Source organism: Labrus bergylta, chromosome 20, assembly GCF_963930695.1.
Source record: "Labrus bergylta chromosome 20, fLabBer1.1, whole genome shotgun sequence".
NCBI lineage: Eukaryota > Metazoa > Chordata > Actinopteri > Labriformes > Labridae > Labrus > Labrus bergylta.
In genome coordinates, this window is record NC_089214.1 from 2,348,493 (window position 1) to 2,412,448 (window position 63,956).

The following is a 63,956-nucleotide window of genomic DNA, read 5'->3' on the forward strand; positions in this document are numbered from 1 at the left end:
CACTACCGCTTGCTATAGGAGCTATTTGCTATGTGTCATTATCGTGGTTATTATGGCCCTGCGTTGGCTAACACATGACTTGGGATTTGACGTGACATGTTACTGTCAGTTGAGGCACTTTAAGCTTAATTAGGAATCACAATCCTGGTACGGTCTCACTATTTCCTTCTTTCATTAATAAAACAGGAAATCCTGTCAGGTCACACATTTGATGTAGCTCGTTTTTCTTTTCTCACCTAAAAAACACTGAAGCAAAGACATAGAGTCACACACTCACACACACACTCACACACTTTCTCCGCTGTAGGCTTTTATCCTCAGGCATTTAGATTGCCAAGAATTACATAGGGAGAGACGTATTCATTTGGGAAACGTACAAACGCTCCTTCCTATAGGGAAAAAGCCTTGGAGATGCTCACGTTGTCCTGCAGGCAGAGAAGACAAGGTGATGTAGTTCTGGGCCTTTGGGAGAGCGAGCTGTGGGTGCAACCTTCCCTCTTTGACCTTCTTTCATCCCCCTTTTTTTTTTTTTTTCAAATGTATCAAACTGTGAGGCTTCTGTGGTTTATCTGTCTTAACCACATGGCCCACTGAAGTGCTTATAAAGTAAACATGATTGATGTCCTTATCTGTGGATTGAAGCAAAGTGGATGTCTCTGAATGTGAGTTTAAAGACCGCAACTGTGTGTTTGAGAAGAGGTCATGAGCGAGCCATTAAATCAAAGCGCCCTTTTAAAATAAAATAAAAAATGATGAAATGAATGAGGAAGAAAAAGGAACCCCAGTTTCCTCTTTGACACTCTCCTCATCCAATAAGACACGCTGTATTCGTCCTGCCTTTTGCTTACACCAAAACAAAATGAAAACCAGGGACAAAACTTTTCAACCCTCAATTTGCTTTCATGCTCGACTTGTTTGGTACAAATATCCACACGGCTCCAGTGGAGTGCGGCTGTGACATTTTATTCAAGCACTCGGTTATCGTTGCTGTTTAAGAAGTGGCATTTTTCTCCTTCTATTCAGTCTGAACCGGTTTAAACTCGGTCCATTTGGAGGCACAGTCTGGAAACTGTATTAAGATGACTTAAATATCCATATGTAATATTAACACTCAAACACTCACTCTCTACCGGCCCCTGAGGCACTAAAAAAAGACTCTTTTATCTTCTGCGTAACAGGATGACATGGTTGGTTACCAAGAAAAATTAAAGTTTTTGGAGTAATATAGCTTCCTACACAACACTTCCTGGTTTAGGGTTGACCCATGCTGGCAGCTCGGTCGGCCTGAGCAAAGACACAGCAGTGAATTCTGACAGATTATTCCGTTGGAAAAGTCGTACAATCATTGGCGCTGTGTCGTCTTGATTCATGTTCTGTATTAAGGTCGAGTGTGTGGGACTAATCGGACAAAACACCGGTGAAGGGAGGTTCGCATTTGACAACGCCGATGGTGTCCTGGCTCTTGCTGATCATCGGTCTACACCATGGGGTGGGCAACTGGCAGCCCCCATCAACCCTCAACGTGGCACCTCAGTTATATTTTACATATCAATTGTAACCTGAAGAAAACATGACACAATCTGCTATGAAGTTATGAAAACCAGAACTATGTCCATAATAATATTTGATCACTGGTATATGTTGAGTTAAATTTGAGACATAATTGACTGTAATCGTTTTTTTAGAAAATACAATTTGGCCCCCTGGCAGTGAGAATAAAATTGATGTGGCCCTTGCTGTGACCAAAGTTGCCCATCCCTGAGTTGTGGGGGCCAGAAGGGGCCATGTGGTAGGGTAGGTAGTATCAGCGTTTGTCACGACCTGGAGCTCGCTTCAACAGAGCCTGGGTAGGAAATGTAATTCAGGCCTCAGTCGGGCACAGGGGTATAATTGGGATTGGGATGTCTTCACTGAGCACTTATCCTGGTATCAGGGTTGTACAATAAAAAGTGTTTATTTCACATTCTGTAATATAGTCGAATGTGCAGAATAAAGCTGCACGTCTGGCTCTGCGCTGTTCATCGAGGGTGAGCATGCATCACGCTCTTTCAAAGTAGAGGATAGACTATTAAGCAATCTCCTTGTCTTTATTCGTTCCATATGCACAATGAAAAGGACAAAAAGCCTATACTTAAGGGTGTCATGTATCAATTACAGACACAGTCATGTTACCAGACAGGTTACGCGTGGTCATGTTGTGGTTGTTGTTGTTCCTGTGACTAGAACATGTGATGTGCAGAAAATAGCCCACAGGGCAACTCAATGAGACGCACTTATGGATGATTTTTTAGCAGGTTGGGGGTTCGATCCCCAGCTCCTGCAGCAAAATGTCAATGTGTCGTTGGGTAAGACATTTAACCCCAAATTGCTCCTGCTGGTTTGATTCAATCATGTTGAAAAACGAAGCCAATGCGGAAGTGTAAAATCCTGCAGTTCCTCGAGTGTCCACTAGAGGCTGGCTGCAAAAGCATAGGAAGTCACATACACATCCATTCTATAAAGCCTGTTTTTACAGCAGAGATTAACATGTTTACAGCCTGGTTCTGCAAAGTGTAGATAAACCGGTTGCAGGTTGTAGTTTCATATTTGCAGCACAGATATCAGATAAGTTTGCAGTCCCTTAAACTAATTATGATAATGGGTAATCCTGACTAACTAAATCACTACTGAAATCATAGCAAGGGATCATGAGATGCTCAAGGAAACATGCGGACCATGAATGTGTAAAACTGTCTGCCTGTTCAGCTGCCATAAGATGAGTCTTGTCAAAAGACGAGACATTTTTCATCCTCTGGGAAGTTTCTGAATAAGCTTTTACTGTCATTTATAAATAGTTGATGAGATATTTCAGGCTCATCTAAAGCAGTGGACCGACACCCTGACTGACGTTGCTCTCAATAAGCATTTTGCTGGAACACTTAGAGGTATCTGCAGTGTCCGTGTCTGTCTTTAAAACAAATGTTGGATGCTTTTTTTCATCACCCCCAGTAATTGGGCCGTTGTTTTTCCTCGCCAAAGTAACATGAAATCAGCCCTAAAAATAAGCGATAACGTCTTCAGCTTTCTGAGGCGCCGAAGCTGAAAACTCTGCGCGAATCAATAAACCAGTCCCTTACTCGCGTCCTCATTTGGTGAGGAATTAATTTTTTCAATTTGCATTTTAGGGCCAAATTATTCCCAAAACAATGAATGTACCACCCTGAGACCACTGCACCACAGATAATTACACCAAATAAAGTTTTAATTAAAATGACTGATTGACATGCTCTCTGTTTTTGTTTACTACATTTACTGTTGAACATGAAGTATCCTTTAATTGTGCGAGCTGACATGTATGACGAAATGATTCATCCGTGGTATTAATTTCAAAAGAGCCCACAGCTGAAAAAAAGCATGTGTGACTTAGTCAGAGACTTTCTGACAGTTACACTGGGAAAAAAAACAATAATACATTTTCATTAAAGGAGCAGTATGTAACTCTGACACCTAGTGTTTAAAATGAGTACTGCAGTCTAAATTCTAAACATCATAGAGCGCTGTCTCCCCCCCTCCTCTCTAGAGATGCTCACTCAGGTCACCATGTGGTGGACTCTGAAGCTTCAGTGTTTATCCAGCTCTGCATGGGTCTGTAAACCTTTCTGTGTTCTAACCTCTCTCCATTTTTCAAAAGCATCTCCAATATTGATCCTAGTTTGAGCACGTTTCTGCTCGTGGAGCTTATTAGAAACATGCAGAGGCTTTTTAGGTCGGGTACATAGTGGTGGGCGATATAACGATCTTAGATCGTGAAGGATTTTAACTTGCTGACAATCTACCAAAGCAGGGAGATCGTAGAACGGGCTTATGTGTTTATTTTACGTCTGTGTCGGAGCCTTTTTTGCTCCGCCGCGGTGAAAATGAAACTTAAAAGTAAAGTCCGCAAAAACAACTCCATCTCGGTTATATGCCACTGTTCTGATATTTTTCCAAACCGACACGCTGTGAGCAACAGTTAACTTATCTGCATAGTGTGCACAGTTAAGATTAGTCTACATCTCAGATAGCGACACGGAGAGACGTTAACAGTCAGAGTCAGACAGGGCGGAGCTCAGACAGACAGTGAGGGGAGATATAACCCCGGTGTTTCAAATGTTGCTGTCGGTGTTTTCTGCTCTCTCTCAGTTTTTAAAAGTTATTTATCAAGCTTCTCCACCTGAAGCTCACCTGTTGTGATAACTGAACCTATAGGGATTACACTAAACGACGTTACAAAGCAGCAGGCAGGTGAGAGTGAGTAACCATGGTGACTGTCTGTCTGTCAATCAAGAATGTCCCGCCCCCTCTATGAATTAAACTCTTCTGTCAGTAAAACTTACTTTGATCATGTGTCACAGAATGAACACATTCTGTATTATGTTTGATTATATATAAACTAAACTAAAGTTAGTCCAATGATGTCATAAAAAACAACAAAGTCTGCAGAGCCTGTGTGAAGCTCCAGCTGGAGGAACTCTGCAGGGCTAAAACAGAACAGAAACACAAGAACTTGAAGTCTACATGTTTTTAAATGAATGCATCACTGTGTGAAAATGTTCCTGATGAACATAAAAAGAGGACACATAACTAAATCATCATTTCAAAGTGGTGAGGAAAACCTTCAAATTGTTCATAAATATTGATCAAATTGAGGGAAAGACATTTCTGTTGCTAAAGATGTTCTGGGTGAGAGACCTCCAGACCTCCTACAAAGATGTTTTTCAAATAGATTAAACTTGTCAGCACAGTTTTTGTGCATTTAAAAACATCATACAGGTAAATAAGTTTGCTTGAACTGGTCAGTAACTTACAAATCTGTCTAAAGATCAGTATGAAAAAAATCGTGATAAAGTCGTGATTTTGCCCAAAAGAAATCGTGATATGATATTTTTCCCATATCGCCCACCTCTACGGGTACACACTACACATCTCACTGATTGGACCTTTAACTTTGAATTAAAGTGTTTTTACAAAGTTCCCCTATCTATGTTCTGCATAGGGGATGTTATCCAGAAGAAAACAAAACAAGCACAGTTTGAACTATGGCTGGAGGTTTGTTATCCTACTGCCCTATATACATCCAGTTGGCTCATATGTTCTTGCAAAACATTTCTCCTTGTTGTTGTCTGGGCCGTGAACCTTTTGCATTTTCATTATCTCTGACTGACGTGCAGAGGCCCTACATGCCCTCCCTTCACTCTCCCCTCAACAAGCCACGCCCCCTCCAACATGAAAGTTCAACAACTCTTTTACCAACAGCAAAAAAAAAAAAAAGCCTTGTTGTGCCACTGATCCCGTTTCCCCAAGCCGGCTTATATAAAGGTTGCCTTCCTGTGCAGCACAGAGCTGGACTAGTCTGTGAGCGTGTAGCCTGCTGGAGAAGACACAGAGCGTTCCACTTTTTGGAACCAGACCTGCTTAAAGTTTGAACTTTTATCCAGGAGAGACCACACTGAGGTTCTGCTTTCAATCTGGTAAAACTTCTTTATTTAAAACACTTTTTTCACATGAAGCCGATCCATCATGGATCTCGATCACAGATATGTAACTGCAGTAACTTCATTATAAGTTATTTGTGTTTTGTACAACTGACTCCATATAAGCGGCTCCTATTGCTTCTTCTGTTGTTGTTTTTTATAAAGAAAAACTAATAACTAGCATATCATTATTTGTATTTTACTAGGAAAATACTCTTGTTGAGATTCAACCTCTGCAGTTTAAACAGAGAAACATGCGCATACAGTCGTCAAATGATTCTTTATCTCGCTTTTCAAACCTTCCAAGCTCTAGTTTATACAAAGTTTATGTTCAAATCCTGAAAGACCTGTGTGCATTCTCATACTTCTTATTTGTCTTATTGGTTTAGAGAGCCTGGGCATAAAGCATCAGGATAGATTCTGATCTCCTTTCCCAAAATATGTATGTCTTGGAAACAGGCTGTTTGTCAATAAGCAACCACTTGGAGCCCCAAGGGTCTGACAAACTTTAAACCACAGCAGTGGCTCAAGATGTTTGATTACTCCCTGGAAATTCACAATGGGGCATTTTGTGTCCTTCATTATCACTGACCAATCAACAAACTGCAGTGTGTCTAGCTCCACCCTTAAGGGGCCAGTTCGGTACGCTTGGCCCCCCCAACAGAAGGGTAGCAAAACAGTGTGATGGTACAAATCTGTTATTTTGGTACAATTCCCAATTTTTGACTCTAGAAATACAACTAAATGTGTTGGCTACTTTACCAAACTGAACCGGTCCCCTTGGTGCATGGGGCCCTGCAGGGCCTGTTCTAGGCAGGGGCCAACAGGGGCCGGTGCCCCTGTAACACTGAGCTTGGTCCCCCCTGTGGCCACCCTTCCAAAAGGAAGAGCCCCCCTAATAACACACACACTGTATTTCACTCAACAACCGGACTCTCACTCTAGTATTTAATACTTACTGAAACAAATATAAATCATTGTTTTTAATGATGTGCGCTATTATTTGGCATAATATACATTTTTTAAAGTGATCATCTTTGTCTATTTTTCACCTGGGTTTAATGTTCCCCTCTGACAAAACAACTGGTCCCTGATTGGCCCCCTCGGTAAAAGCGGTCTAGAACACTCATGGTCACCCCTGTAGACGTCAGTGGCCTGATTCAGCCACCCAGTAAAAACATTCTGTCTACGCCCCTGCTGACTGCAACCTCTAACTTCTGCATGACACATGATTCATCCACTTCCTGTTCTGTGACTCTGCTTCTATAGCAGCTCTTTGAAACGCTCTTTACATGAAGAGGTCACTAAAGTTTAAAAAAAAAGCACTTCTCTGTTTCCACTTTCACTTCAGCTCTCCTCCTGCTCGACTCAGGCAGCAGCGCGTCTGTTCCGGACGAAAGGGGGCGGTGGGGTGGCTACACGTCATATCAGCCGCCGCGCTCTGATTGGCTGCCGATTCTCACCCGACACAGCTGTGATTGTTTTCTGCAGAGGAAGCTGCTTCCCCCCCCGGTATGAGAGCAGCGCTGTGTCGATCTGACTTGTGTTTTTCCTGCAACCGATGATGTGATCAAACAGCGTGATTGAAGTCCTTGTTGTGTCGAGCAGGGAAACAAGGAAGAGGAATTCTGGGTACATTATTTGTCGTGGCGCGGATGACCAGGAGTGGAGGTTTCTATTTTGACCAGACACTGAACACGTCTGGAGATCAAGGTAAGGACCAAGTATCACAATCTTTTCCGGATAAGACATGTGTTTCACCATGCACAACGCTGAGTTTATTCATTTTGTCCTACTTCCTCTCCCCGTAGCTCAGAAGTGCCAAATGCCCAGACTGGAGGACCACTGCTGGAGCTGCTCCTGTGCATCAAGGGTCGAGACTAAGCACTCATCTGGGGCGAGCTGGTTGGCATCTAAAGCCGAAGAAATGATGTCCATCATCACCTCGGTGCTCAGCAATGCGTACGGCTCTCTGCACGACGTCCGGACGGCCAACCTCATCCGCAGGGGTCTGGTCCTGTTCACCGTGGGAGCGTTTCTCGCCCTGGTGCTCAACCTGCTGCAGATCCAAAGAAACGTCACCCTGTTCCCGGAGGAGGTGATGACAACTTTGTTCTCGTCTGCCTGGTGGATCCCCCCGTGTTGTGGCACAGGAGCCGGTGAGTGGAGAGTAAAGAGTGTTTATTATGATTATCTGTAGTTTTGCTGCTAAGTTGGGACAAAGGAATGCAGAGAGAGAGGAGGGGAGGGGGTTGCACACAGGAACAGCTTTTTCCTGCATAAAAGATTCCGTTATGAAGAAAAAGAGAGCCACTGCATGTCAATTAATAATCATGTGCATGGTTTGAAAGTCTTTAAAGAACCTCTGTAAAGCGAATTCACATCGCCTAACAAAACCTCGTGTAAATAAAGTGCGTTTTCACTTTATTTCGTGCTTAAAAGTGACAGTTTTCTGCATCTCCCACTTCTATCAGCTTCTCTGTGATCAGGCGGTTGTGACTCATTATTCGGCCTTGTTTTTGTTGCCTATTATATAAGCCTTCTCCTCCAGCGACCATAAAAGTCTTGATGCTTTTTGTGTCTGGCATAGTTATACAGTCGGTACAGATGGGTAGCGATTCTCGCGCTGTGATTGGCCGCAACAGCAGAAACACGAGGTGAGCCGTGCGCTCATTGGCTCGTGTCATAACGGGTGAGCTGAGGAGGGAGGTTCTTTAAGGCCAGGAACCCGGAAGTAAGGGGGGGGGGGGGGGGGGGGGGGGATAAGCGCGTCTGTTGTGGTCGGCTCCTCCTCCTCCTCTTCTTCACATGTGCTGCAGGGCAGGAAACAAATGAATGAGGAGGTGTAACTTCTTGTCCTGCTGCTGACACTGTGTTTACTCTGTGTTCTTAATCACCTGAGGTTCTGTGTGAGGACTTGTTCAAGGTGTTCACATGTTTATAAACCAGGTAAAGTAGGTCAATACTTTAAACTTTAGTGACCTCATTTAGAGATGTACAGTTTTCAGTTCTGATCTGATCAGGATGATCACACCGATACCAATACTGATGTTTTTCTTAGTTATAATGAATAGAGTTATTGATGTTGAACAAAAATGCACACAAACTTACGTTATTATTGTGCTGGCTTCACACACAAACAGGAAGCAGCAACAGCTGTCAGGGTTTTTCAAATTAAACCTTTTAAAACTGAAGTGTAAGAACTGCACTTTTGGATCATACAAAAAGTCTTCTTTTTAAACATTGGTACATATAAACAACACAACTTCAGAAGGTCAACACTTTTTTTTCATATTCAGGTTACAGATTTTCTTTTTCCTCAACTGTTTATAGGTTCTTGTTTAAATCTCACATATATAATATATATGTATGGGAGGGGGGCGTCGGTTTCTGTGGTTAATTAGTAACAAATGTTTCATGTCATGTTCGTCTTTGTAACCTGCTACTGGATCAATAAAGTATCTATCATATCTATCTGCGGGGTCAGGGGGCTCCAAGAAAAACAGGAAGGGAACCTCTGGCTTAGAGGACAAACAATGAAAAAGAAAAGCATGAGAGACGATGAAACTTTGTTCTTTTATTGTTTTGTTTCTCAGTGTCTTCATGAGTCACTAACTTTAAAAGTGCACGTTCAGCAAATGATCCTTCTGCTCATCTTTGTGTGTCTTTGTTCTGTCTGCTCCTTTGTCTCGTCCAGCTGTGGTCGGCCTGCTGTATCCCTGCCTCGACAGCCACCTGGGAGAGCCGCACAAGTTCAAGAGGGAGTGGGCGAGCGTCATGAGGTGCATCGCCGTGTTCGTCGGCATCAACCACGCCAGTGTTGTATCCTTTTTGTGGCTGAGGGCTCCACCCTGTAGACGGATTATATCGTCTTAACTTCTTCTGTTGTCATTGAGATAATCCCTCATTATGAGAATATGTTAAAACAAAAAGACTTTTCATCACTCAGCGCTAACAGGCTCACCCCCCATTCCAGCGTCGTACCTGTTTGTCCTTAACGGCCCGCTCTGCAGAAACTCGACTTCGACAACAACGTGCAGCTGTCCCTGACGCTGGCCGCCTTGTCCCTGGGCCTGTGGTGGACGTTCGACCGGTCCAGGAGCGGCTTCGGCTTGGGGATCACCACCGCCTTCTTAGCGACCGTGATCACACAGCTGCTGGTCTACAACGGAGTCTACCAGTAAGTTAGCTGTTAGCATTTAACCACAGAAAAACAGAAACAGGAAGCCTTTGATTGTACACAGACATGAGACTTCACCTCAATGTGCACGGACGTACAAACAACTCAATTCAGAGCAGGAGAAGAGGGACGATGTGAACATGTTTACAGCAGAGGAAAACAGTAGAGAGCGTTATCAGCAGCAGAAAGCGGCCGCCCGGACAAATAAGCTAAAAAAAATGGGCAACTTTGGTCACAGCGAGGGGCCACATTCATTTAATTCTCACTGCCAGGGGCCAAATTGTAGAATACAAAAACGATTACAGTCAATTATGTCTCAAATTTAACTCAACAAATACCAGAGATCAAATATTTTAATGGACATAGTTCTTGTTTTCATGATTTCATGGCAGATTTTTGTCATGTTTTCTTCAGGTTTCCAGTTCATTGATGTGTAAAAATTGATCTGAGGGCCACGTTGAGGGTTGATGAGGGGCCGCCAGTTGCCCACCCCTGGCCTAGCGTCTATTTCCGAGCCATTTTTCTGCGTCCGCTCCGAGCGCTCAAGCTGAAAATCTTTCTACTTGTTCAACAATATTTCAACTTTTCAGAAAGGCTCTTTTCCAAATGTATAATATTCCCTGTAGGTTTTCCCGCCAACAGATCGTGTCTTGTACCCACAATCCTCTTTGCTCCGCGCCTGATCGAGTTAAAAAAACGATCTTAAATGTTTAGATCTTAAAACATGCAGTAAAACTAACGGAGCTGTGTCTATGTCTGTGGCCATTTTCAACCGCCTGTTGTCATAGAGACAGGACGGACGCACAAACACTTCATGCAAACACTCCTGAACGCACAGCCAGCACTTTTCCTCCCCTGAAAAAAATGCTCGGTGGATATATCGCCTTAGATAAAGATTCTGCGGTAGAAAAGATTTTTAGAGGTAAATATTCTGCAAATGGAAGAACAGTTTTGATCTTGGAGGAAAACGCTGCTGGAGGATGAATCTTCAATGTTCTGCTTTCAGTCGATGCTTTTGTTGGCGGTGTCATGAAGCTCAGACGACGAGATCATGATAGTGACTCCATCGTTTCTGTTTTCAGCTTTTCAGGATTTATTTTGACCTCATACCTTGATGTGTTGACTCAACATCATGACCCGTTTTGTCTCTGTGTTCTCAGGTACACGTCTCCAGACTTCCTGTACGTCCGCTCGTGGCTCCCGTGCATATTCTTCTCAGGAGGCGTCACCGTGGGGAACATCGGGCGACAGCTCGCCATGGTATTTAAAATCCTGCTGTCACTGTTCTGTGCACTCACAGTAAACCAAGATGATAAAATGACTTGTGGCCCCTCATGTGGTGCCTCATGTGGCCCCTCATGTGGTTCCTCGTGGCCCCTCGCAGTCCCTCATGTGTCCTCATGTAGTCCCTCATTTGGTCCCTCATGTGGTGCCTCATTTGGTCCCTCACGTGGTTCCTCATGTGGCCCCTCGCAGTCCCTTATGTGTCCTCATGTGGCCCCTCATGTGGTCCCCCATGTGGACTCTCGCAGTCCCTCGTGTCCTCATGTAGTCCCTCATTTGGTCCCTCATGTGGTGCCTCATGTAGTCCCTCATGTGTCCTCATGTAGTCCCTCATGTGTCCTCATGTAGTCCCTCATTTGGTCCCTCATGTGGTCCCCCATGTGGCCCCTCAGGGGGTGCAGAAATTTAAATAGAGGGTTCAATACCTCGTTGAACCGATCCTGCCGAGACGTTTTTTCATCAGATTTTTTCGCTATCCGCCTTCAAAAATCAGTTTGTCAAAGGGAACACGACCACTTCAAAAGACTCTGCAGCGCACGCCGTTTGTTATAATTCACTAAACATCGGGCTGAAACCTCGACAGCTGATAACATCGTCAGACGGTTTTAAAGTTGCCCTCCTCGCTTCATAATTATCCCGTCAAGTCGCCTCTGACGTCTCCATTAAAGCGCGTGCCCAGAAGCCTCACCTCATTCTGTCTGTAAAGTATCAGTCTGACTCAGTGAGAGCGTGAAAGCAGATTAAGGCCTGTTGTTTCTCACAGTCGTGGCGTAGGACGCCGAGCCAGTCAGGACTCGGCTGACCAGAGGGTCATTTGCTCCTCGTTGTTTTTTTGTTTGTGACGAGGCCCGAGGGAAGTTTGGCACAAGTCTGCACTCGTGGTTTTTGTTCTCTTGTTTTTCTCGCTCTCGCTCCAGTGACTCATTTATGAGAGGAATTTGGAAGAACATGAGACTCTTGTTTTTGTTTGGTGGCTTTCTCTCTCGTTTGCATAATGACGGCTACAGTGAAACAATCTGTTTGGCAGCAGTAACCGCGCAGAATAAAACAAATCAATGATTCCTGAGACAACTCCTGTTTCCTGTTAGGTCTGTTTTAAAGCTGAACAGCGTCTCCTTTTTTATTTCTTACCACTGTAACTTTTGCTGCTTTGCTAAAGTGCTCATGATGGATAGACCGGATCTCTAGACCGGTAATATAACAATAAGTAAGGTCTTTTACCTGCTTTTTGTAAAGTGTCTGGAGATAACACTTGTTATGAGTTGATGCTATACAAATAAAAATTGATTGAATTTTTTTTGTGCCTTTTATGAGAGAGATGGGACAGTGGATAGAGTCAGAAATCAGGGAGAGAGAGAGTAGGATATGACATGCGGGAAAGGAGCCACAGGTCGGATTTGAACCTGGGCCGCCCGCCTGGAGGACCACAGCCTCCGCACATGGGGCGCGCGCACTAACCACTGCGCCACCAGCGCCCCAAGAGCATCACATTTTAAACGATCGTCTGAAGTCGCAGCCTTTTAGAATCAATGTGTGAACTGTTGAAGCTCCACAAACTGTTGAGAGCTTTTTTTTAAATCTGTGATGTGAAATAGTTAATGAGTAATGCAGTGTGCAGCGTTTTCATGCTGAGCCAGCAGTACAGTGACCTTTATAAAAAAACAAATATTTAAAAAGCAGGGAACTGAAAGAAAAAGGTTCCTTTTGTTAAAACGTGTGGAAGCAGAAGTTTAGTTTCCTAAAAAACTCAAATCACTGACTGCAGCTGGACTCAATCTGTTAATGATCATCTACCTGTCTGTCTGGTCACAGCAGGTGGTGATTGACCAATCAGGGCGGCTGCTGTTCCAGGTTTCTGCCTTAAAAGGAAGTTTGTCCTCGCCACAGTGGCCGAGCGCTCGCTGATGTTGAGTCTCTGTAAATATTATCACAAAGAGCAGAGGACTGATGTGCTCTTTATGTCAAGTGTCACGAGAGAATAGGTGAAACTACAGAATAAAATAGATTAAAGGAGCAGTATGTAACTCTGACCCCTAGTGGTTAAAATGGGTACTGCAGTCAAAATTCAAAACATTGTAGAGAGCTTCCCCTCCCCCTCCTCTCTAGAGTCAATGCTCACTCAGGTCACCATGTGGTGGACTCTGAAGCTTCAGTGTTTATCCAGCTCTGCATGGGTCTGTAAACCTTTCTGTGTTCTAACCTCTCTCCATTTTTCAAAAGCATCTCCAATATTGATCCTAGTTTGAGCACGTTTCTGCTCGTGGAGCTTATTAGAAACATGCAGAGGCTTTTTAGGTCGGGTACAATCACTTCTATCTGAACCACTTCTCTTGACCGCTTCCATCACTGCAACACCTGTTGACCTGATAACTGCTCTCATATCTGACAAACCGAGGGGCGTCCAACGGGGTCGCCTTTAAGACCGCCTACCTTCTCTGGTCCAAACAAATCCAGAGCATTCAGGAGCAGAATCTAAAGTTAGAAGGAGGACATACTGGCTGCTGTGTTGTTGTCAGAGAAGCCAGCACTTCAACATAGCATGTTTCCTTAATGTCTGATCAGATAGTAAGATACCTTTAACTCACATCTGATCTCTGTTTATGTTATTAACTCTCTCTCTCTCTCCCTCTCTCTCTCTCTCTCCCTAGGGAGGAGTTGAGAAACCCCACATGGACTGAACATGTATCAGGACAGATCATGTAAAAAAAAAGGACAAGTTATGTGAAGAAGGAGAAGAGTGACAGGAGAAAAAAAGACTCATTGTTTGGACTTCATCCTTTGTTCTCATGACAAAGTGCGGCTCTGAAGAAGCCCCCTCATCTAACGTGCCATGTCCTCGTCTGCACCTCCTCGTGGCCAAACGACCTCCTGTTCTCCTCCAATAGCATTAAGGCTTCCTTCATCCCTAAAAACTGGAGGACAGTGTTCTTGCCTTCTTTGGTTTCTGTTGAAGTGAACTGTTTTGATTCATGCTGGAAGTTTGCATCTTTGATGGGAAGGCTGCGAGCGTGATGAAGTGTGAATGTATCCCCGATCGACGGCCGAAACGACGAGAGGAAGGTGCTTTCAAAATTCTTTCATGTTTTTGCCCAAATGTGATCATAAAAAGGGAAAATAATAATGCACAAAACTGTCTTTGCTTTTCACATAGAGATGTATTCAGTGGCCTCGGCTGCGTCGCTGAAGCGCAGGGAAGATGTTTGTTCCTCTTCGTACCAAATTTAGTATTTATTTAGTAACGTTTATACGAACCCCCGAAACCAAATGTATCACATGATGGACGATGAATGACGCTTCCTTTTGGTGAAGAAGTAGAGATTAGGCTGAGAGAGGAGAAAGATTCTGTATGGTAATTATGTAGCGGGTTAGCTTAGCATAAAGACTGGAAACAGGAGGCGGGTGTGGAAGGTATCACAATCCACCTGCTGGCCTCTTTAACGGCCGCTAATTAATCCATTACAGCTCGTCTGTTTGATTCAAAATGGAAAAAGGAGAGCTAGCGGCTAGCAGTATTGAGCGCTACGTTGAAATGCTCCTTCACTGACAGCTGTATCGTAAATGTGCGAGCGACAGTTAGCTTTAATTACAGCGAGAAATGCTAAGAAGTCGGCTCACTCAACATGCACCTTGATCGCTCAATTCAGACTGTAAATGCTAACCCGACTAGCGCTGGCTGCATGTTTACCATACAGACATGAGCGGTGCTGTAGAGGAATGTAAAGAAGATCTGCAGGAAATGTGTACAAGAGTGCCAAACCAATTTGAACTGGATTACCGTAAAACTTCTAATAACAGCTCCGGCTTTTATTGCCTTCAGTCCAAAAAAAAGGAGCCCGCCTTAGTTTGGGACAGGCGTCGATACGAGGCGGGCTTTTAGTTATTTTTAAACACGACTCGTGCACAGCAAAGATGGGAAAGAATATTAACCTGTGCACAGATTCAGTTAAAAATCTCAGAGTTGATGTTGATTCATTTAGACGGCACAGCGACCTGCTGCAGGGTACAGATACCAGCGTCATTCTGTCTTTGTTGGACGGATGTTTTTGTGTTTTTCTGAATTTTCTCCTTATTTTTAATCAGCACAGAGGCGTCTTATCAAGAGCCGCCTTTTGTTGTCAAAACGAGCTGCTACACGTGGCTGCTAAAAGGGGCGGGGCCTTTAAATTGAGATGAGCTTTTATTTGAAGTTTTACGGTAATATTCCCGTTTATTTTCCTGAATAAGAATGAGTTGTATTTACCTGTGAGTGGTGTCGTGTTCACAGCTTTTCTGTTTTGAGGAACTAGTGCGGTAGGTACATTGTTTTGGTCTGATCTGGAAGGTTCACAGTGACAGATGAGAGTAGTGTTTAGCAGGAAAGGGGAGAAGTTCCACCTCAGAGCATTAGCCTGGGTGCCAGCGGTGTGCATACTTGGTATTATTTTCCTGTCAGGGCGACGGACGTCACCGCAGTGGATGGTTTTTTCTGAAAGATTGTAAGAGGAGAATACCGTCTTAAAACACTCTTCCCCCTTTATGACCAGCTGTTTTAAAGTCTTGTTTCTCCAATCAAGACAAATGTTTGACTGTGTGAGGTACACATCGCTCATTTCAGACATTACTTTGTGACGCTTAGAGGAGGGGACGAGGACATTATTAAGATTTGCAATCTGTGATTGCCTGTGTATTTTAGAATGTAGTGCTTTTGTCACTATAACAGTTGAGTTGGATGGTTTGTACGGACATCGTGAAATGACTGCTTGTATGTATAATGCTTTGCCTTTGTAATCACACAGGTATTATTATTACCATCCTAGACTTACAGTATGTTAGCGTTTCGGGGGTCTAGAGGATTAAGTGCAATCAGAGTATACACGAGCCGATTCTTCTTCCTTATTTATTATTTCTGACACAAAGGCTAAAACAACTACATGACCTGTCTGTGTGAGTTTGTGCAGTGTGGATACGCGAGAGAGAAAAAAAGCAATAACCTTTTCGATTTCTGTGAATAAGAGATTAGTTGCCTTCAGAGTCAACGGCGGCTCTCAGCAGAGAGACGTCATAAAAAAATAAACTGTGTCAAAGTGTTTATATTAAAAAAAAAAGACCAGACATCTCATTTAGTAGCATCATGACAGGAAAAGGTGATTTATTTTTCTAAATGCGTTTTGAATCTGAAGAGGAAGCTTTATTTTTATTTGAGGTGATGAAGCACCTTTTGGTTTTTTTTTTCTGTGTCTCATATTTCAGCTGTGTATCATTTTTGCTACCATGGATTTAAGTGAAAAAATAAAAAAAACACCTGACAAGATTATTTGTGTCGATTCATTGCTCACATCACGGCTGCTGGAAGATGGGATTTTAAAAACGTCCTTTTCACAGGAGTGAATGACTTCGTGTGCACACGTCTGAGCTACATGCATTCAGGTGCAGGCCGGCCCGCCCACAGGGCCCCGAGAAGCCAAGTGAGTGGGCCCACACAAATGTAATTTAATGATGTGTTGGATCAGTAGTCACAACACTCTTAATGGTCAGGCACCATCTTTATCTTAAACAGCTAATAGTGCTGTATTAGCCTTCAAAACATTACGCTCCCATGTATGGAGGCTATGGTCCTCCAAGTGGGCGGCCCAGGTTCAAATCCCACCTGTGGCTCTGTCATGTCATACCCTACTCTCTCTCTCCCTGATTTCCAACTCTATCCACTGTCCTATCTCTCCATTAAAGGCACAAAAAGCCCCAAAATAAATCTCTAAATGTACTATGGGAGGTAGAGCCTTCAGTTATCAGGCCCATCTCCTTTGGAATCATCTACCAATCAGGGTCCAGGAGGCAGACACACTCTGTACTTTTAAAGGCTTTAAATTTGATTTTTTGATCCAGCAGATGTCGCCCTTGAGCACCAGCATGAAACCAAAACAACTCGTGCTGCATTGTTGTGTTAGCATGCTAATGCTAGCGATCTTTATTCTGCTGGTATCTTCACACTGCATGTAAATTTACCTGAAATGAGCGTGATCTAGAAACACAGTTAAGCAGTGAGTACAGTATGTTATTCTTCTTTTCTCTAGTCCCTCAATGAAACAACTTTTATACACGAGGGGAGGAGTCAGCCGGCCGTCCCGGCGATGTAAACAAACTAAAGATAGGACTCTGAAAACTCTGAAAACATCACAGACAGTGGGACTCGGGTGTTACACCCATTGTAGACAGTCATGACTCACAGAGTTATTTTCAGAGGATATACTTGATTTCTACATTTAAGGGTGAAAAATCACAGATTAAGCCTTTAAGAATAGATCACAACATTCCTTTTTGATAAAGCTTATAGTTAGGGCTGACGCAGGTATGGACCAGCTCCTAGTTATGCTAGTTAGAGCTCACCCCAACCTTCAGCGAGGTGATCTGGAACTACTACCACCCGAACCACAAGAACGCAAAGAATACAAAGGAGAAATCCTTCCTTTAAAGCATCTCGAGATAACACTTGTTATGAATTGGAGCTATACAAATAATGATTGATTGATTGGACGTGTCAGTGCTAGTCCTCTGCCTGGCTCTGATCAGCTGTTGGAGCTTACTGAAAAAAAAGTTTGCTTACAAGTTGTTGGGGTCAAATGCTTCCCTTGTGTCTGGCTTCCTGACTCTTGTGCAGGTCCAGGCATGGCTATTCCAAGCCCAAGATCCCTCACAGTTACGTTCAATGGGGGGAAATTCCCGTACTATGTAATCTAGTCCGCCGTACCAGTTTGAGATTATTACAGCGATCCTCTGAGGATTCCTTTTCTAAAACGTTGCCCTGTTTCAAATAAAGTTGCTCATTGGGAACAGACTTTTCTGTTTCGCGCTAAAACAAGCGACTAAAAGCGACATAACCTTTTAAAATTTGGCCGTAACAACCAATTTGATTTTGATTACTTTACCCTTACGTGTCTGAACAGCTGCTGTAGAAGAACAGCCCTGATTTGTCAAACGTTTGGGGTGTCAGATGAAGCCGCAGCTCAGGCACAGCAGAGCTTTCTGGGATGCCGTCGGTGGGGTTTGTTGTGTCTGCTGTCGACTTGGAGTTGAATAGACGAGGACGCTCTTTTGTCCCCTGGTCTCTGTCAGTCTACAGAACCATTATAACATCTTCGGCTGCATCTCACCCCCCCTCCCCTGAAAACACCCCTCAAACTACCCCCCCAACCCCCGCCCCCTTCATGTCACTGGGATCATGAGGAACTGCCCCCCCTCCCTCCCCTCATCCCCTTCCTCTGTCTACCCCCTCTCTGAACACGCCTTTCTGGAGGGCAGACTTCTATTTATACCTAGCGGGGGACTGACAGTTAACCTTTTGCACTGGGGGAAATTTCTGGGAGTGGGGCCAATATCTGAGGGCTATTCTGAATGAACTCCTCGTTGTGAGAGGCGCTCTGTACATCTATTTATGTTATCCATCCATCCACCCATCCATCCATCCATCCATCCATTTATCCATCCACCGATCTATCCATCCATCCATCCATCAGGCGCCACACGCCACGTCTCCTCTCTCCTTCCTCTTTCCGTCTCCTCCTCTTCTCCGGCCGAATAATTGGCCAGGCTTCAACCTCCTTTCATTTCCAGCCACGGCAAACTGAAAGACTCCATTAGAGCTCCTTCTTTTGCCAAAAGAACCCCCCCCCCCCCCCTTCCTCTCCCCCTCTCTCTCTCTTTGCCCTCGCTGTGTCTTCCTCTTCCTCCACGTGCGTTTCCATCAAGGCGAGCAGGCAGACAGGCCCGGGCCAATCTGAGCTATTGATTTGAGCCGTCTGTAGGTTTGTCTGCGAGGCGGTCCAATTTCATCTCCACGCAGCACCTTTGTGTTTTGGTTACGTCTTAAGATTTGATGATATCGAGCCTTTAAATTCATGCACCTAATTTACTGCTAGAAAATAAAAAAGCAAAGGTTTTCATTTTCTGGATTGACGAGTCAAAGCACATTGTACTTCCTGCTTAAACCCTCAATAAGCCTGGACCTCGTCGTCGGTCCATTTGTCCGGGTTTCATTCCATTTTTAATGAGTTTAAGAGTTTTTACAGACGGTTATTTACCGTTAAAACTGGCAAACGTTTACAGTGATGTTTAAAAATGGCGGTTGGCTCCTGTGTTCGACTAATCACCGTGCACAGTAGGGAGAGTACCTACTCTGAAGCAGGAGCTAAAAAGGTTCCTCTAAACGTTGTTCTAGGAACTTAAACTTTTCATAGTTCCTGCGGTGAGGAATCAATTAAAAAACAGGGAGGGTTCCAACAGTTCCTAGAACTATGAAAAAGTTCCTGCAGGCTGAAAAACGCCTCATTTGAAAGCCTAAAATTCTCATTTTTTAGGGATCTACTCTCCGCTGCTTCAGGACAGCTTTATCTGTTGCCCACCATTCTGGTTTTACACTTTTTTTGACAAATATGCCCGAGACACACACACGCACAAACAGAACATGCATTAGTGGAGCGATGTCAGACTGGGGCTGCTACACCAGAGCTGTTGGGGGTTTGCTGCCTTGCTCCAGGTCACATCAGCAGTACTCAGACAGTGACCTGACTTCCATACTTTGGTCTGCACTGGTCCTGGAACTTCAGGTTCAAATAAAGTCCCCTGAACCTCTGCTTCTATAGATCGGCCTTAATAAGGAGGGGCTATGTCAGGGGACCGTCCGTCAAATTCAACTTCTTAAGATGCTTTAAACGTTTCAAGTAGAATCTGACTTGTTTGAGAAAGGAATTAAACATATTATAAAAAATATTAATAATTATATATTAGACTTATGTAGCGTTTTTCTGAATACTCAGAGACGCTTCACAAAGAACCAAAAGAAAAGAAAGAAGAGATAATGGAGGATGAGGATAGAGTTATTTAGAGGTTGTAGGTGAGATTTTAGGGATTACTTGAAGCTTAAACAGGTGAGGGAGGAAGCCAGGATGTGGAGAGCCCCCCCTCCCCCTCCCCCTCTCACCTCCACCACATCACAAAAATCCTGCACAGCCCAGATGAAAACATGATCAGGGGTAAAGCTAAATATATAATGTGTGTATTTCTTCGCTCACAGATTGAGAAAGTAAAGAATAAAGATCCAAAAGGGGAAGTTGTTATTGAATAATCTGGGTAATTAAAATCATTGAATGTCAGATATGAAATAAACAGAAGCAGACCTCAAACAGTCATGTGAGCAAGGAGACATTTCTTCTCACCTCTGGGGGGTCATCCTGCAGTCTAAGACTCAGACTTCAGGGGATCAAGATCCCGTTTACGTCCTCTGAACCTCTCGGCTGTCATCTCTCTCCCCATGCCTGTAACACACATTTAAAAATATTTACACACACATCTTGAGCGTGCAGTGTTTGTTTAGAGTCTCGCTCCTGCACCTCGATTTAACTCCTTGTTGTAAACGCTGAATGAGTCACAGAGAGCAGGAAGTTCCAAAAATGAGATTACAGAGGAGTCCTCTGAACAGTGATTGCTTTTGTTACCACCAGATGACAGTATTTATCCTTCTCTGCTTGTCTGGACATTATCACCGTGACATCTATGGACCCCTAGTGGTGGGACAGGAAACTGCACCGCCTGGGCATATCTCATAAAAACCATCTAATGTCATGGAGACTAAACATAAACCTCCACATCTTGCAGACTAAACACAGTCACTTTATTGATTTGATATACATTAATACACACGCAGGTTACACACCAAAGATGGAGACAACTTCAGAGAACATTTACATCTTTTTTTAATGCTAAATCACTGAAAAGCATTAAAATTCAGATTTAAAAAAAAAGAAAGATAATTTATTAAACAGTGGCTTGAATATTATTCTTGGAATATTTATTTCACACTGCAGAGAGCAGGCAGAGTCACATGCATGATAGAAAAGGTCAATGAAATGGATTTTGAGTGTGGATAAAAATCACTGCACACTCTTTATTTCTCTGCCAAAAGGTCTTGAGTGGCATTAATGTCCCGCTCTCCCTGAGATATATAATGAAAGATATTACGTGTGTGTGTGTGTGTGTGTGGGCCGTTTAGGTCTACTGAGTCTTCATTACACCAGAGCTGGGTCCACTCCTGTCCTCTCTGCCCTCTTCTCATTGCCTCTTCCCAGAGCCGGGCCAGGAATAATGAATTAGCGAGGATGCCATGGGGGGGCTGAGTGAGTGAAGTGGGCTCCATTTTAGCTCAAATTACCTTTCAGATCCCATTCAAATGGCAGACCAGGGCTGCTCCACACACTCACACACTAAATTCTGTCTGGGGTTGAACCCAGCACACCTTTTTCTTTGTGTGTTTGCATCTGAGAGAAGTCCTGCAGCTCTTTGGGAGAAATCAGAGCACAAACAAAAGAATTAAAGCAAAAAAATCCACCTTAAAAAAACCACACACACACACAGGGGGAATAACAGAATACAAATACAAGAGTGTAAACAACGTGTCAGAGGGATTTATCAGTTCAGTCAGCGTGCTCAGCCTCGTGTGCCCTTCCTGTATATACCCTCCTCTTTCCTCCAAGCAGGACAATAATACCAATGACAGCATGAACCTGAGGTGACGGCACATTATGCACATAGCCAAACAAATCCTTCCCAGTGTAAATGAAACACACCCTGTGCATCTCACGGCCCAGATCAGAGTCTGGAAATCAAGCAGGGTAATGGTAATAATAATAATAATAATAATAAGGAAGGTAATGGAATAAATCAAGGTGAGCCTTTCCATTGCATGATCTGTCCCGAGAGGAAGACTACCAAAATGTGAAAAACTAACAGATAGAGGGCTGGAATCGACACCGCAGGATGATTACTTAGAGCCCTATAAATAATCAAATATGAAGATTTGCTCACAGGTTTGAAGCTTAGCTCGGTTTATGGAGCTTTAGCTGTGTCAGTGAAGCGTCCTTATTGAAATATTCATCTAGTTATTTACTGTTTTGACTATTAAAAGGACGTCTGGAGCATTTTTAACTGTTCTTACAGGATTGTTGAAATGTGCCTTTAAAACACATCGAACATTACAGACAAAAAAAAACAATCTGGACTACAAAACTGAAAAACAACACAAAGCACAAACTACATGCACACTTAAAAAAAAAACACTGAAACAGGAAGCACAGGTAAGACACGTTTATTTATAACGCACCTTTTAGACACCAGAGTGCTTCACACAGGCTCTAAAAACATCTCATCATCAAATAATGTCGTGTGTGCAAATAAGAAAAAAACATTTCTGCAGGATGCATACACAAACTGTTTACACAAACTAGACATGTGTGCATGATCAGATGTGAAAGCACATGTAGACAGAAGCATCAAAATAAACATGCAGACATGAAACAAAATGTGGAAGAGTTCTGAGAGAGCGATGAAATGAGACGTTAAAACAGAAGATTTAAATATAAATAAGGTATGCAAGAAGGAAAACAGTTAATAGATATTGATTAGAAATAAGAAGAGACAGGTTTATTGATGACACCTTTACTGAGCGCTCTTTAAAATCTGTAGTTTCAGTTTGAGCTCTGCAGGTAAACATTTCCACACATCATCACCCTGAGCACAAAATCTGTTTGTCCAAGCACAATATGAACAAACCACTCAGACTAAATGTTGACAATATTACAAATAATTTAAAAAAAACGTCCAGATAGTGTTGTGCAGCAGGAGTCTCACAAACCTGAAACCAAATTCAAAGCAGCTGATCTGTGAAAAGGTATTTTCATGTCCTGAGTCACCACAACAGGAATCCTTTCACATCATGGAGGCTTCATTTGCATAATCCAAATCATGCCATGAGCCGTGTTTATGATGCACCAAAGGTCGATGTTTGCCATGTTTTAATTAGTCTGCATTAGGAGGCGTTAAGAAGCCTTTTTTTTTTTGTTCACCTCGCTGCTGAGAGATGCACAAAGTTGGCAGGCTGAAGCCATCTGGGAAAGTTATTGCGCCTTAAAATGGCCTTTGACTGCCCCGCCCCACCCCCCTGATAAGTGACAAATTCACAACATACCTACGGGCTGGGGGGTAAAAACAACTCAGGTGCTCCAGAGGGGTGAAAGGGAGTCCAGTGCACATGGCAGCGTTCAGGGGAGTCCAGCACTATTTTGGCGAGTTTTAAACGGGGCAGGGCGCGATGCCACACAGGGAGAGGGGCTCGGATAACTGCTTATGAGTGACCTCCGACCACTATAATTAAAGCTGCAAGCTGGACCCGGATACATAACATGAATTGTTTGTCCCATTTAGAAGGGAAATGGAAATACATGCGGGGAAGAAATAAAATCATTGCAGCGACTATTTCATTAAATTTGGAACTTTTAAAACTCTGCCTCGTTGGAGTTTTTGTGCAGAAGTCAAACACTTGTCGAGCTTGTTGATTTGAAAGAATATCGAGCAGTAACTTGTCCATTTTAACGCTTGTTTAAATGGCTGCACACGTTGTTTTCTAGCATCTCTGATTTGCAGGATGTGCATCAAAAGAAACCAAAGAAAAGCATGCAGCGTTCTTTTTGAAAACTTGGCATCCAGATTGTTCGTCTGGTGATTCAAAACTTCCAGAAATGTCTCCTGCACTGCCAGCAACCTGCTCTCAAAGTTTACTCTGCAGCAAGTGCTTTCCACCTGTCTCTCTCTCTCTCCCCCCCCCCCCTCCACTTGTTCGTGCCTTCTCATAAACGCAACCCAGGAGGAGCTGGAGACAGGTGCACAGCAAGGGGGCATGTGGACCATGCAAACCCCGTGAAGCATCCTGGGTGCACAGGAGGAGCACAGAGTTGAGAGGCTTTAAGCGGAGTGCACATCAGGTGTTTCACATTAGACTGCGTGGCTTTTCTCTTTCAGATATAACATATAACCCCCCCCCCCCCCCCCCCCCCATCTCACAGCCCAGACTTACAGAGTGTATGCCTGAGAATGTAAACCCATTAACCTGACGGAAATAGCCACCACGTGCACTTTTATTCTTTGCTGTCACAAGTAAGACGTGAAGACAAAAGTCCACCGAGCAGCTGGAAAACTGCAGTTAGCTCGGCAGAGGGCCTGACACCAGTTGAGCACCAAAACGACTCCTTCCTGAGTCATCGACTCTGAGTGGGCTGATTACTCAGAAAAATAAACTCAATGAGGACCCTTTCATTTACAACAGACAACCAGTTTTACACTCAATGACGTCACTGAGAGCAAACTTGAGGGATAATGTGATTTAAGGATCCGCACATCAGAGCGTCTGTTTCCTAAATGTTTTGTTTTTTAACCCTTTGCCATTGGCTCTTGGAGTAACTCTTTAGGACCGACGTGCTGTTTAAATCTACTTTCTACCCAACCTTTAAAAAAAAAAAAAAAAGAAGAAGATTGTGTTATTTTAAAGGTGGTTCACGTTAAGCACATTTTTTTTAAATGCGTAATAACTGGATTATTATGAAAGGAGGGAGCTTCCGTTTTAGTTTCATTCTTATCCCTTTGTGGTTTAGTTTTTAGAATAACCTCTACGTGTATTTAGTCTTATCATTTTTTATTTTGATATATACTTATTCGGTCTCTTTCAAATCCAGCTCGTTGATTGGACAAAAACTATTCTGAAAATGTAAACAAACTGGTCCTGTTTAGTTTTATTTTGGTAAAATTATTTTATACTCTATAAGGGAGGCAGAAATAAGATTTAATAAAATGCAAATATTGGCTTTAACTACTACTAAAAATAAATCTGGGAGTTTTATAGTTGAACTCACATTTACTTTAGACTTTTTAATTTTTAAAAAATATAGAATTTAAATGAACTTTCTCTTGAAGGGAAAACAACGTTTTGACATTTTTTAAGACACATTTTTACTCTAAAAAAACCGTTAAAATTTAAACTAAAATAAAAAGCCCTCCCTGGTTCTTCTTTTCTTTTTCTCAGAGCAGCATTGCAGAGTCTACTGATGGGGTCTCAGCTGCTTTCAATTAGCATCATCTCATTTAGCTGAAGCCTTAATTGCGCTCAGGGTGGTGCAGTTGTTTGTGCTCAGCTCTGTTTGAAGAAGACGAAGAAAGAACAATCCCAATTCAAATGAGACTTATCTACGCCACAGCGATCAGGAGGATTAAGAGTTATTAAAACCTATAAAGGGCTCAGACCAGAGGAAGATTCCGAGGCCTGCAAAGTCCGCTGTGCAGCGACCCGGAGGACTTCTCTGCAGAAAAAAAAACAAAAAAAAAACATTCACAACAAGCAACATTTATATAGACATCATCTACATACAGTGATGCCAGATGAACACAGAGAGAATCTGGATTTACCGAGAAATGAGGAAAATGACCTTTAAAACAAAATGTGACGACGTTTTTAACTCTTAACAAATAAAAGCCTCATTTCAGTTTCGTATCGTTTTTGTACTTTTAGAAGATTTCAAAGATGGTTGAGGATCAACTCAGAGTATATTTACGCATTGGTGTCACTATTTCAGCAAGATTTCAACACCGTAATGAAGCTATTGCGTGTTTCTCATATTGCAATTTAATGCAAAAAACAGGAAAATGTAATAATGCAATCAAAGGAGTGTATTAGTTTCACATTAAAGTCTATTTATCTCACGTAATTTACAATAAATGGGAGATTAGTCTGGGATCAACACACCACATGTTTGGGAAAACAATTACGTAGCCTACTTATAAAAGTCAGGGTCCGAAATAAAATCCTAAAATTCTTCATAAATTAAGTTTAGCTCTGAAATATTTGGACTTTTTTTGCATGCAGTGTAGACTCCACGCAATTAGGCCCGAGTCTAATCTTTGCCAGTGTGGCTGCCGTGCTGTTGGCTGACCCGGGATCTAAAAAAAAAAAAAAAAAAGAAAGAAAAGAAAAACAGGGGGCAGTCGAGCTTCCAGGCCCACAAAAGCGCAACACAAAAAAAAAATCATACAGGATCCTCAAATAGCAGGGACGTGCTTTCAGGTTTTGAAAGGCACAGGAAGCGCGAGGATTTGGTGGCGACCCCTGCATGGTGACAGGGCTGATATCTTAGAGACCCCCATTCATCGGGAGGGAGGGGATGGTGACCGGGGAGGGGGGGGGGGGGGGAGAGATGAGTTGAGGAGGAGGAGGAGGGGTGGTTCTGGGGTATGGGTGGGGTAGAGGAGGAGGAAGAGGAGAGGAGGGGAGGGGAGGGGAGGGGAGGGGGGCTCTCAGGGTGCATCTGCAGAGGTCCCACCGCCCTCTGATCTGTGAGCTGGCACACATCACGGCGTCCATTCACAAATCCTCCTTCTTCTGCGCGTCACCTTTTGTAGTACTCCATAGTACCGAGCGCTGGTGACGTGTAAGACAATCCTACCAAGGAAAATACAGAGCAAGAAAATAGGTTATAGGAACTCAAGGACAGGGCACATGCGCACAATGCGTACGATCTATCGTAGTAGTAGGAGGGGGGGGTGTATAATGTGTATGTGTGTGAGGAGGAGGAGGAGGAGGAGGAGGAGGGGGCACAGAGCTATAAGTGAATATGAAATAGAATCTGTGCAGATTTATAGGCTGCATAGAAACCAAATCAGATGCGCAAAGTGTGCGTCAAACCCGAGTTTTAACCCTTTAATGGAGGGGAAAGAGATTATGCATTGTTTTTTTTACATTAACAAACTAGAAGGAGAACGAGGAGGAAAACGATTCACTAACTCTACTCAAAGCTGTCAGATAATCAATGTTTCCCTTTTTTCCTGGAACAAGAGTAGATAATAAAAATGGCAAATAGACCTAATTATTGCATCATCACCCCCCCCCCTCCAATTTAAACTTTTATAATAATAGTAAATATAACAAGCGTGTTTAAAGATGCAGAGTGTGTGTGTGTGTGTGTGTGTGTGTGTGTGTGTGTGTGTGTGTGTGTGTGTGTGTGTGTGTGTGTGTGTGATATGAAATAATTAAAGCAGCATTTGTAGAAAAAGTCCTCTCATCGATTGAGATGGACCTGCATGCTGCTGGATGTTTGGGGGCTAACGTGACGAGCTGCTGGGGAACAAATTAGAAGAAAAAAACATTTCTGATCAGGTTCAATATTTAAAAATATATATTTTTTTAAAACAGTGTTTATGTTGAACGTGTGAATGTAAGGCGGGCAGAGCAGGCCATCAGAAATGTGTCCTTCATCTCCAGCTGCAACATGTGAACTCTCAGTTTCCACACTTTGAATAACAGCCACATGTCTTTTTTTTTTTTTAAAAGGCCACTTCTGTCTGCTTCATGAGCATGTGCATGCAATTTATGAAGCCACTGCTTTTGTGTTGATTGTTTACAAAGAAGAGTTGCATATTTCTGTTTCATATCTCTAACCCTAACCCAATCCACATTTCAGCAAAATGCACCTTTAAAAACTGTTATTTTTCTTTGTAATATCTCACAAATGAAACATTAAAACATAAATGTGAACACGAGTCTTCAGCTTGAGCAGCCACATGGCCGATAAAGAAAAGCACAGACTTTAGAAAAAGGTGATTAAAACCGAGAATAACTTCATTTTAAACACTTTTTTTAAAAACAATATCGCATTATGCAAATCAAACGAGATCTACACAGCATTATTTAACCCTTAGCTAACCAGAGCAGACTGTCCTAGAATGTTTTTTTTTATCCACATGAAGGAAAAGTGTGACTTTAGGGTCAATCTACAAAAATCAGGAACAATATGAGGAGGATTTTCTCTCTGGCACAGGACGCGTTTTGTCCTTTTTTTAATTCCACCACAGACAAATAAAAGCCAAACACAACGAGGAGAGACATTTAAAACGCCTTGATAGCTGGATTGCTGTCTCTAAAGAAGGCCTGTCCACTGCAGAATCTACACATCAACACATAGAAGTCATGTATTTAAGAGTATTTTTTTAAAACTGCACAGTGAGAGCATGTCTCAGCCTGTGGTTCAACATGTGCAGATGATCTTGGAGAGGTAAACTCTGCGCGTAAAAACCGCCCTGCTCGCTCAGTCCAATCTATTTTTATTGTTTCATTAGAGAGAAGCTAATGTCAGATTTTGTCACTTTTCATAGACAATGTGATCCCAGGGATTCTAACACAGACGACTTTTCGTGTGCAAATGTTGCACCCAGGCCCTGATTATAATTCAGAGGCTGAGATGGTGTCATTTCCTCCAGACAGCCCCTGTTTTGCTGGGAGGTTAGAGGCCAAGCCCAGGCGGTAGCGGCCTGTCTGTGCCTCCATTGTCTGCTGCTTATTTAGCGCTCAACATTAATCTGCGCTTCCCCTCACAAGTGAGAAACAATCGCAGCATGAGAGTGGCCTGTCTAATTACATCTTTCACTCCTAACTTTTCAGTGCAGCAGCCGACGGGAGAGCTCGGATGGGTTCTTTTGTGAGGTGGACATTGAGAGAGATTTCGGAGCAGATAGGAGGCTGCTGCTCAGGTAGACTTTTAGGACACGAGGCTTTTTGCAAAAAGCAGCAACATCAGGACAGGAGGCTACGGAATCAGTTTTAATTGAAAATAGTGCTCAGAGATCAGCCTGAAGGGTTTATGATGTGGCGTTTTTTCTTCTTCTTTTTTAATCCTGTGTGCATTTGAGCTGTCACTGTGTCAGCGCGCGTTTGGAGGCAGAATCCAAACGCAACACAAACACATTTGAACTAATTAGACTGCACTTTTATGTTATTATTATGCACGAAGTCTGAAGGCTATTTAAGAAAAAAAAGTCAAAGATAATGTAGACAATACCTAACAGAGAATCTCGTGCTTAAATTTTAACGTTTTTTTGTGCCAAAATTTCAAATTAGTACAACAGATTGAGCAGCAGGTTACTGTCCTAAAATAAAAATAAAAACTTTTATCTGCTAAAATTCACTTTATCTGAAATAAACCTGAATTATCTTCCCCGTATCATATCAGAAAATGAGCCTCTGGTTCCAAACAATGACATTAAACAACAAAGTAGCCTCATGTGATCATTTTTTAGAAATGTGGATGAACTCCAATCCTTCCCCAAAAACACCTAAAGAGCTAACAATGCATGTTATAGTAATAAACAAAAAAAAGAAGCAAAGTGACTTTCTGACTGGATTGTTCAGATCTCCTCACTCAGTGTCTCAGTCCTGCCTCTCCTCTGGTCCTCCTTGGGTGCCCCCTCTTCTTTACGCACAGCCCCGCTTGAAGCAGCACGCAGGCGGAGCAGCGACTGATCCGTCCCTGCAGCTCTGGTGGAGTCCTGGGAGCAAGAGACACAAACTTCACGCTGGTCAGCAAAGTTACTCAAAGTTTTGTCTTTGGCGCGACTCGGTACCCTGAGCACCGTGCACAAAACAGTTTGTTTGCATCACTGATTTCTTTTAAAGGGATATGGACCCACTTCTTGGCCGAGCGCAGCGTCACGGCAGGCGAGCAGGAGAATATAAGGAAATATACTTGATGCACATTTTTGCTCGCTGATCCCAGACAGGAGCATCTTAGATACTCACATTTTTTAGTTTTTTTATGCATTTTGTTGTCAATTATGAGCGACTTGTCAATTCATGCAGAAACAGAGTGCTACTAAAAATCCATGAAACAAACCGAGGGCGAGCTGCTGTGCCAGGTTAAATAAAAGAAAACAATCTGCTTCAATTCATATTTCAAGGAAAAAATGCGTCTGCAAAATCTTGTTTTTTTGCAAATGTGAGCACAGAGCCACGCAGCAGGTGTGCTTCTCTGCGTGTAACCTTGGCCAGGACAAACTGACTTTTTGTTCCTTTAATTCTCCTAACAGGTGTTCAAAATAGCATCCAGCCTCATTCTGATAGTTTGTGTGATAGATATTTACAATTGTTCATCATGTTTTTTTTTCCACACATGATTTCAAACATGTTGACCTCAAAGATCCAGAAATGCATCCACATGAGGCCGTTTTTACTTTGAGAAGGTTTATTTGTCTTCATACGAGCTGTTTTATTTTTATAGTTTTAATTTAGATTGCATGAAAGTGTTTGTCTTTACATGTCAGAGTGAGACTTCTGCACATCCAAGATGGGTACATTTGCATTACAACATAGTAAACATGTACTACTCCTTATTTTATGGGAGTCCCTCCCTGTCTTGCAAAGCAGGAACCCCGGGGGTCCCCACAGCCCACTTTGACAAGCTTCAACCTGCCTTTGTTTCACTGAACACACACATTTTGTTGCGCGTCGTGTTGTTGTTGGTTTTTTTTTGCAAACTAAAACTCTATAAATGTAAAGCTGCACACATCTTAAACACACATGAATTATCTGGGAGTATCTGAGCGCTCACACCGGATTTAAATGAGGTTTCTTCTTCGTCAGTTCGGGACTCTTTCCCTTTACTAAAGCGAGGATGGGCGTTTGTGGACTGCTCTGGAGTCTGCATCACATGGCCTAGTTTCTGCCCTCCCATTGGTCAAAGGCACGTGTCTGGGAGGACGGTGGGAAAACGTCACTCGGGGGGCTCGTATTGAAAATAAGAACAAAACTCCAGAGTGAGAGTATTAGAGCATCAGTTTAGGAGCCTCTTTATTTACCCTTAGTTTAGTTTAGGCATAGGCACTGCTGAGCGCACTCGAACCGGCTAACTAGAGAGTGGATGGTGCACAAATGGCACATGTTATCCCTCTACGATAGCAGCTGTAACCCGAGAGTGAGGGAGTACATGTGAAAAAGTATGCTTTTCTCAGAGGACACTATCGCAAGGCTTTGCATGGTGTCCAGGGCACTCGTTAGAATTTGAGTTAATTTTTTTATTTATTTTTACGCGTGCAGTTTTTTTTTTTTCATTTCCCCCCAGAAGTTCTTTGCATTTTTTTTTTATTGCAGCAGAGAGAGCGATAAAGGGGTTAAAGAGAGTAAAGCGGAATCAGTATGGAAGAAAATGATCACGGCAACAGAGACGTGGTGGAGCGGCAGGAGTCGGCGGATGAATCCAACAGAGCCATCCTACCCCTGTTGCAGGCGCCGGGGAACCCGCAGATCCCTCACCGGGTCACCAATTTCTTCATCGACAACATCCTTCGGCCGGATTTCGGGCGGAAAAAGGATGGGGGCGCAAACCGCGAAGAGAGTAGCCTGGCGTCGCGTCGGGAGAGCCACAACAGTCCCGCCGCCCCTCAGACCGAGCCGGTGGGGAGCACGGTGCCGGCGGAGGGAACCTCCACTCCGCACACGGTCACCGGGACCAAGAAACCGGCTATAGCCGCCGAGGAGCCTCTGAAACCCCACGGGGAGAACGGAGACCAGTGCCTAAGCTCAGACTCAGACAGTTCCCAAGCCAGCTCAAACCCGGCCCAGTCTAAGCCAATGCTGTGGCCGGCCTGGGTCTACTGCACCCGATACTCGGACAGGCCTTCTTCAGGTTGGTGCATGCTTTTTTTGTTGTTTTTTTACTCTATTCGTTATTCTCGGTAACCTGAAATACCCCGTAACACTGACCCCGGATGCCTTGACCGACTTCTCCCGAGCTGAGTGAAGCGAACCGTAACTGTGCAGCGAGAACTGACGATTTACTAAATATTTAAGCAGTCTGATTTTTAAAAAAAGAAATAAGCGATTGTGCACAAAACACAGACCCCATGACAAACTACACACACAACATGCTTAATGTAGAAAAATATGAAAGCTAAAAATTAAATTAAATTAAATAAATGGGCTTTCTGGTGAGAGTAGCATTTTTTTCGTTTGTGAGAAAGAGAAAATATAATTTCAAAGAATAAAACATCCACACTTTTCTAAATAATTAAACTTCATCTGCTCGAAAAAACACAGACCAACATATTTAAAAAGCTTTTTACGCACGTGATTATTCTGTACTAAAATATTGCCTTTCAGTGAGGGAACTTTGGATTTACCTCGGGGTTTATTAGTAGGCTACATATGATCATATTGGGCTCTTATATTTACTAAACATGCACGCTGACAGGGTTTATTTCGTCTCCTGCATCACGTGTAGCTTCGAAAAATAATTCAGTTTTGGTGTCGTGGCTGTTTTCTGTTTGGGGTGGATTAAAAATGCATGTTAGAGCAATGGAGGCTCGCCCTGCACAGCTCACCCCATATGTCGCTGAGTTAAGTTTTATTTTGAAGAAAACAGATGCTTTAACTTCTCTGCATGCAGGGGAGACGGACATGTGTTGTGTTTAACTTATAGTATCCATCGAAAAGTGGAGTACAACTTGTTCTCATGCATTATGTAACGCACTATGGAGTGGCGTAGGAGACTACTACGAGTTGTAGCTGCACAGTTTTGATGTACACACGCTGATTCATCAGTATGGAGAGACTCAGGCCTGCACCGATGTGTCCTTTAATGAATGTGTTTCCTCTGTTTGGAGGCGCGCTTGTCCAAAAGTTCCCCTAAAACAGGCCTCCATCCAGATGGAAAATTAATGTGGATCTAATGTGTGCTGCTCACATTCGGCTCACGTTTTGCTCCATTGAGGAGCTTTTTTTTCTTTTTTTTCAAGTGACCCACAAAAGATGTAACAGCACTGAAATGAGCCCTGTGTTTTTTAACCAGCAACACACTTACTGATCGGCTTTTCTACTCCTGTCCTATTGGTTCAAAATTCCATATTATTTGCGTTTGTGTGAGTGCGCACGTATACGCATGTGTGTAAGTGAGGAAGAGGGATAGAAACAGGGAGGGAGGGGAGCTTTCTGCTTCTTGGGTGTGTGTTGTTTTTTTCAGTGGATGTGTCAACATTTTGCTTTTTTTTGTAACAAATGAGACAAAAATGCTTCACGAATTAAACTTCTTCTGGAGGATTTTTTAACAGCTCCTAATGACATTGGTTTAAAATCTTGTTTACATCGATTTTTTGGTAATTAAATATGCTCTGAGTTTTCCTTCCAAAGCAGATTTGAAGCAGCTATTTTAGAGGAAAAGTGAACTTTAGTAGTCTACAATATAGTAGAGTAGGTGTACGTGATGTGTTTTTAATGAGGAAAACTTATTCGTGATTTGTCTTATTCATAGAAAGCTCTACTAAAGCAAACGGTGCCTGTAAAATGATTTTCGGATTCATATTTACCAATTTCTATGTGACTGTGACCCCCCTCCACCCCCCACACCCCCCTCTTCCACTACAGGGCCAAGATCTCGTAAACCAAAGAAGAAAACGACCAGCAAAGAGGACAAGCGACCACGGACGGCCTTCACAGCAGAGCAGCTGCAGAGACTAAAGACGGAGTTTCAGACGAACCGCTACCTGACCGAGCAGAGGCGGCAGAACCTGGCGCAGGAGCTGGGCCTGAACGAGTCCCAGATCAAGATCTGGTTCCAGAACAAGAGAGCCAAAATCAAGAAGGCCACCGGCGCGAAGAACAACCTGGCCTTGCACCTGATGGCACAGGGACTGTACAATCACGCCACCGTGTCGTCGAAGGACGAAAAATCAGACAGCGATTGATTTCCAGAGAAGTCACAGAGCAGCCTCCACGACGAAAAGAGACCTATAGTCATCCTATGATAGATTATACAGAGATATCACACCATACAGGAGTATTTAACGACACCACAGCAGATAGAAATATCCAGAAATTCTATGACTATCACTACAGATTCACCAAGGGCCCATAACAAGACACACATGGTACAGAGACCCTACAGGGACATTTAAAGGCACCACAGCTCTCTATAGGCTCCTATAGGAATATTATAGCGATGTTTCGTTCTACGGGAGGTTTTCGTGAAGCCTACAATGCAATAATTTCATCGAATAAAGGGCCAGTGTGTGTAGAGTATACCAGCATTAAATTCTTTTAAAAAAAAATAAGAGAGATATTTCTGCAATATCACGTCTATAAAAGATGTTGTATAAAGGTATGTTTTCATTGTTTGTCACCCCCCCCCCCCTCCCCTCCCCTCTCCAGGAGGTAGCTTCACATGTTAACCCCCCCTCCATGTTTTTTTATATAGGCCTATACTGCTAAACCATGATTGTCATCGTGCACTTGCATTCAAACGAACTGACGCTTCCACCTGTCAGCGAGGCGAACAAAACTCAAGTCCAAAGAATATTTTTCTGCTGCATCCAAGGCTACTGTGAATTTAAATAAATGCCAACACGAGTGTTTTATGTCCACGCTTTTGTTTTTGCTTTCCTTTGTTGTGTTCCGTGTACAAACGGACAAGAGAGAGGAGACTTTGCCAGGAGGAGTCAGACGCATTTGGGCAGAATTTTGGATTTTGATACGCTTTTTTAAAAACAGAAATAAATTCACAAACACTTTATAATAAGTGACCGAGAGAGAGAGAGAGGGGTTTGGATTTGATTACACACGTCACGTCACTAAAAAGGGATGCTTTGCTTACTTGTGTGTGTGTGCGTGCGCGTGTGTGCGTGTGTGTGTGTGCTCGTCTCATCGCCTTTAAAACAAATCTGTGCGTTTCATTCGTTTGGCCAATAACGCATCAGTGCAGCTATTCTCGTTTTTTAAAATAGCAATATGAATCATGTCGTTGTAGCTGGACGCATTGGAGGCTATGACGCTGCCTTGAAAAGTCACAGAAACAAACTCTGTAGCATAGAGACAATGATGACACGCGTTTTTACGCATTCCGAGTAGAGTCTTTAAACGCAGCTTATTGGATGTTTTTCTGTCAAATCTTTCTCTATATACAGTTTTTTTTATCACATATCCATATATCATTCAAAAGGAACAATCCAGTCAGTGAGTGTACTCCACATGTTGGACATCTCTTATCGTTGTTGAAAGGACTTCATATGTGTATTTATATAGATTATATTGAGAAAAAAAAATCTATCCAATGACCAGTGTTGCTTTAGAGTAGATATCTGAGGTGTTTACACTGCTTGTTTATCTTGCAATAACTTCTTTGGTTTTCTTTTTTCTTGTGAATGAAAAATAGTTTATGGGGCCTTTGCATGAAAGCTGCAATCTGTTGTACTCGGGGTGGGGGGGGGGGGGGGGGGGGGGGGGAGGGGGGTGTGTGGAAAAAAATAACTGTGTTTCTAAACTCTGGTCTTTGTCGACGGGGAAAGTATGATGGAGTTCAAGTTGTCGCTGACTGTATCCATATACCAAATTGTGGACTTTTTCTGCCTTTTCAAAGTGTTTTTGTTGTGTATCTGCAAAAAGTGTGTGTGAATTAAAATCCACCAAACAGAAACACACTTTGCCTTAAAGTTCAGGTGTGAACTTTTTGTTCCTGAAACGTGACTGTGCCGAATCAGAGAAGCAGTATTACTTCAAATGCAGACTATTCAAGAAGTTGAATGCCTTTATGAGAAAAACTGCTGGTACGACATATTGAATCTACTCATCAGCGTCTATATCTATCTATATATGAACATGTTTAAATGAAATTACAACACAGAGTTGTAGAATACAATGCTATTTTTTATTTTACGTTGGAAGTATTCTTTGGTATAAATGTACATACTTTGTATCATGTATTAATTGTGTAATTAACTGCCTCCTGAAAAACTGCAAAAGAGTAAATAAAACCTTGAAGATTATACACAAAAACACGTCGCTGTCACATTTATCTGTGGACAACACAAAGTGCTCAAATCGTCCAAAAAATGTTTACAATGATGCTTTCAAACATGTCAGAAATTCACAAATCGTATGACAAACGTTATCATTCTGCACAGCGTGACAACACTTTCCACGCAGACGCCCACTCGTTCTGGGATCGACATTCACGGAGGATCACGTTCACGGGTGTGCAGATTAAAACATTTTTTTTTTTTTTTTTTTTTTCAGAAAAGCATCCAAACATTATGCAAGGGGAAAGCCTTGAACAATTCCCAGGCATGTTTCCCTCAACAATGCCTGATCTGCATTTCCATACTTGCACCGCTAGTCTTTGAAACGCCATGTCTAACGGACAGTGAGTATAGCATCGGAGCGGATAGAGCTGCTCCCAGCTCTGTCTCCAACCACGGTCAGTCTTCCTCGCCGCTTCTGAAAGGGAGCCCGGGCTTCTATCATAGGGCAGAAATGAGAGTCGAAAGGGGAGAGAGAGGGGGAGGGAGGAGGCGAAGGTGGGGGGACACTAGAGAGAGAGAGAGAGCAATGAAGGTCAAAGCCTGTCATGGCTGCAGGTGGCTGGTCCCCCCCCCCCCCTCCTCCTCCCTCCTCTCCCGCCCCTCACTAACCCATTCTCCACACAGCTTTCTCACTCACCAACTCTTACTCTCTCTCTCCCTCACACTCGGCACACATTTTTTTTTACTATCATAGTTTTTTATTTTATTCCTCACGTCTCCACACACTTCATTCAGGTCTCCTGCCTCCTCACATGCACACATTCCCCCGTTGTTGTTTTTTTTTTTTGCTCCTTCAATAGGAACCTTCATCAAAATATTCACAGAGCAGGGAGAAAGCTCCCCGAAGTTCAGTTAGGGACACCAATGCATGATGAACAATAGCTGAAAAAGCTGCGAGCGGGTTGAACACGCATGGGCACATTCGCCTGGAACGAGAAAAAAAAAAAAATGATTGGAGAAGTATTAGTCCTCTCCAGGTTGAGCTTCAGGAGGTCAAGGGAGCAGAAGTGGATCAGAAAAGTGTTTCTCTGCTGTGAAAAAAAGAATAATTTATTTAGAGCATGAATCACAAGTCATCCAGTCAGACAACAGACATTTCTTTCTTCAAGTGGATGCAAAAACATCCAGAATAAAAAAGTCTGGAGTGGAGAATCTGTGCTGCTGAGCAAAAGTGGAAGTGAGCAGAGGATACATCAGGAGAGTATCAGTGTCTTACCTCCTCACACAAAAGAGCCCCCCATCCCGCTATGACCTCTCCCACCACCACCACCACCTCCTCCAACCCCCCTTTTCCCCTACTGTGTCATTTACCCACAGTTTTCTAAACGCTTCCTCCGTCCGGCCAGAGGAGGAATCTGCTCAGAGGTGCCCGGGCTTTTGTGGAGGAAACATAATTAAAGTGGTGAAAGATGTAAAAAGGTGAAGAATGGGGATGACATCAGGCCAATTTCACACTTGGCACTCGAATGGCTAGGTCCAAGCCAGGACTCTTGCCTCGCAACACAGATCAAAGACCCACTGTCACCGCACCAGTGCAGAGGGGGAAAAGAGAGGCAAAAAAGGACACCTAACTATGCTAATCCCCAGGACGAATATATTTTAATCTTGTTAGAATACAAGTTAATGCCGTGGCTCAGTGACTGAACTTTTTGGGCAAGAATGAGAGGTGGACAGAATTACTTTTTACCTTTTTCTACACGAGGTGCCGGATAAACAGAGTCTGAACAAACTTTCTTTTTGGGCAAACTCAGCACATTAGCGAGTCCTCGTACTGTACACAGGAGGCCTCTGAAAAGGCGAGCAACAGATTTCATTAAGAACAACGAAAAGGAGGGAAAGAATCTACCCCCAGAGGCTGTCAGTGACCCCCGTGTGAAGCCCCACTAGGGCACCTAACATGCAAAGGAAATGAGTATTTTGTGGACTGGTTTGTCCCCTGCTCACATTGAGCCCTCCTTCCTACAAAAGCACCTTGGTAACCCTTGATCTCTCATGTATGGAAGTCAGGGCGCTGGGGCCTGCAGAAGTTGACTAGGCAGACAATAGCGAGCGGATGCTTTCTGGAGAAGTCACACCCAGGCAACTCTCATTTCACACACCGTGTTTGAGTTACCTCCCTTGGAAAAGAGAAAAAAAATAAAATGAGATGCAAGACTTTTCTGAGAAGATTCCCTTTTTGTTCACTTAACGAAATTCAGGAAAAACAAGTGTTCTTGTCCTCTTTTTGTCCCCATGTAGCTGCAGAGTGTGGGTTCAGGAGTGAAAGGACGAGGGGAAGAATAAAAACATTTCACTCCTGGTGAGTTGTTTACAGCACGCTTTGACCCACAGAACTTCTTCTACAGAAACCGAGACGAGGACGGGGCCTTTGGAAAAAAAAAAATAGAGAGCTTTCCTACAAACTGGAGGAAGAAAACGAGGGAACAAGTTAGGAAACATTTGTTGAATCTGCTTTCAGTAGTTTGTGTTGCAGGCTGTGTGTGAAAACACTTCTGTTACTATGGCAACAGATCACAACAAAGTCCTGAAACTGAAAAAAAAACACAACGCTTACTTTGGATTTGATTTAGTCAAAGAGTTTTATTTTAAACAAAGGGGGGGAGGGGGTCCAACATGTTTTTATTACATTCATTTTCAAACAACGTGATCTGATAGTGAAGTCTGTTGTGTTTTATTGGTCCGTTTGTTTTAAAGTCGCAGTGAACAGAACATGAAGACGAACACGGCCGTCAGAGCGCGAGGGAACGGGACGGCCTCAAACCGCTTCGTTTGGTCCGATGCGCAGTCCGAACGCTCCCATAGTTTTGTTATGATGATTTAAAAAACAGAAAAGAAGACGACGCTCACTTCACCACTTCTCCTTCTCGACTCCCGGATTATTAGAAAGTCAGGTTTTCTGTTCAACGAACCACTGACTCAAATTCTTGTTTCAGCACTGTTAATGTAATTAAAGGACGAGTGATTAAAGTTTGTGGAACATTAGAACGCCTTCTTCTCCGAGTAGTCAGAGTCATGTATGGCAAATCAAAAAACGAGACGAAAGGAAGAAACTTGAGTTACTTTTGACCCACTGTTACTTTATCGTTTGGATCGGAGACAGTTTTTTTAAAATAAAAACCATTTAAAGACGTTTAAAGAAGCGAGGCCGATGAGAGGATAACTTTCTTCTAAATGTTTCTCAGGCCGATCACAAAACACTCTAAAAGTGATTTCACACCTGCAGAAACACTCAGTCTGAGCGTCATGTGTGAACACAAACAGCTGAATGTTTCTCTCTTCACCTGAAGTTTCTCCTCCAGCCTCCTCGTGTTTATTCTGCACAAAGTCAGAGAGAACACAGCAGGATATAATCAGGAGAATTCACCTGGAGCCAGTGGGAGGGGCCAGTGGGAGGGGGGGGTGACCTTTATTCCCTGTGATCGCTGCACGACCATAGACTGTCTGCACGCCGCCTCTACCATCTCCGTGCTCTAATCAACCTGCTGCTGCATGTTTCCTGTTCTCCAGGATGTTCTTCTCCTCTCTTTAGTTCAGTTGAGCATGGATAGAAAGACAAACATTCTCATTATAGCGTCGTATAGCGGACTCTGTTGCTTCGTCTGCTACTTCCTTGTTGTTTATTTTATCTCATGTCTTACCTCAGGAGACCCCGCCCCCTCCTGTCTGACCTCCTGCTGTGAGGTGCATGTGTGAACAGATCAGGAGGATCTCTGGAGAAGTCCTCCTGAAGTGGTCTAGATATTTTCAGATGTGAGAACGGCTGAATATTAGATCACCTTTTAAGTATTGTAAGTTTTTGAACATCTAACAGGAAAAGAATCTTAATCCTCACAAAGGTTTTGATTTAATTTCTTCTTCAGGCTTCTTGGTAAATAAACTTTAAATCAATGAAAAGTTTGCAGACTTTAACCTGCTCGGGGAAATCTATGAAATCGTTAAAAATCAGGCTAAGATATGTATGAAGTGGAGAAAAAACCTTCATAATGAACCAAGCTTAAATGCAACTTCTGACTCCACAGAAATATTTCATCCCTCCGACGTCCTTCTCTCAAAGATTGAACCTGGAAATCTGGGAGTTTAATTCTGGATCTGTTGCTCCCTGATGTGCAGACTGTTCAAAATGTATCTGAAGCCTGTTCATGGTCGAGACAGGTTTACCGATAATATGAGAGAAGAAGTCAAACTTTCTGTACTTTGTAGTTAAAACAAATACAGGAGAGGTATGAGTGGTAATGTGCAGGGCTGCAGTTTAATGCATGGAGGGAGTGTTTGTGCACAGATAGCCGAGCTGAAGGGGCCGTTTAGTTCTTCTTCTACTTACTAAATTAAGATGTACAACGTACAGTCATGCCATTTCTGGCTTTTCTCACCGAGTTGGTGTTGCTTGCTGACACAGCTCGACAGGGTCAAGGAGACATCTGACTCACCTCAGGCCCCCTTGCTCTCCCCGGGGACCGGCCTGTCACTCACTCTGTGGTTACGCATCATAGCTGACAGAGGCACAAAGTGAGAGCTCGATGCTGCATCAACAGCAGCAACATCATCACCCCAAAAAAAAAAAGAAAACAACCATCCTTAGCATGACATCTTCCTTCCTAGTTTCACCAGCGGCTCACTGTGGAGGGGGAGAAGAGAAGAAGAAAAATACACATTCACACCACGAGCCAATAATAAAGTGTCATTCAGAGCTAAAAATAGACGATTTGGACATTTACCTGAAAAATTCTCCTCCCTGCAGTTTGGATGTGGACGGCCCTGCGATGGAGTCGTTATGAAGCAGAAGGCGGACCTGTGAGGATTTAAAAAATGAACGGGTGTAACACTTAATTTCAGACTTAAGTTCACTGAATGTGCGCTCTGTGATCCATTGACAAGTCTGCGGCTCATCGGTGCAGCGTGCGGCCTTTAATCGGTGCGATAGTTAAATGACATAATAATGCGTGCATTAGAGCTGTTTGACAAAGAGGGAAACGGCGTCCGATGGTCACCGAGCACTTTGATCTTTGTACATTCAAAATGAAGACAGAACCCCGTCAGAATACAAACGATGCTGAGGCCAAACGTTACAGGAAATGTTCTGTTGATTATTATTATGTTACATCCGACAGAGAGGAGCAGTCTGTGATAATCAGAGAGTGCCCTGTTCCCATCATGCAACACTACAAGCCAAAATATGGAAAATAAAATGGCAGCTCGCCAAACACAGCGAGATGTAGCGTAAGAAACGTGGATTATAGTGCACTAAGGGTCACGTTGCATGATATGAAAAAGGTTATTTTTCACTTTTTATTGTCTGCTTGGTTAAATTTGTACGATTAATATTCTGCTTCGCTTCGATTTCTGTTTTTTTATCTTAATTATTCACATGACAGCCGTAGTTCTGGATCTGAACGTGCAAACAGAACGTTACTGTGCACTTTACAGTTAAACCGTTAACCCTTTGCTCTCCATGCACAGCTCCATCTAGAGCTTCTCATATGACACGTTGTTCTCAGACAGACAAAAACACCAAAAAAGAAAGAAAAAAGAATAATCTGGCTTGGAGTTGGCACACAAGGCGAGATGCGGCTCAGTCGACCGTGCCTTAGCTCACAGGAGTGGGCGTCTCTCTCTCTGTCTCCCTCTTCCTCCCTCTCTCACTCATTCTGCTGCATGCTGCCATTTTAACTCTTCCTGATTGGCAAGTCAAGAGGGCGGGGTGTTGGGTAGCGGCGGCCATGATGGTGAAATCACTACACCCACTCCCGAGGAGCAGCCTCAGCATCAAAGGCCAACTCGTGCATTGGGCCGTGTTGTGGTTCAGGCCAAAAACCCAGAGACAGGCTAGGTATGGAGGTTACGAGTTACGAACAAATAAGAATAACGCCAACGAGCACGCCAACAACACGCACGCTGAAACATTCCTGGAGAATACACACACGCAGCATGTTGTTCAGACATTTTGGAAATGAGCAGAGACAGAAATCATCCTGATTATCTGCAAAGACTTTAAAAAATAAAGAGGTAGAAATTATGACATCATGGATGTTTTAAATTGAAAACACTAAATTTAAAGATATTACAAAAAGATACAAAACTGTCAGCGTACATATCATATTTAAATTTTGTATTGAAGTCGTTGAGCTTGCATTTATATTTTAAAAAGCTGAAATTTAAAAATCAGACGTTAAAAATGCTCAAAGCGGGAACACGAGAGCTGCACAGACGTGTTTGCAATCGAACAAAAAACTGAGATCGAAATCAAAACAACAGAATTAAAGCTCAAGGTTGAATTCCCGTCTTTGGTTCACTGAGGTGACGCATTAAAGAACGCTCAGCTACATTTCATATAAAGCTCAGGACGGGGGAGGGATGTCAGGAAACACGTAGACCATGAATGCATCATGATTTGTTGAATGTAACAATTACCAAAAGAAAAGAATGACTTACTGCACACAAGAAACAATTCTCCTCAATATGTGAACGCTGGAAAAATGTATGGACCAGCAGGCTTCCTGTCAGTATGTCACAGATAATAAAATAAAAAAACAGTCCTTAAAGAAGTGTGGTCATTGGATCAGACGTCGGCCGAGTCTAAAAGAAGTTCTCTCTCTCTCTCTAATCGTCCTGATGTCCTGCAAGCGGACGGAAAAACGTCAAACACAATTTGGTGAATTAAAAAACAAGAATGTTGCTCGTGTCCCCTCAAAGAAGATTGTGTACGATGTGGGACACATCCGTACCCCCCGCCTCATTTTCCTCCTCACCCCCCCCCCCCCCCCCCAGTCCTTAAAATTAAAAAAATGACTTCCTTGGATGACCTGAGTGGATTCTAACCAACTACATTTGGGGTCAAAGTTCATTATGTCCCCTTGGCAACACCAGGGCAACAAGTAACGGTGTCTAGACAGGTCATGGTATCCCCCCCCCCCCAACGCCCCCCCAACATCCACATGCCCAAACCAACCCAACACCCCCTGGTTCTTTCCGGAAGGAGGTGTCAGCAGCAGCCAAGTGCAGAGTAAACAGGGCAGGGAGGAGGGTGGCCTCTGGCCCCTGTGAGGTCGGATCAGCACCTCCACCCTCCGCTGATCAAAGCCGAGGATCCTCCATGTCAGGGGGCTGTGGTCAGGGGGGGGCGGGGGGGGGGTCGGGAGATGAACTCTGCGTCTTCTGTAATCTAGACGTGTCCAGACCCCGATTGTCTTCTTTCACAGCCTAAAAATGGACCCTTCCGGTGCCGCTGATTACATTAAGGGAGGACGGCCTCCTTTCACTGGGGGCGCCCGGGACAAAAGAGGCGCTTCCGTGCCCCTCGCCATCTGGTCCCAAAATAACAGAAAAGGTCCCAGGAAGAAAAAAAAAAAAAAGAGGGAGAAGAAATAAGCACCCAGCCTTTAAATGAAAGGGCCGCTGTTTGAATAGACGGGACAGATAAGCAAACATACAGTAAAGCCTCGCCACGTTTACGCTGAGATTGGAACCCACCAATCTAAAATCAGCAAATAAAGCCGTGTGCGTGGGGCGCCGCCGAGCAGGTCCGCAAACTATTGACAGATTTAACCAGAAATGGAATCCATGCTGTGCCACACATACATCATTATGGAGCGCTAAATATCAACGCCTAGAGGCTTCTCCATCCGTTTAAACCGCTACACGACCACGCAGCAGGCGAGGGAGACGACGCAGAAGATAAGACGTCATGTGATCACATTACAAACTCAATCAGTAGCTGAGAAAGTTGGCGCCAATGAACGTTATGTGCAACTTTATGGAGAACGCACGTCATACGTCCCATACGCCTTATTCCCAGCACGGGTTTCATTCGGCGCCACTTTGCCAAAGATGCATGTCAGCGTTACCATCATGGCGTCATTTTTTTTATAGCTTTGTTTGTAGCTGTCGTTTGGGGTCATCCATTCTGGCTTTGGAACGACCCAATGAAATGGTGCAGACCTCCATGCTTGTTTTGATATTTTCAACGCCATCGTCTCCGGTTTGCGAGTAACCACACAAACAACCAATCACGTGCAGAGTTAAAGCAGAACATCATTGTTGGTCTTTGCTTGATGTTTTGTAATAAAGTGACTAAAAACCGGAACGATGATGAACAGGAAGTCGTAAATCTAAATGTGCTAAGACTCGCCCGGCGCCTTTTTAAAGATCCTTCTTTTGGTTTTAACATTTTGTTTGGCCGCCATGAACGCTTTCCAACATGTCCGCCTTTCACTTGAGCTGCATCGCTTTTTTTTGTCACTAAAATGTAGAAAATCAGGGATTTGGGAGTTCACTGATTAATCACACGCTCTCTGCTATGCATGGCTCGTTTTTTCTACTCGCAGTCCACGAGGAAATTGTTGCTAAATAAACAAACCTCATTAGTGGCAAAGGTGATGGCGCCCTTGATCTGGAAATGGTTTTGTCAGGAGGCAGGTGAACGTGCGGCGTGGAGAAGGATTGAGCGGCATGCACGCCCAGCTGGGACGAGCAGCTTTTGTTGTGAAAACTAACAACGCCTGAAATCTGAATTCAGCTCTGGAAAAAATATTCTGCACACAGGAAGTAACTCGAGCAGCTTCACATCCCAAAGGTCAGCGTGACCAAGGACTTCACTCCTTTCTTAAAATAAAAGAGTGTGAAAACCTCAAAAGGGGATCCAATGAATGTTCAGCTCCACCAATCAGGTCAGAGATGTTTGGACTATGAACTTCCTGTCACACCTTTAAACCTCCTGTACATAAAACCATCTACAGCACAGAATTCAGCTTTAAATCTAAGGTTTAAGATAGATCTGTCATCCTACGGGTGCAGGATTTAAAAAACAGAATAAATTGATCTATTGTTTAGTAGAGTTAAAACACCCCTAATATCCAAGGTAAATCCATGCACCTGATGAAGGAGCTTTGAGTTATAGAAACAGATTTAAGAGCTGATTCATGTTATTTTAATACCGCCTTCTTAGAGTTAAATAGACAGTGTGCTCAGCTCTAGTTGATTATGCATGGTGTTAAATAAATGAGCACTGAAGTGAAGCGCTTACCTTCAAAAAAAATTGGGTTTGCTACAGGTCAGAATTTTTAATCTATCGCTTCATTTTTTTACGTCATCAAATCAAACGGAGGCCAGTTTTCACTTCCTGTTTCAATAAATAAAAAAATAAATAAAAGTGAAATTCAAGGACAGAAGAAGAAAAGGTCACATGATAAAAGGATTCACATCTAAGCAGTTAAAGTTACGGTGGCTGGGAAGTGCAAACCAAACGTACAAAGTGTGAAACGAGCGCTGAGACAAACGACCCCCAAAAGGGAATTTTACCAAAGTGACCCGGAAGTGATCAAGTGAGCGCTGAATGAGTGGGAAATGTGTCACACACACTTCCGGGTCACTTCTGGTATTTTGGTTCTGTTGAGATTCTGTCGTTTGGGGACTTGTAAATGTGTTCTGCTGATTGCAAAATTTTTACAGCGCCGTCCGACAAAACAAAAACATTATTCATTGAATTTGTTTCCATCCTAATTTTGTGAAGTTAAATCTTCTTGCAGAACGATGTCATCGTCTTTCCCATCTTTGCCAAAATAAAGGTCGGTTCATTTTAAAGAGGCTGAGGTCCGGGCTATTAATAGACGTTTTACGGTATATTGCACAAATCAACAGGCTGAATAAAAAACGGACAGTCTGCTGGTTTGCTTCTTGACAGCTAAATGTGGACAAGTGGGGGGATTACAGTCGACTGCAACATGACAACACGCTCCTCTCATCCTCGTTGTGGTTCAGCAACATCCTATAAATATTGTACATCTTGTTTTTTGTTTTTTTTAAACTATATGTCATGTCATGGAGAAGAACTTAATTTAGGAACGATGAGGAGAGAATAAACCGCAGCGGGTGATGTGTAATCTGTCCGTCTGCTGTTTTAGTTACAAAAATCTCAAATCCAAAATAAGAGGACAAGTTCCCCATGGCATGGGCCCCTCTAGAAATCTGATTGGCCTTCCCCTGATATCAGACTTTTACAGCAGCTGCCTGAGAAGTCAGTGTGTTTGCCAACAACAACAATCAATGGCTTATAAAAACAAACCACTTTCTGAGATGTCATGTACATCACAGGAAGTGGTTTAACATGCGGCCATTCTGCGCAGGAAATTCAAATGACTTCTTTGGATTTCCTACAAGGCCCCCACCAGAGGGGTGACCTGGGCCCCCCTAGAAATCTGAATTGCCGCCCCAGGTGTCATCCTAAAAGTGCTAAACTGCGATTGGCTTTTGCCCTGTCAGAGGCAGGACTTGTGTGAAAACCAACCATGAGGTCTGTTTTTTGCAGAGGCTGCTTGTAGTTTTCATATCAATGAAGCAGATTTTATTTTGTTTGTACTTGATGTTGTGTTCTGCCTCTGGTCACTTCCTGTCAGCACCTCTGGTCACTTCCTGTCAGCACCTCTGGTCACTTCCTGTCAGCACCCGTGTGTCTGATCAGACTTAAATCTGTTTGTTTGCACTTCCTGGTTGTCTCCTCTCTCTCTCATTGTTTGTGTTCTCACTCGCTGATGTTCATCGCTTCGGATGAAAGCATCTGATATATTCATTGTAGAATTGTGTGTTTTTGTGCACTCCACACTTCAGGCCACTCACACTGCATAATTCAGAGCCCCGGTTGGGCCACCCCAATGAAAAAAGTCTGCACACGGCCCTGCGTATACCCGAAGAGAACAGAAGATACCAGGGCTGAGAGCTAAAATGCTGCAAGATGGCGATCTCCTGGTGAATTATACAAAGAAGGTTAAATACTGATTTACATGTGTGGGAGTCTGACGCACACCACTTAAATAAATTTGATCTCCCTTCACCAGTGAAAGGATGCTTAAAGGGGAAAAACAGCTTTTCTGAGTTTGGACGACCTTAAAGAAAAAGTTTAAGAAAAGTGTTTTATATTTATGAAATTCACTTTGTTTTTTCAAACAGGTAGTGCTTAATAAAAATAAAAAAAACAGAGGACCAAGATACACAAGAGCTGAAGCAACCCTCCTCGTACAGTTGCTACACACAAGTTACACCACCTCCTCCACCTCCTCCACCTCCTCCTCCTCCTCCTCCTCCTCCTCCCCTGCCAAATGTTGATTCCTAAAACATTTGAGAAGAAATGCAGGAAGCCAAAAGCCCTTCCACCTGCAGGTTGAGCCACATCTGACGGATACTGTCCAGTGGTCCTGCATGTACTACAACACGCCTGGAAATCAATCGAGTGTTTTCCATGCTCTCTCTCTCTCTCTCCAACGCTCTGACTTCCAAAACTCGTCTTCTTCTTCTGTGAAACATCAACACTGAGGGGAGTTCTCCTGTTACAATCACCGAGTCCCTCGTCCACCAAACTCTCAAAACTGGAAAGTCCTCTACTTCAAAATGTAAACAAAAGCATTATTAAGTCCAACCCTCCGCTGGGTCCCTGAGTCTGCTGGGGGGGGGGGGGGGTTTGCACACACACACCGGCTCAGGCTTCACAAACTGCAGGATGAGTGAAGCGAGCGTGACATATAGAGGGCAGGTGGTGCCAGTCAAGTGAAGTGCACAAGCACAGTCCCAATCTGTAGTTTCTTAGCTGCATAATGAGAGTGTTTTCTCCAAATAATGTCATCAGGCCTTATAGAGAGACTCATTATTCAGTTGCGACAAACAAACTGGAAATAACATCCAATCCTACGGAGACCTGAGAGCTGCGTTCCTGGGAGGGACGCAGAGTCGCCGTGTGAAACGAACAAGAACCAACACGACACCTGGCATTTTGCAGCTAAAGTGGGCTGTTGCACGCTGCTGAGCACAATGGCGAGATATGCCTCTGTTAATTGTGCAGGTTTGAGAATAGAGAGTGAGGGGACGGGGAGGGGGGGTTTGCACATATGTTGTCCATATAAATAATTTTTTTCTTTGAGAAATCAAGCATGATTGATGTTTTTTTTTTATTTGTGTGTTTTATTTTAAAGGGACCGATAGAAATACAAAGACAAACTGAAAACTGCCACACAATGAAACTATCAGAGTGTTTGTGGCGGATGCTAATTTTTCAACACTCGGCCGATATTAGCATATCAAGTGACTATCGGCATCCAGTAATTTTATCACAGATATGCACGGATAGATTTATTCACCAGTCAAACAGCATTTAATTTGAGTTTCATTGTATTACACTAACAGTTCTCTGTCAACAGCAGGAGGCGCTATATGGATTACAACAAGCGTCATCACTCTGCAGAGTGTCGAGCGGTGATTCACGGACATGCTCAGTTACTTTCCAGTCGAGTGACCATCTTGTCTTTGTTTAAATCTTTTCCACAAGTGTTTGAAAACTGAGGTATCAACGCAATAAATGTGAATATCTATATCCATCTCTACAGATCGAATCGAACATAGATCTAAAAACGGATATCGGCCGATATATTAGTATCTGATTTTTTTCCCTCCCATATATCGGCATCGGCCCCAAAAATCCCACATCAGTCGGGCCGGTGAGATACAACGTGATGTAGCTACAAAGCATGAAACATGAGTACAGGTCTGTTGCTGAACTAACCAGGCGTTGGTGGCTCTCTTAAAGGTGGTGAAGTTCGCAGTAAGTTTCCTGTGATTGGGTAGCGAGCTCCAGGATTTTACTGGGTTTTACCAGCTGCCCTGCAGCAGCCCTGACGTCCCTGCATGTATCAGCAGAAAGACTAAAGGAGCCGTTTAAAAAAAAAAAACAGTAGTCCTCGTCGCAGCGGTCGTGGGTTCAAAACCGACCTCTGACCTTTGCTGCATGTCACCCCCATCATTTTCAGGCTTTTATTCCCTTTATTTTAGAGACAGGACAGTGGTTAGGGTTGGAGCTCAGGGACAGAGAGAGAGCAGGAAACGACCCCCGCTTGGAGGGTCCATACGTGGGGTGTGTGCACTGACCACGAGGCTATCGACCACCCCTGTATAACCATTTTCATTTCACTTATTAACATGATTTCATTTGTAATAAAACTACTTTTTTGTATTAATTGTTATAACAATGAGTTAAAAAAAATATAAAAAGTTTTTGGACGGCATCTTGCGACCCCTTCTTCGTGACTCGCGACCCCCAGGAGGACCCCGATCCCCCCTTTGGGAACCACTTTATTAAAACAACAGAAGGACATTCTCCCTGAAAAAGGCTCGTCATATAGAGATAACAAAAGCATACATCGATTAGCTTACACTCAAAATGTGGAACAAAAAAGGTTTGCACTTCTCATTTCATTTATTTATATACAGCTTGCCATGACCATATATGGTATGGAGCAACGACAGGACATACAACAGAGCTCAACAGTGACTGCTAACTTTCTTAATTTTCCCATTCAAATCTGCCATTGACATTTCAACAGGTAGTGTGTAGACTGTGTGGCGTGTACATGGACGGGATGATGTTTTGTTGAACCCACCTGAGAACGATAACGCCACCTGACTGGCCACTGGGTCACTTACCGCCGTTTATATCTAAATAAGCTCGTAACTCCTTACTGCCCAAGCAGTCGTCTGAGATCAGCCACCTTCGGCCTGTTCACTGCGGACCGAGTCAAGGTCGAGGTCAAAGGGGGATCGGGCTTTTTCAGGGACTCTGGAACAATCTGCCACTTTCAGATTGCAGATTTTAACTCTCCTGTCTTCATTTTTTTTTTTACCTTCATTTAACTTTGGTTTTATACGTCTGAATTTATGTGATTGCCTTTTTAAATTGCTTCCGTAATGTGCTCTACAAATAAAGTCTTATTATTATTATTATTATTATTTGGTACATTCCCTCTCTGGCGAGATTAGAGATTTGTAAATTAGTTTCAAGCTTTGGGAAATTGTTTTTGCATCTTACAATTTTGGTCTAAAATGTAAATTTGTCTCGAGCTTTGTAAAAAGTTTCACACTTTGTTTTTGTTTTTTGGTTTGCACCCAGCCACCACAGTTGAAAGCCCTCGACAGCTCTGTTTTTTTTTTTTAAATCTGATTGCAAGACATTTGTAGCTGAAAAAACAAGAATCGTTTGAGAGAAAGATCGTGATGATTAAGAATCGTGCAGCCCTCGTTAACACTTGCAACTAATAGTGATCGCAGTGCAGAAACGAGGAATTGACAACAAACACTTTGATTCAGCAGGGGAGAAAAAAAAACTCCACTTCAGAAACAATGCCACAAAAAAAATAAAAACAGTGATGAGTGCTCTGACTTAAGTCGGTGCAAACATTTAAAGAGGGTAATTAGTTCACAGTTAGAGCATTGATCAGCGAGCGATGAGGATGAAAGGAGAAGTGGGAATGGGCTGGTTCCATTCACATCACAGTGGGATTCTAGAGGTCATGTGCTAAGTCCTGTTAAGAGCCTCGGAGGGCAAACAGCGAGTGCCGAGACCGTCTGTGTGTGCGTGTTTAGATACACGGCACACAAACATGAAAAATATCAATTTCACATTTGGTTTAACGCTTTCACACTTTGTGTCACCGACACCCAGAGAGGAGGGTCGTGGAAGACAAAACACAGCTCCTGGATAAGGATCATGTTAATGCCTATCAATTAGGATCAAAAAGGGATTAACCGGCATGGTCGCAGCGCTAGGACAGGGGGCCCATGCAAAGTCACTGAATACTTGGGGTCACACCCCCGACTTCATTAGGGCCTGACCTTTTCTGCACCATTGTGTGACAGGAAAGAGACCCTGCAGTCTGAGTTTCCCCTCGGCCGTTCTTACACGGCTTATGGAGAGTGGAGTACGAGACGTGCGGGGGAAAGCCGTTAGAGATCAGTGGAAAATGAAATATTCACTTTCAAAGTCCGCCGAGACTTATTAGGTTACTGCAACTATGTGCAGGTGGGTATTTACTCAATCAGCCCCCCAACCTCCCTGCAAAGGAAATCTTTTTTTTTTTTTCACCTTAGAGAGAGGAGTGAGATTTACTAATTAGTCATGGTGCAGCCGCTTTCCCCTCGCTGTGATGTAGCGGCGGGCTTGACGAGCTCAAACTCCTGCCTTGTTGTCTTCACAAAAAGGTCAAATGGCAAAGAGAAAGCAGGTACTCCAGGTGTGTAAGCGTGAGCCCCAATTAGGGAAAAATGCATGCACACCCCTCCGCAAGACTCACCTAATCAACTTCAGGAGAAAAGTTTCAGTCAAGCTCGTGAACATGGGGGAACTGAGAAGACTGTTTTACCTTCAAACTCCTCGACTAAGACTCTCATTTATACAGAAAGTGAATCGTCTGATGGGGAAGTAGGAGGTGGTCAGTATTTATTAAAGACCACAGAGGATTTCTCTTTCACTTTATAAACTCTTCAATCAAAACTCTTGATGTTTGGTGAGACTGTGAGGGCTTCATGGTCTTCCTATAATCTGATCTCTCATGCTGTGTTTTCTGCAGATTTTGAGTTTTGAGATTTTCATGTTGTGTTGTTTTGCATTGGTATGTGCCTTTTTGTTTTTTTAAGTCCCAAACAAATTTTTCGTCCCCCGTCTGTTCCTGCAGGAGGCGCTGGCGTCCCATCGATGGCGGTCTCCATGCTGGAAATGCTGTCTCAGTCTAACTTTCAGTCAACCTAACGACAGGCTGAGAGCTGGAGCTGAGGCGGGTTTTAAACCTCCTGACAAACCGTTACACCGCGCCCACCTGTCAATCAGGTCAGCTACACGCCTTATTGTGAATAACTCTTATCCTTCATCAAATCAAAACTGATGAGTCATCAAAACATTCACCCCCCGTACAGTGTGTGTCCATCCAGACATGAGCTAATCACACCTATTTGGTTTTTTGAACCAGGCTGTAAACATGTTCATCTCTGCTGTAAAAACAGGCCGTTTAGAATGGGTGTGTATGTGACTTCCTGTGCTTCTGCAGCCAGCCTCTAGTGGACACTCGATAAACTGCAGGATTTTGCATTTCAGCATCGGATTCATTTCTCAACACTGGAGGTTGCTGCTTGATCGTATCTTGAGTTTAATTTGAAATTTAAGATCATGCATTTTGTTCCACTTTCATTCAAGTTTTTTTTTTATTGTTAAATAAAATAAAATACTGAAATTATTATTCATTCAGCCCGATTTTCAGATTAGCATTTATTATATCGTCTGTTTCACTAAAGTTAGATCCACTGTATTGAATCATTACAGATTCAAATGTGTACAAACAAATCACACAAACGTGCTCATCTTCAATATTTACTAAATGTCACTGACCAATAAGATGGCAGGGATGCCAAGTCAGAGCGGGGTCAAAGGTCAAAGTGAAGAATGACGCCATTTTCTGCTTTTTGAATCGTTTCTAAATCACAGGCTTGAGAGGTGTTGTGTCTCCATCAGTCTGAAGTCCTCACGTCCTAATTACTGAAATTATTTTAGAGCCTTAATTTATCCAAAATGAGAAATACAAGAAGATGACTGAATCAAATTAAAGCCTCATTAAACCAACGCCTGAGATTAGTTTTAATCCTCTTCATCATCATCATCATCATCATCGTGTTGTTGTCTTCATTATGAGACTTCAGCACCTTTACCTGCCTGATGACATCACCATCACATCCTCTCTGATTGGTTGGAAACAGTTAAAATAACAGAGTGAACGCTTTTTTAAAAAGCATAAAAATAAGTTGAAATAGTACCAGATACCTCGAGTATTTTCATTTTTCTACATTCATAATATAACTTTAAGATATCAAAAACTCGGTCGGACTTAGAGCCCCGTGTTCAGCGGGTATATTCGTCGTTGCAGCGGCCGTGGGTTTGAATCCGGCCTCGGCCCTTTGCTGCATGTCGCCCCCTCTCTCTCTCCTCTCAACGGAACCCGAACCCAAAAAAATCAGAGTAGGCTCTTTATTCTATAGAGGAGGCGGGACCACACCCGGTTCTGAGGAGGGGGCAAAAGGACGCATTGGACCCTCGTTTTAAATTTCTGCACCCTCAACTGAATGGATGCAAAAGAATTCCTACCTTCTTTTTTTTTACAATAAGTAATCAAAGCTTTGAAATGTGTTTTTAATACATCCATGATCTGATGGTCAGGACAGGAACCCGTCTGTTTGAGGGACCACATGAGGGACCACGTGAGGGACCACATGAGGGACCACGTGAGGGACCACGTGAGGGACCACATGAGGGACCACGTGAGGGACCACATGAGGGACCACGTGAGGGACCACGTGAGGGACCACATGAGGGACCACGTGAGGGACCACGTGAGGGACCACGTGAGGGACCACATGAAGGACCACATGAGGGACCATGTGAGGGACCACGTGAGGGACCAGATGAGGGACCAGATGAGGGACCACATGAGGGACCAGATGAGGGACCAGATGAGGGACTACATGAGGGACCACATGAGAGGCCACGAGGGGCCAGATAAGGCACCACATGAGGGGCCACATGAGGGACCACATGAGGGACCACATGAGGGACCAGATGAGGGACCACATGAGGAACCACATGAGGGACAACATGAGGGGCCACCCCCTTTAATCTCAGATGCAACCTAAGTCATTTTGGGACATCGTTGATTGACAGACAGACGGTCACCATGGTTACTCACTCTCTCAGACATTATGTCATAACGTTCATTATTTTCATAACGATGTTGATTGTTTGTTTTGTTGTTTTTTTTAATGGCGGCAGCGCCCGAGACTATAATGACCCACTACGGGTCCAGCTCTTTATGGAGGACTTAGAGTTTCTTCACATATTAAAGCTCAACAAAGTTTTTGCTCTGTATCCGTCAGCTGAGACAGAACTGACCCCGCGCTCAACGAGAGCAACAACGTCTCGGCTCGCCGAAATAATCTTAACGAAGCCCTGAAGTGTTTATAACTGTTCTTTTAAAAGAATGAGCCACTTCAACTGGACTTCTGTCTGGACCCTGCAGGCCTCCATCCAGCGCTATGTGCTCAGGATTAAGGAGGGAAGTAAAAACAGTAGAAGTTCATCATCTCAGAAGCCAAAAGTTTCTTTTCCAGAAAGTGAAGTAGACGTTCAGGCGGCTGCAGCTCGAGTGTAAGCAGGCGTGTGGCCTCCTCGCTCTGCAGTCAAACGCTGGTCACCCAGGCCTACAGCCTTCTTTGTATCGTTCTAAGAGGGTGTAATGGACGACGAGCTCGCTCCATTGAAAGGTCAGCGGTGGAATTACAGTCAAATAATAAAAAATTTAAAAAAACAGGAAGTAACGCTGAAGCTGTCGATGCATCGCAGCCGGAGCTAGGAGTGGACATGCTGCTCGCTGTCACAGATATTCCTACAACTCTGCAGCCAATCACAGAAAGTTATCCTGCACTTACCTTTCAAAAGGCTGCAGAAAACAAGCCTCCTAACATGTGTAAACAACTGAGCATCTCAGGATGGTTACCCTCGTCTAACTCCGAGGAGGATCTAAAAAAAACATGCTGCACCTGAGAATCAGAAAACATCTGTGCTAAGTTGGCTGACTGTTTGTGCTTTTTTTGTTAATGAGAAACAAAAGGTCTGCTATCTGCGGGCCCAGAGATCTTGTCTGAGCGTTCATGAAGGATCAATTTCATAGCTCAGAAAGCGTGTTTGAGCGGAGAACAAGATAGTTTGTGTAAAAAAAGGGCGGCCGATAAACGAGTCAGTCGTCGTTGTGATATTAGTGCTTCATGAAGAGAGAGATGCTCAGCTGTGACTGATCGGCACGAGCGTTAAGGTTTAACAACAACAACAACATATCTCTTTAATCTTTACTCTTAAACCAACATCTGCTGGAACAGTTCAGTTTGCATGAAAACAACAGGAACAAAAGCGACGTGCAGCGCTGGAACTTTAACTTTTCTTCTTCTTCTTGTTGTTGACCATCGTCTTAAAGCTCAGAAGAAATCTACTTCCTTTAATTAAAACTTTGTTAGTTTTTTTAAAGCATCCCCGTCTGCAACACGTGGACACAGCTTCTTCTTCTTCTTCTGTGTTCTCTGCGTGCACATCCACAGAGAGGCCCAGCTGGACGCTCAGTGAGGCTTTCACACGGCAAGCGCCGCACGGAGACGACGACTCACCGTGTTAAAAGGTCACCTAAACCTCTCAAGAGGTCAAGTCCTGCGTCCCCGCGTTGCTGCACTGTTACACCCGACATCCATTTAATTTATCTCAAAGAGGAAACGTTTGGAGCGAGGTGAAGAAATGACTTCGCTTTAATTGATTTATTCTTCGATAATTATTTTATTTAAAGAGTCAAAAGGAATTACTTAAATTACATTTTTAGACCAAAGTACAGATTTTTATTTTAACGACAAAGAGCTGAAAACAGACGAAACGTAAAAATTTAAGAATTTAGAGATTTTTATTTTATTTGTTATTTTTTGAAGCTTCATAAGGTTTTTGTTTTTTAATTTCTGTTGAGAGATAACGCAGAAACTTAAATGTTTGATAATATTTAAAACGTCCGAGTGAATAAATTCCTTCGTTGTATTTTTATTTTTAAATATTTTAACACGGTTAAATTCATATTTTTTTATAATATCCAGCGCGGGAATATTTCACATCTTTTAAATTCAAACATTTAAAATTAATTCTTCTTCTGTTGAATTAAAACGTCTCACTTCCTGTGCAGCGTTTGTTTTCTGATAAATAATTATAAACAACCTGCAGAAATCTTCCATCACAAACCTCATTTCTGAAGCCGATTATTTCGCTTTATGACGTTTTAAAGATTTTAAATGTTGATCGGTCGTTAAATGAAGTGTGTTGATCAGAAGCTTTTTAGAAACACCGCCTTCAACATTTATCTAAAAATCAAACAAACATTTCACGATGAAATAAAAACTCTCGCACAATTTAAGAGGAATTTAAAAAGTGTATTTACGTTTATTATTTTATCTTTTGAAAATCTGCACAGTAAATTAAAGCCAGCAGGATTGTTTCACATTTCTTCTTCTACATCATAGCTCGTCTCTTTCGCCACCGCCTCAACCTAAAATGGACGCTGCGGGCTTTGAGTTATCGATGCTGCGAGCGGCTGCGGGTCACAGCTGTGCAGTGGTTGCTCTTGGGAGGGGGGCAAATGGACCCATGTTTTGGCACGCTGCCAGGAGTCTCCTTGAAACCCAACGAGCAGAGGCCTTGATTTTAAATATGCCACAGCAGTGTTAAAGGAAACTGCGTCATCACGCAGTACAGGGAAACAAACGAGCCGGCGTTTAAAAACAGACAAAAGCAGCTGCTGCTGGACGCCAAACAACGCTTTGAAAAAAAAACTCACATTTTTGATTTCTGTGTGTTTGTGCAAAAGACAGAGAAAAACCCAGAAAGCTTTTCATTCCAGCTCAGGCAGCATTACAGCCCGGATAAAAGCCTGCTCTCTCTGCAGACATCATCGTGATGTCACACCTCGTGACCACACTGTGGGCGGAGACTACCAGCCAATAGCAACGCAGCATGAAGAAGCAGAGCCCATCTTGCATCAGCATTTTCCAGCTAAGCCTCAAGTCAAAGTTAGCGGATCCATATCAATGATTATCTTATAAAGAGATCTCAAATGTATGTTAATAAAAGATGATTTCTGCAGACGAGTGGATGACGGCGTTGAGCGTGATTAGCCGTTTTTTCACCATCACATCACGCAGAGTTTTGGCGTTGCAGGCCACAGCTCAGCCTCTGTAGCAGCAGACTAAATATCTCCCTCAGGCAATCACATCCTCTCTCACCGCACCTCCTGAAAGCATTCCTCAGATTTCTTCTCTTAACTTTTAACAAGCCCAAATGTGCTTTAACGAACAGGCCGACACGTTTCTTACCTTTTTTAGAGGACGCGCCGAAAGCAGCCGAAACACGGTGAAGTCATGAGAGGAGGCAGGACGAGATCACCTGTAGGGAAAACAAAAACACAACCATGAGACAATGGCGTCGCTAGACAGAATGCATCGCGATTAATAAACGACAGAGAGACGGGAAAACATTTCATTTAAAGACTTTTTGTTTCGGCGTTTAAACTTTTATGTTTTTTTAAAAAGTCATAATATTCGAGTTAATACTCGAGCTGCAAAGAGAAGAATCACCGGAACATTTTAAAATGCAATCATTAAAACGACTTCGCTGCACATGAAGAGTCATGCAGAATGTTTTTTTATTTATTTATTTGTTTGTTTGTCAGGAACAAAACATGTTGCGTCTAATTAGAGTGCAATCCCATGCAGTGTGTGTAAGGACTTGTAACCATGGCAACATGCAGCCCTCGTCTCTGGCTTTTAGGACTTTAGCACTATGAATTATTGTTTGAATATTTCGATGAATGAATGAAGCGTTGATTTATTTATACAAACTTCATTTAGAGAGGCAAACGCTGCATTACAGTCACGACTACAAAAATAAATCATCATCTCATGTTTTGAATAACGCGTCGTATGAAAAGTGAAAAATTCAAACACAAATCAGAAACGATAAACATTTAAGTTACGGAAATGTTTTAGCAGAAAGACTCTTCTTTGCTCATTTCTTTTTTATTTCAGGATCTGGATTTTTTTTTTTTTTTTTTTAAGAAAGGCGAGCAAAGACATTTTTTACTTTTTATTTTTTGCTTCAGTAAAAAAAAAAAAAAAAAAAAAAAAACTCAAATCAACAGGCCCCTGCGAAACAATTAGACGAGAGTGAGGAAGCTGTCTGAGGGACGCCAAGTATGCACTAAGTAGGTGATAATGAAGAGATCTGTCCGGGCCGGTCACTGATACAGCAAACAGATAAACATCACACAGAGTCAGTGAGGGAAAGTAACTTGTAAAGTCAGAGAGAGAGAGAGAGGCCGGGGGCGCTTTGGGAAGCCAGAGCAAACTTCACTCGACCCTCCTCCCTCGTTCACACAGTGGAACATTTCAGATGCTTTCCTTTTTTTTTTTTAATATTTTTTTTTTTAGTTTTTGCACAGCAGACAGGAAAACAGTCAGATGCAGTCTTCAGTGAAAGTTTTTAATATTGAGAACTAAGAACAAGTGGGAGACAGAGAGAGTGTGCACGCGGGGTAAATTAAAAAGGGATCAGACAAAGACTCGACACCTGGCTCCATCTTAGAAGACAAAACACTTTATCTGGGAGCCTTTTTTGCACATTTTCATATATTTGTCTTCTCTTCACTGATAGTCTGTAAACTGTTGCGTGTTTGTGATGAGGTGTGCTGCTGCCCTCTGGGCCGGGTCACCCTCACCCTCTCAAAGGGTTAACGACCTGCTTTAATAAAAGGGTCAATAAAAGATTGACTGGGATGAGACGACATCACAAACACCTCGGTTGCTCCTCAAGAGGCCTTCACATATTTCACCCACTCGCTCCGTCTTTCTGTCGACGCAAACAAAAAAGCGATCCTTACCGGAAACATAAATATCATTTACAAAAATTTAAATCCACTGGTGTACGGTCGAGGGTTCAGGAAGTAAACCAGCGCCCGGTGACCGGCCTTTTCCTACATGCAGAGATCAACAAAACCAAACAGCTACAGGTTTATCCGGCCCTCATGCCTGAGAGTAGAAATAAGGAGGTGGAGCGGGGTGTCAGCTGTTTTCCTACCTGGTGAGTTAACAGATTTATGAAGCACAAACAAAAATGCTCTGAGTCACTTTAAGGGACGCAGAGATTGACCTCCTTCTGAACATCCTGAGAGAATAAGAATAACAACCACAGAAACATGAAGATTGTTCATCTGTAATTAAGAGAATCAAGACTCTAAAACATGAAGTTGTCACCGACTAACTCTCTCTCTCTTACATAAAAATAAAAACTTGTGAAGCGCCAATCTGTTTGTAAGCATCTCCTGAACGTATATTTATCAGAGTGTATTCTGCATGAACCTGGATTTAAAGCACACAGCGACGTATATTTCATAACCAGGCGCCCCTGCTGGCTTTTACATAACATGCAGAGACGTTATGGCTGCTCACAATATTTGTTTTTTGAGGGGAGAACCCCTCGAAGTGGTGAATCAGACAAAATGGCTGCCAAGCATCCATAACAAAAACGAGGAGGAAGCAACACAGAAACAACGAGCCGGGGGTTAAAGTTCAAGTTGAGAGTTTTGGATTGTTTGATTTGAGTTTCTGGGACGTGTTGACCAAAAAAAAAAAAAAAAGGTGAAACATTCATCCCAATGACTAGAAAATAAAATGTCAGAAAAGCCTTTTTTTTGGAGTGAACGCTCGCCGTCTGTCTCGTTGGACGACGAGCTCGAGCAGCTGCGGCCTGCTGACCTTACAATGCACCGCCGTCCTTCAGATGTTTCTTCTGCTCACATCAACTTATCTGCGTCATGGGTTACAATAACGCTTCTATAGCCAGCCATCTTGGCCCAAAAAAGAGAGCAGACACTGAGAGGGAGGGAGGGAGGGAGGGAGGGTCTCCCCCCCCCGTATCATATGACTGCACTGTCTGCAGACTGCTGCAGCGACAGGGTGAAAGCGTCTAGACGGGTCTGAGGCAGCAGCCCCATTAGGTACAATCGCACCCTCAAACACAACTCAGCTAAATCCATACTTAGGACTGTTTTGTTTCTGCATGAAGAGAAGCAAATATCTAAAACAGAGGGATAAAGAAACTCTAGAAACTGTGGACAAGTTTAGCTTGAAATTGAAATCCAGCAAAGACAGCAGCAGCTCAGATTATATCGGATATGCCCGACTCAACCACAGACAATACAGAGGAAATATCATTTTTTTTAAATGCATTAAGTGTTTGTGATATTTGTAAATATAGTGTGGGAAAAAAAGCAGCATTAACTCTTGATGTTCTGTGGTCAGAACACGTGCAAGTCAGGCAAAAAGATTCAAACATGAAGCGTTCAAGGGGGAGAAGTGATTCCTTCATTTTTTAGTAAATGCAAAAGTGTGGAATCTATCATCTCAACATCATCTCTCTCTCTTGAAGGTATCCTTACTTTTACACTGTTATTGAGACATGCTACACACACATATAGGCTGAAGCACACACACACCTGCACAAACACGACCCTATGGACATGCACTAATGGAGGAGACGTCAGAGTGAGGGGGCTGCACGTACCCTTTAAAAACTGAAAACACAACCCCTGTCTGAACCCAGGCCCATACTGCAAGTCTGCAACTGACCTCTCTGAGACGGTGCAGACTGCTTCCTGGACGGTGCACTCCTCTTGAACTCGATGGCTGCTCCCTTGGGCGAGCTGAAACAAGGACAAGGAGAGGAGACACATAAACACATGGAACAGAGGCCGTTAACTAGCAGCAGGTGAGTCTAAAAGGGCAGTGAGAGATATTCAAAGCATCCAGTAGCAGATTACATAAACACACATGACATGAAACTAATTACATCCAACAACACCTACTGCCCTCCCCTCCCCTCCCCCCCCCCCCCCATGTTTATATATTAACCTGGAGGAAGATTTAAAGGAACCCCTACAACCCGCGCAATGAGACCTACACCAAGGTAGAAGAATAGAAACATGTGCACAATTTAAATCAGACACATGAAAGTAAACCTACAGCTGAACTGATGAGTCTGCAGAACACTACTACCCCCCCCCCCCCTCTTCTTCAGGTATATCTGCTGAGTAACAGGTAGGGGTTAATCAACAACCTCACGTCAGCAAAGGTGCGTCACCTGCGCAGCCCTCCTGAAGTAGTGTGAATGAGGTCAAAGCACTGGAAACGCAGATAGCTACTGTTTTGAAATCCTCTTAATTGGGGAAACAAAAACACATGCGCATCATTGTAGCAGCAGACATGATGGTGTAGTTACAGTTTGTTGCAGTAAGAGCAGGATGGGTTAAATGTTAAGACAGGAACAGGTCTGTTTAAATGCAAAAACGCGCGGCTTTCATTCATAAAAACAGATATTTAACAGATATTTAACGCTGCGGTATGAGCGGTGTGCACTCCGGCGTGTGCGTTTCCTACCTGTGCGTAAAGAGCTGTCTGCGTGAGAGACTGCAGAGAGGAGAAAAAAAACTTTCACAGCGTTTATCTAAAAACATATTTTTGGCTCAGCCCGGCGTCTCCAGGGCGAAGGCGTTTTTTGAGGAGGTGAGCCATATATACAAAAAAAAAAAGAAATCCCATTTCCAGCAGGCGGCTTCGGCGCAAACCTTCAAACAGACGCAAAAAAAAACTCCATCTCCAATTTTATCAATTTTCAGACAGACTCCAGACAGTCTCCCAGCGGTTACGTGCCTGTTCGTCCCCGCGCGTGCACGTGGAATGGCGCGGGAAACAGAGGCAAGTGGCGGAGTGACAGCGCGAGCAGCCAATGGGAAAGAGGAGCGGAATCCAGCGTCTTGTCCCATTGGTCGGTTGGAGTGTAAGCCCCGCCTCTGCGCCTCCTCCTCCTCCTCCCCCTCGACTGTTGACGGCGCACTGAATAAAACAACAGCCTGAGTTAAGCAGTTCATTGCACTGAGATGTGGGTCACTGACTGCAGACTGCACTGCACTCTGGGAAAAAAAAAAGCATGGTTTTATTTATTACAGAGAAATGTTAGCTTACTCTCTCTCACATTTGGATTCATTAATATTAAAGTAAATTTCATTAAATCATTAGATTTCCACATTACATTTACAACATTACCCATAAAAAACAAGGATTTTATTCCATGCATTGAATTTTTGTTGAGTGTTTTTAAACTGTGCTTTTATTTTATGTCTTTTATTGTGTTTTATTTCTCTTATATTGTATTTTATGTATTTTATTTTTTTTTACTCCATTCAATCCGACCTTAATGGTGTTATTGATGACGATGATGATTATTATGGTTTTGATTTCTTCCTCTGGTCACTTCCTGTCAGCACCTGTGCACTACCTCTGGTCACTTCCTGTCAGCACCTGTGCACTACCTCTGGTCACTTCCTGTCAGCACCTGTGTGTCTGATCAGACTTGTTTGTTTGCACTTCCTGACATTCTTCCTCCTCTCTCTCATTGTTTGTGTTATTCTTACTCTCTGGTGTTCCTCGCTTTGGATAAAAGCGTCTAAATAAATTAATTGTAGAATTGTACAGAAAATGCACAATGATAGTGTGGCACAGTGAGGTTTGGATTTCCTTTTATATCGACCCACAGAAACCAGATTTCCTGCATAAAAGATGTTCAAATTAAAGCTCAAAATCCCTGACCAGCAAAGCAATCCCCAGCCTCCCATGTGGGTTTTTAAGATATCCACAAATCTGCCAAAGTAAATCTTCCTCTTTGGAGTATCTTAGGCTAATAGCCCTCTTCTCTTGGTCCTTTGACGTCTCCTCATTATGAAAAAAAGTGCCGAAACTTTCCAGAAAGCGCCTAAAACAGAGCTATTCTTCAAACATAACACATCAGAACAATTAAAAAAAAAATAAATGACGACATTTCCAAAAATGTGTGTTTTCTTATTTCACTGCAGGTCCATATAATCTGGATCCGCAGGCTCCACTTTTACTTTCCCAAGACAGTTGCTGATTCTTCTAGATGACAGCAAGAACTCTTTGTCTCACACAAAACAACTTCCAAGTTGGATTTAAATTCTGTCAAACAATACCGAGCGCGTATGCAGACACGTTTTTTGCAAAGAACGTCTGTCCCTTGGAAGGAAAATAACAAGTCTTGTCTCCTTCAGCTTTGCACCCTTTAATTTGTATTGTTATGGAAAACCGCTGGATGTGGATCGGGCACAGGATCATTGAGGTCGCCGTAATACAGTGTGACAGCTCCCCTTTTCACATCTATTTGGAAGTAAAATCAAAATTCCTGGGAAAGTGGATCCAGTGAGGGTAGAAAATGTCACATGCAGCTTTGAAAAACAGCTGTTTAACATAAAAAAATCAAAATCATATCGGTGTACATTCACTCACTCCAAAGAGAACAGCTGAGTGCATTTGAAGGCAGTATGCACATGAGTGATTGTAATAGTGTGTTCCCTTCTATTTTAAAGAGAAGAGGAAAAACTGACTCAACAAAATCCTCAGAATTCAAAGACTGCCTTTCTCAAAGGGAACCCTTTTTACGCTTTCTCAAATTAAAAACCTCATTGCTGATCCCCTCCATCACCCTGGCTTTTTAGATATTGACCATGTGGTGCTACAAAATAGCTTCTTCCTCACCGCGGGAGCCCTTAATGAGCCAATACAATGCTGCTCCAGTTCACTGCTCACCTCTCTTTGGTGTCCCCCGGGCTCTTTGTTGACGTTTGTCAGCCCCGGAGGAATTTAGGGGTTAGAAACCTGCTGTAGTCTAGCTGTAGACTGTGATGGAAATTTACTGATCTAACTTGCACTGACCTTTTATCGCTGTGTGCAAACAGGAAACTTACCAGACACAACAACCGTCTGAAACAAACAGTTCAAACTGTTATTTTTGTCTTTCATTGAGCTGAAACCTGAGACCAGGAGGAGTATTCAGCTTGGTATGAGGTTACCTGTCTTGTACTTGTTTTTCATTTTGCTGCACACTTTCTCTATTAACTGACCCCCTTTGCAAAGGCTCAATAAGATAACAAAGACACTTCAGTGTATCAGAATCTTTACTTCAGATATCCACCACAAACTTGGTGTTGTGGGCAGGATCGCTCCAGTAAGGGTTCCTGGGGTTCAACAGTGACTGATCCTCAGGAAGCTATATGGCTTCAGCCTCAAATTCAAGTTTTGGAGTCATGAGGACATGAGACTGGACTCATTCCGCTCTGTGATCCAAAGAACTAAAGGGTTTGAATCTATATTTCCACTATGAGCCTCAGACAACATCTTTGGCTCCCAGACTTAAACATGACTGTATCATCCACTCTGCAGAGAGGGTGATTGGCTGTGATCTCCCACCTCTCCATGACCTGCACACCTCCAGGACCCTGAGGTGTGCAGGTAAAATAGTGGTCAATTAGAGAATTGCAAGATTTCAGAGGAATCCACTGGATTTAAAAGCCACAAAAAGTAAACAGGCTTAGATAGATGCAACAATATTCTCTTTAATGAAGACACGAGTGGTCAGAAATAAAGGTGCAAAACGTTTAATTAAAAACAGCAGCAAATGTTTCAATCCTTGACCCACCAGGAGTTTGTGTGCAGGTATCTCCTCTGCATATGTTTATGGAAACATTAAATGAGTAAATTTATCAACCCTACTGTACAAGAAAATATTTTAAAAATACAAATTATGTATTATTATTATTTGTTTTACATATTGGGACTTCAGGGGCTCCGTATCATCTTACTTGTGCGCTCAGGATATTGAGTAGTGTGCATAAATCCATAAATTGGATAAAACCATCATGAACAACACCCACCACCCTCTGCACAGCACCTTCAGCAGGCAGAGGAGTGTGTTCAGTGGCAGACTGCTGTCACAATCCTGTTCCACAGACAGACTTAAGAACTCTTTTGTCCCCCTGGCCATACGTCTTTACAACACCTCACACGTGGACTAAATCTTCCTTTTTCCATTTCCCATCTGCACAGCTGTCCCAAGAGTCAGCCTCTAGTTGGACACTTTAATGATTACCTCAATTACTTACATAGCACCTTTAATTTAATGTTTGCACTGCCTGTTATTTAATGTCTGTTTTTTGATAAATCTTCTTTTTAAACATTCCTGTACATATATAAACAAAACAACTTCAGAA

The 63,956-nt window shown here is 43.1% G+C and overlaps 2 protein-coding genes and 2 long non-coding RNA genes across 4 annotated transcripts; 2 read left to right on the forward strand and 2 right to left on the reverse strand.

Moving 5' to 3' along the window:
- The first annotated feature begins 5,331 nt into the window (after positions 1 to 5,331).
- On the forward strand, positions 5,332 to 16,246 carry insig1 (insulin induced gene 1). Its single transcript, XM_020652078.3, has 8 exons — positions 5,332 to 5,489; positions 6,844 to 7,004; positions 7,101 to 7,205; positions 7,304 to 7,651; positions 9,190 to 9,314; positions 9,506 to 9,672; positions 10,833 to 10,932; positions 13,605 to 16,246. Exons 3-8 carry the CDS (start codon positions 7,148 to 7,150, stop codon positions 13,632 to 13,634), a joined length of 828 nt encoding a protein of 275 aa, XP_020507734.1. The 5' UTR covers positions 5,332 to 5,489; positions 6,844 to 7,004; positions 7,101 to 7,147; the 3' UTR covers positions 13,635 to 16,246.
- A 7,951-nt stretch (positions 16,247 to 24,197) lies between these two features.
- Positions 24,198 to 29,981, reverse strand: LOC136177200 (uncharacterized). Its single transcript, XR_010664838.1, has 2 exons — positions 28,998 to 29,981; positions 24,198 to 26,245 (listed from the first exon to the last, which is right to left on the reverse strand). It is a non-coding gene; the product is annotated as an uncharacterized lncRNA (long non-coding RNA).
- A 393-nt stretch (positions 29,982 to 30,374) lies between these two features.
- On the forward strand, positions 30,375 to 34,835 carry en2a (engrailed homeobox 2a). Its single transcript, XM_020652072.3, has 2 exons — positions 30,375 to 31,256; positions 32,990 to 34,835. Exons 1-2 carry the CDS (start codon positions 30,767 to 30,769, stop codon positions 33,307 to 33,309), a joined length of 810 nt encoding a protein of 269 aa, XP_020507728.1. The 5' UTR covers positions 30,375 to 30,766; the 3' UTR covers positions 33,310 to 34,835.
- A 3,137-nt stretch (positions 34,836 to 37,972) lies between these two features.
- Positions 37,973 to 60,582, reverse strand: LOC136177199 (uncharacterized). The gene is made up of 5 exons (XR_010664837.1): positions 60,277 to 60,582; positions 59,470 to 59,543; positions 56,161 to 56,230; positions 40,134 to 40,207; positions 37,973 to 40,033 (listed from the first exon to the last, which is right to left on the reverse strand). It is a non-coding gene; the product is annotated as an uncharacterized lncRNA (long non-coding RNA).
- Between the last annotated feature and the right edge of the window lie 3,374 nt (positions 60,583 to 63,956).

Bases quoted from the DNA above. Each gene is read 5' to 3' on its own strand.
- insig1 (XM_020652078.3), top strand. From the start codon at position 7,148: ATGACCAGGAGTGGAGGTTTCTATTTTGACCAGACACTGAACACGTCT. The intron at 9,315-9,505 runs GTATCCTTTTTG...CCCGCTCTGCAG, and splicing joins GCATCAACCACGCCAGTGTT to AAACTCGACTTCGACAACAA. The intron at 10,933-13,604 runs GTATTTAAAATC...CTCTCTCCCTAG, and splicing joins TCGGGCGACAGCTCGCCATG to GGAGGAGTTGAGAAACCCCA.
- en2a (XM_020652072.3), top strand. From the start codon at position 30,767: ATGGAAGAAAATGATCACGGCAACAGAGACGTGGTGGAGCGGCAGGAG. The intron at 31,257-32,989 runs GTTGGTGCATGC...CTTCCACTACAG, and splicing joins CTCGGACAGGCCTTCTTCAG to GGCCAAGATCTCGTAAACCA.